Source organism: Meles meles, chromosome 1 (assembly GCF_922984935.1).
Source record: "Meles meles chromosome 1, mMelMel3.1 paternal haplotype, whole genome shotgun sequence".
In the NCBI taxonomy this organism is placed as follows: domain Eukaryota; kingdom Metazoa; phylum Chordata; class Mammalia; order Carnivora; family Mustelidae; genus Meles; species Meles meles.
In genome coordinates, this window is record NC_060066.1 from 14,765,842 (window position 1) to 14,837,930 (window position 72,089).

Below are 72,089 nucleotides of genomic sequence, written 5' to 3' on the forward strand. Positions count from 1 at the left end.
TTAGGCTGTGAAATTATTCTTTATGATGCTGTAATTGTGGATACAAGTTGTTATACACTTGTCAAAACCCATGGAAAATACAGCACCAAGAATGAACCCCAGTGCAAACTAAGACTTGGAATGATTATATGTCAGTGTAGGTTCATCAGTGGTAGCAAAAACACCTCTCTAGGGGGACACTGGTAGTGGGAGAGGCTATGCAAGCATGAGGTATAGGATATATGGGAACTTTCTATACTTCATGCTCCATTTTCCTGTGTACCTAAAAGTGCGCTACAAAAGAATCTATGAAAAGATATAAACCAAACAAACAAGCAAAAAATGAAAACAACAACAATGAACAAACCTCTAGCTGAGATATAGAAAATAGGTTTAAAGGGTAAGTTTAAGGAGATTAAGGAGGAGGCTTTACAATAATCCAAGTAAGAAATCAGTAAGTCCTGAACAAGTGATAGTTGTGGGGTGGTACAAAGCTATCCAATTCTTGATGTTTGAAGGCACATTACACAGGATTTCTGAGAGATTGGATATGAGTTATTAGAGAAAGTGAAATTATAGGTGAATCCAGGGTTTTCTGAGCACTGAAGAGGGGAATTGGTGTTTAATGAAATAAAGTAGAAGAGAGTTCTCTAGGGATTGGGTAGTTAGAAGAAGGAAAATCAAGGTTTTACCTTAGGATGTACTGTTTATTAAACTTTAAAATATATACATGGATTAGACAATTGCATATGTGTGTCTGGAGTTCAGGGGACAAGTCTGAGGTAGAGATATAAATTTGGTAAATCATCAGGGATTAGATGGTATTTCATGTTATGAGAATGGTTGAGGTTAGCTGGGAAGTAAGTTCAGATAGAGGAGAGGTCTGAGGACATAGCTTTGGTGAGCTTCAATGCTAAAGATTTGGAAAATGGGGAGAAAGCAGAAAAGAAAACTAAGAAGGGATAACTGTTTAGGTAGGAGGAGAATCAAAAGAAAATGTCCTTTAAGCCAAAAGAAAAAAGGAAAGAAAGAAAGAAAGATAGATGGATGGAGGGATCGGTAGTATTGTATGCTGCTGCTAAGTTGTATTATGAAACAATCTTTTTCAATATTATTTTTAAAATAATTGTTGAATCTCATCACCTGGTATATAATGAAGGTGTTATGGTTATTTGTAAGTGCAATGGAATCATTTACTCTCTTCACTCAGTCATTGAAGATTAATGTTAAGAGAGGCTCTTAAAGTCAGCTGGGCAAATTTGTCTAGGTGAGAAGGAGATGTAGAGGGTAAAAGTTAAAAAAGTTTTCCGTGAGTTGAGAATTGGTAAAGCAGGGTAATGGATATAAGGGAATTTCACACATTATTCTTTATTTTTGTCCATGTTTACTCTATAATGAAAAGTTAAAAATAATACAGCTCTGCCCCACTCTGTCCCCTGACGGTGGGACTGGCATTTGTCTACCCCACACTGCCAGCTTCCCCCCACATTAAATCATGAATCCCTCTTTTGTCCACCAATGTATTTTTCACAATTTGTTTGTCTGTTTTGGTTTTAGTTGTAAGATCCTCAGATCCACACTTCCCTCTCATTTCATAGATCACCCAGGATGATGTCTGGAGGAAGGACTCAGTCACCAGTGCTAGTGAAATTTAAAGACAAATATTTTGGGAGATAGTTGAAATCCTTATGATGTTAAGATAAGCCCTTCACAGATGTAGTAATCTCTCCATTTTTTTTTCAGTTATATATTATGACTTTTAATGAGGGGTTAAAATTTTCTCTTGTCAGAGGTTCAAAATAACCAAATTTAGAATCAATGAATCACTGAAGTAGTAATTAATAAAAATTTATTGTGCACACACCAAAAAGACAGTTTACAAACCAGAGCATTCAAAGGGGACATGGAATGAAGCTCTAGGGTATATTGTTATAAAGCAGCTTACATAGTGAGAAAGCAATGACTGTTTATTCTTCCCAGTGATTGGTTACACTGTTACAATTTTCAGTTGTTACCATATGTCAACCTTGGGAAACAGTTCAAGTTTTGCTTATAATTTCCAGACGCACAAGCTAGAAATGGTCCAGGTCAGGTTATCCTTGCAAAATAAGTTAACTGATGCTTTGCTTGTATGACTGAACTGCTTTTGTCTGCTCGGGGAAGTTTTCAGTTTGGTCTCCATTTGTTTTTGATTTTAACATTTCCTCCCTTTCGGTCATTCTCTCAGCAGACTGAGCATAAACCAGTCATGATAGCGTTATTCTCTGTTACCTCCGATGATGTAGTCAGGCCGAAAAATCACCCATTTGCTGTTTTGGTTAATTAAGTCAACAAGTTCAGAGGTCACCCAGTCACCAACGTCATCATTCATATGGTTAGTGTTGATTTCATCTGGTTGTTGGATCCTGATGGATACCATGTGGCATGTGAGCGGCTTCCAACAGGCATCTAAAACCTTCAAGGGTATAAAGGCACCAGCGAGGTCGGTATGAGGACCACAAGAACAATAGATAAGGATTGAAAGCTTGCCCAGGAGCCAACCTTTAACTGATCAGATCAATTAAATGGGTTATAATCAGATTCAGGTTTTACATTTCTCAGTCAATTGACGATTGTCAGTTATTGACACAGACACAACGTGATGTATCAGCAAATGCATATCTTCCTGATCACGTCGAACTGGATGAATCCGAGGCTGTTGTATTTCTGGAGGCAGCTTTGCAGGGGACTTTCAACTCCATTATGCCTCGAGGTGATGTGAGCAATCAGGTAATTTACTAGGAGGCATTTCTATGGAAACAAAAGGAAAGCAAAGATTAATAGTTTGAGCAAATGATAAATTGCATTTTCTGAGTTTGGAGAGCAGCCAGGAGGGAAGATTTCGAGATGTTGGGTTCTGAGCATCTTCAGATGGAGGAGGGCAAGGCAGAGGCAATCAGATGGTTTTCCTGGTTGGCAGTGTGAACGTCTCTGGTGATCTTTCTGAGTGGCCACATAGCAGCAGGCACGAAGACTGTCCACACATGAGATGTCACGGTGATTTCTCTGAGGTTTATATCAAACTGTCTCGCTAGGGGTGCCTTGGGTGGCTCAGTCAGTTGAGCCTTGGACTCTTGATTTCTGCTCAGGTCACGATCTTAGGGTTGTGAGTTCCAGCCTTGCGCACTCAGCTCAGAGCCTGAGTGCGGAGTCTGTTTAAGATTCTCTCCTTCTCCCTCTGCCCCTCCCTGCTCAGCACTCTCTCACTCCCTCTCAAAAAAAAAAAAAAAAAAAAAAAAATTGTCTAGCTTTAGCTTATAAGGCTTCAGGAAAAAGGCAGTTTTAGTTTTATAGTGATTCCACCTCAAAAGAGTGGGGGTAAAATGGAAATATTAGTTTGGAGAGTTATAACCAAATATTGGAGGAAACTAGAAAATTTAGGACTGTTCAGTTTATGGGTAGGAAAGAAAACAAAACCTCAAAGACAATCAATAGCACTAGAATTTGAGATCCACAAGTGCATTATCGAAACATAATTTTCTTTCCACAATCATTTCTATTTCCATGAACCATAGCAAGGCCAATTTGTGTGCAAATTAAGCCTAGTTTAAATAAACTTGTCCTGATCATGTATAGAAGCACAGTAAGAATAGTGACTGATCATATAGATTCTTTTGAATCTGCTTTGCTGGAACTTTTCATAAGGAAACGTAGACTGGACTTTGAAAGTCTCTTTAAAGGCTTGTCCAGCTCAAGCTAAGGACTTGTCTAATTGTGTCCTGTTACCAGTAGAACAGATTCTTAGTGAATTTATGTAAACATATATATTGTTAACCTTTGTTGTGAAGACACACTTTCCTAATTCACTGTAAGTTATGGATAGCTTAAAAACGAGAAGAAGCATCCTTTAAATCTAGCAAGCAAAATATTAAAGAACCAGCAATGTTTTAAAAATTAAGCCATAAAAATTATCAACTTTGTTAGTTCATTTAGTGTCCCACAATTAATTCTTTTTGATCTTGATCTTTTGTTACCAATTTTATGAATTTGCTAATTTTCCATCAAAGTTTTAGAAATTCTTACCCAGTTCCCTGTGATGATTTTAAAGTTATTAGAAGCTGAAGAACTTTTGCAAGAATGTTTTTGCACAAACATCAGAGTAAAATAGTAACTATAAATGACAAAAGATTAAAAATCTTTTTAAAATTAACCATTGTTAAAAATTAACAATGGTTAAATACTAGATGAGAGTTCATTATAATGCAGTGGACAAGGAAAATTGGTTATTTCTATGACACACAATATTTTAAGACAATTGCAGCAGTTATGACTGACATAATATCAGACATGTCACATTCCCAGGAACTTCAAATATTTCTGGAGCACTTATATTAATAACTTAAATATAAATATATCCTAAAGATAAACTTAAATATAAATATATCCTAAAGAAATATGATGTTAAAGAAAGTTTAGCATCATTTCTTATTTGACAATGTTTTCCATGAAATTTAACATACACAGAATGCTACACAGTTGTACAAAAAAGACCCTTAGCTTTAGTAACAGAGAAGACTCAGTTTCCTTAAGTAATCAAAGACCTGATAAAGACAAAACATAGAATCTTTGTTTTCTTGGCAGATTACATTAAAGATAAAGAAAATCCTTTCTATTCCTACTAAAAGCAGACCAACAGTCTAAGAAAACCTGTCTTCTTAACAGAGAGAAAAATTCTAGTTTTGTACCAGTGTACTTTTGATATTAAAATTCTTCCTTTTTTTCTCTTTAACTTAAATAAATCCATTCTAATCTTAGCTTGATCACACATAAAATTCCTTCTCAAGATTTCTTTTCCATAAACCTTCTATAACTTTCCATATCCATTTTGGTTTTGTACTATCTTTCCCCTTTCTTATTTAGGAAAAATCATTTTACTTTAGGACAAAATTACTTTCTTTTTTCTCCCTTACCAAAAATGCATCTTCATTTCTCATCCCTTCTTTTACCAAAAACATACATCCTACATTTTATATATAGTAATTCCCTTTCATCTTTATCATTTCTCATAGTTTTGTTTTAAAAAAAGCCCTCTTTTTTTGGTTAACGACTTCAATTTTATTAGTTCAAATGCTATTTTCTCGATTTCAAAGCTTTACAAAGCTTCTCTAGAAAAAACATGTTGTAAGGCACTTGTTACAGAATAATTACAGTTTTACTCTGAGAGGATAGCATAATTGCCTATGCCCTGCATTAAATGAATATAAACTCCTTCTACATAACTTAGTTAAAATAAACCGTGCACCTTTTGGAAATTACATTATGAGATTCTTTGATGTGTATAGCTTTGTCCTGACATTGCTCTGTGAGACAGGGCATGACCCAAGAGTCAGGGGCCACAGGATCTCCACAGTACTGCTGATGTAGGTTGCTCTAAGTTGAGGAAAGAAGAAAGATTTGAAAGACGGGACACCTTCTAAATTGACGGTAAAGCTATTAATGTTCTGGAAACCACCACCAGTCATTTCCAGCCTAGCAAGTAGAAAGAAATAATAAATAAGGCAGGAAGAGATGGAAGGAGTTCTTTTAAACAAAGATTGCTGACTAGTTGCAAACCTGAAAAACCAAGGCAACAGGGTATGAGCCTATCAAACAGTGACCACAGCCTGGATTTGAGGAGTTGTCACTGTGCCTGAACAGGACAGCAAGGGAGCTTGATCCCGAATTAGTCTTTTCAGGGGGCTGCGCAGATCCTCTAGTTGCCTAGTTAAGTGTGGTATAAGCACAGTGGCTTTCAAATATGTTGGATCATTCCGCAGAAGAAATACAGTGTATATTATGACCAGCACAGACTTATGCACTGTAAACAATATAAGTAACTGAAATCAAAGTTGAATTAGCTGACACGGATTTCTTATTTTCGATATATGCCGTGTCGCACTCTATTTTGTACTTTAGGAAATGATTCTCTTTATTGATATATAGATAATAAATAAATCCACTTGTAAATTACAGATAAAACTGAAGATGTTTATATTTATTATCCATGTATCTTCATATACAGACATGCATAGTAACTACGCGTATTTTTTATTTAAATAAATGTTCATCATAACCCCCATAACCCCCATAACCCATAACTGTGGTGTGTGACCACAGTTGGAAAAACAAGAAGTTACAGTAAATTCTTCTGGAAGAGGAGAAAGCTCTCAAGGGAGTTTCCCTGCTTTTCACCTTTTGAAGGGACACTTGCTGCTTCGGTACCTGCATTATCTGCCCCGTTCTCTGGGTCCTGGTGCACAGCTTCTGTACTACTGTGTTATTACTCAGAGGGTTCTGATATTTTCTCTTCGCTTCATTTTGCTTTCTCAGCTCTTCTTCCCACTTTTTAACCTATTTGTAATCTGTGTTTTCCGGTGAACACTAGGAAACAGGCAATTGTGAGCTATCGTATATCAGCACCTGCAATAGACTAGCAAACTTATGAATAAATTTTAAAAGTTTCAGAAGTATATTCTTCCTCATTATAATTTTGTTTCAGTATGGTAGAAAATACGTTCATTAAGAGGCCCAGATATTTTATGTCTCTCTGTAAAAATTAAAAAGCCAAAAGTAGATAAATTTACGTTTAGCCTTTAGTGTTTATCTTATTTGAAAATGATTTAGATATTCAATAAATCTCCATTATTTAGTTTAGCTTAGTATACACTTGATCTTATTTATATTAAATTACTTGTTTTTAACAATTATGCTTGGGTTAGTAAGTTAATCATTTTGAGTTGCCTTACTTTTGTTGATGAATTTTGAAGATATGCATCCTTTCATTAATTAAATTTTATTAATTAACTTCTATTTATCAGATTATTTCAGATCCTGAACTTGGGAAAACATTTGGATTAATTTCTGAAAATATACATGATTTATATAAATGCTTAATTTTTAAGCCAATAAATAGAGCTCTTTACAAATTGATTTAAGAAATACCATCCAGAGCTAGAAAAATAATCCATTTCTATAACATACGTATATACACATACATAGCACATAGACAAACGCAAAGAGAGATCTTACAACTTTTGTTTTTAAAACGTTAGCCACATCTCTGGTACAAAATGCAAAAGAACAATTAGGTCCAAATTGTATTTTTGGCACATGGACTAACTTAATGTTACCCACTCAGATGAACTAAGTTTTTGCTAAAGACTTTTTATTTGCATGCTGTAAAGATCCTGGTAGATCTGTTTTTGGAAGTCATTTTGCGTTTTAGAAGCTTCTGCATATCAATCAAAGAATGGATCCCATTGTCTCAGAGAATTGGGATCCTCTCTTTAAAGAGTGTCCCTTAAGGCTGGCTTAAGTGAAACAGTTTCTGGAAAATGAGACCTACTTGTGGAGTGGGGCATGGTGGGGCTTGGTTTCAGCAAGTGAGATAGGGAGTGTCCGTGCTGTGCTGGTTCCTGCATGTGATCCCATGTGTATGCTGGGGGAAGGAGATGGAAATGCTGCATGCCAAGTGTCTTTGTCTCCAGGGAGAGTTTCTACTGTTCTTTTTAGCAGATGCTGTCAGATTAACAAATTAATCTTTCACATATAGACTAGGTGCTTTTCATTTTTTATTTTTTAAGACTTTATTTATTTGACAGAGAGAGAGAGAACACAAGTAGATAGAAAGGCAGGCAGAGGGAAGGGGGAGCAGGCTCCCTGCTGAGCAGAGAGCCCAATGAGGGGCTTGATTTCAGAACCCTGAGACCATGACTTGAGCTAAAGGCAGAGGCTTAACCCACTGAGCCACCCAGGCACCCCCTTGACTAGGTGCTTTTCAAACTGCTCTTTTCTCACTGGGCCTCAGGGTGAGTAAGAACAGTCATTTGGATTCCTTGAATGTTGTTAGCCCTGTTGGTTTACTAAGTTAGACATTTTGGGGCCTTGTCTCTCCTTGGCAAATCCCAAGGGTTGGGGTGCCTGATATGGACACCGACCCCTCACTTCTGCAAAAGAAGTGTGGATTGGTGAGATCCCTCTTTATCCTTTGTCATTCTGCCCCAGGGATGGGGTTTCTGGTGAGACCAGTGATCCCTGTCTCTCCTACATGTCTTTGTGTGATATTTTTATCCTTTGTGAGAATAGGTCATCTAGTTTTTAGAGATTTTTCAAAGGGATATGACCCATATGATCCTGGAGCTATAGATTTCATGTGCCTTTAGTAGGAAGTGAATTCAGGATCTTCCTATCCCACCATCTAGTCTAAGTCCTCATCATATTATTTTTGGTGTAAAGTTTACATCATCATTGTATAGCTATTTAAATAATACTGGGTTTGTTTATCTAATATTTGTGTTAAAATTTGGGCAATTATATTTATAAGTGAGATAGGTGTGGGGCTGTGTTGTTGTTCTTTTTTTAACCTACTGTTTTTTGGAGAAATCTTAAGTTTCAGGAAAAATGAAGCAGAAGATGTAGAGTTCCTATATGACCCTCACCCCCGTATACCAAATTGCGTTAGTGTGATACATTTATTTCAGTGGAAATATTCCTTTAAAAAATAGTAATATATATTTTTAAAGCCTGTTTGCAGTTTTTTTAATCTTTTTTTTTCTTACATACTGCATTTACTTATATTTTATTTTATTTTTTTCACCTATTTCCCTGGTCTTTGTATAGGTGGGGCAGGGAGAGACTGAAGAAAGAACCAACCACTCCAGATTGTTAGGTGGCAGGTTTTTTTTTTTTTTTAAGATTTTATTTATTTATTTGACAGAGAGAAATCACAAGAGAGGCAGGCAGAGAGAGAGGAAGGGAAGCAAGCTCTCCGCTGAGCAGAGAGCCCGATGTGGGACTCGATCCCAGGACCCTGAGATCATGACCTGAGCTGAAGGCAGCAGCTTAACCCACTGAGCCACCCAGGCGCCCTAGGTGTCATGTTTAATAAGCAAGGGAACTCACATACAAGGCTTGTCTTGGACAACCACAAGACAGGTAGAGCTCCATACCAGCCTGCCAGAATTTAAGAATTTAAGAATTTAGGGACGCCTGGGTGGCTCAGTGGGTTGGGCCTCTGCCTTCGGCTCGGGTCATGATCTCGGGGTCCTGGGATCGAGCCCCACATCGGGTTCTCCGCTCAGCGGGGAGCCTGCTTCCCTGCCTCTCTCTCTGCTTGCCTCTCTGCCTGCTTGTGATTTCTCTTTGTCAAATAGATAAATAAAATCTTTAAAAGAAAAAAAAAGAAAAAAAAAAGAATTTAAGAATTTAGGTAGTAGCCTTGCTTGGGTTGAGCAACACCTTACTCTCAAGGCTACACCCTTGGAACAGCTCCTACTGTGGGAATGGTGGGGAGAACTTGCATTCCAGGGACAAAGGAAGGGCGTGGGGACCCTCTGATCACCTGGGTCCTGCTTGCTTGGGTCAACCAGCAGTGACTTCTTCTTGGTGACGTCCTCTAACAATCACAGAGGTTGCTGGTTATCACCAAAGCAATGCAGGTGTTTTCCTCCATTCCCAGCATCATTATCATTTTGGGTGAGGACATGTGACTGTTGGCTGGTCCAAACCCAAGAAAGATAAGCAGAGTGTGACTTTCAGCTCAAGAAAGCTAAGAGCCAGTGTTTCTCATCCTTCTTCTTCTTCTGCCACAGCTTCCATGGGCCCCTGATCACTGCCTGAAGAGAGTTGCCTTTTGGATTTCACTGACCAACAATTGTGATGGTAGCAAGAAATAAACACTTATTATGTTACGCCACTGAGATTCAGGGTTTGTTTTGTCAGCTATCCCTAATTATCCTGGAAAAGCAATGCTTCTCTCTCTCTCCCCCTTTTTCTCTCTTTTACTCTCTCTCAATCTCTCTTTCTCTCCTGGATCAGTCTTCCTGGAGGTTTATCTAACTTTAAGAGCCTTCTCAAAAGAAAAATCAGCTTTTGGGTGAGTATAGCACAGTTGATAAGAGCACAGATTATAAATCAGTCTCTGTTTCTTATTAGCTCTGTGAGCTTGGGAAAGTTATGTAATCTCTCTGTGCACTGCTTTACTTGTCAGTAAAATGAGAATGAATCATTTTACCTACTCTAAGTGCAGCTGTGAGGATTGAGTGAGTCAATATATGTAAAGCACTTAGAATAGCCTTTGCACACAGTATGTGCTGTTCTTGTTATCTGTAATTTCTTCTCTACTTTATTAGTTTCTGTCCTTATGTTCATGATGTTTTCCTTCTTTGCATTTATTCCCTTTTCCCCTCTAGTGTTTTGGGGGAATATTTAACTCATTTATTTATAACCTTTATTGCCTTCTGATAATTATTTGTTAGTACATATATGCCTTCTATAGTACTGCTTTTGCTGGTTCCTAGGAATTTTGACAGGGTATGCTTTTATGCTCACTTATCTGCAAATTTATTATTTTCACATATGAGTTTCTCTTTAATCCGAATGCTGTGTAATTCTATGGTGTTTTGGTTTACAGATATTTGGGGTTTTCATAAACTTTACATTTGGTTTTGATTTTTTATCTTATTAAACAGTAGTTAGGAATCATTGTAAGATAATACTTCTTTGCAATTTATTGAAGCTTTTATGGGGACTCACTAGTTGATTGAATTGTATGAATGTTTTATGTGTGCTTGGAAAAGGAAAAGTGTGCTCACTGGTATAAAGCTGCTTCTGGTTCATAGTTATTAATTATAATGTATATGAATTTTTAATTTGTTTCCTTAAGCTATCTGTTTCTGATATGCAGGCTTTACAGTCTCTAACGACAACTACTGATTTGGCTTTTTCTCCTTATGATTCACAGGTTGCAATTCACAGGGATTATGTATATATTTTTATGCTAATATCTTTATGATTATCATATCTTTTGGATCTTTTCTTCCTTTTATCAGCACACATACAAGGTAAACTTTTTCTGTAATTCATTTTTTTTTTTTTTGCTTTAAATCCTATTTAGTCTGAAATTAATGTTGCTGCGCCATGTTTCTTTCTGCCACATGTGCCTGGTATGTTATTTTTCACTTTCTTCTTTTTCATTTTAAGCATGTTCAGTGTAGCACACAAGGCTGTGAGTTGATGAGAAGAGAACACCCTACTTACCTGCTATAAATGTGTGATTCATAAATTTATAAATCATTTATTTATTTAATAAGAGCATCAGAGCTTAATGGAATGAAGGTGACAAAGCAAACAAGGACAGAAACCTGTCTTCGCGTGACTGCCTCATTGCTTTGTTTCTATGTGATTTCTGCTGCAAGGGACACTTTCCAGAAAGCCTGTGCCTCTCCAGGGCGAAGCAAAATTCTAAATTTTTTTTTTTTAAAGATTTTATTTATTTATTTGACAGAGAGAGAGATCACAAGTAGGCAGAGAGGCAGGCAGAGAGAGAGGAGGAAGCAGGCTTCCTGCAGAGCAGAGAGCCCGATGTGGGGCTCGATCCCAGGACCCTGAGATCATGACCTGAGCCGAAGGCAGCGGCTCAATCCACTGAGCCACCCAGGCGCCCCAAAATTCTAAATTTTTATCACACTTCTTTTTATTTCAGGTTCACTGTGCAATTCTTAAAGAGCTTACACTGTTTTACACAAATCATTTTGCCTTAATTAATGAAGAGGCCTATAGACACAGTATTCTTGATTCTTGAACTAAATTCAGCACCAGAGAGTTCGGATCTTTACCAATGCAGGGCTGGGGATGGTGTCCCTGAATAATATCTTTACTTTAAAATTTCCAGGGTTTTGAAAGATCCTGCCTTATTCAGATTGTGTCTTAGAAATAATTATGGCTGGGGTTTTTCCTCAATATTAGTCAGGATGAAGCTATGTTCATATGTGGTTAGAAATCAAAACCCAAAAGAATGCAACAGTGATTCACCATTTTCACTTACACATGGGAAACATGGCTGCTCCCCATGGTTCTACTCCAAAAGCAATTCAGGGGTCCAGATGAAATGAGAACTGTAATACATAGGCTCTTGGATTGATCACTGGGGAAAGGAGAATTAGAGCATCATATTTTTAAGAACCAAGCTTAAGAACGACTTACAGCACTTCTGGCCCATCAACAGTCCAGAACTCAGTCATATGTCCCCAAATTAGCTGTTAGGCGGACTAGGATATGCCTTCTTTCTCTTAGCCCAAGAAGGGGAAATGAGGGTGAACAGTTAGCATTGTCCCTGTCAAATTATCTGGCTGAAATCTCTGTCTTTTGATGGGTATATTTAACTCAGTTAAATTTGTTACACACTTTAGTTATATTGAATCTCATTTCATGTTTTCTAATAATAACATGTTCTTATTGGTTTTGTTCTCCTTTTTTACTAACTGGCATTGATAAATTTTATTTGGTCGTCTGAAGGTCTTATGTTCCACTTGAATTTTGTCAGTTATCCTGAACTTATTGAGGCTTGTAGTTATAATTTTTCCCCAGCCAAATTCTTACATTTGTCAATTTTGGTTTTCCTTTAAAGTAAAATTTCCTCATACAATCTCTGGTCTTTCTTCTGGGTCCTTCTACATCCTCACATATAGTAATCACTTAGAAATGCACTTGGGGCATCTGGGTGGCTCAGTGGGTTAAGCCTCTGCCTTTGGCTCAGGTCATGATCTCAGGGTCCTGGGATCGAGAACTGCATGGGGCTTTGTGCTCAGCAGGGAGCCTGCTTCCTCTCTCTCTCTGCCTGCCTCTCTGCCTACTTGTGATCTTTATCTGTCAAATAAATAAATAAATAAATCTTTTAAAAAATTAACAAAAAATGTGCTCTGGATACACTTTAGTAATTTGGGGGGAGGGTATATAACGGATTATTATTTATTTATGCAGCAATATTTTTATTAGGTTATTTCTTACATGTTACTGCTCTCATTGTCTTACTGCTGGAGTACTTTAAGACTTCCTTCAGAGAGGCTCTAGCTGTGGTAAAATTTCTGAGGCATTCATTTTTAAGAATGTTTCTATTTCAGGGGCACCTGGGTGGCTCAGTCAGGTAAGCATCTGTCTTTGGCTCAGCTTATGATCTCAGAGTCCTGGGATTGAACCCCACGTCAGACTCTCTGCTCAGTGGGGAGTCTGCTTCTCCCTCTCCCTCTGCTGCTCCCCCTGCTTGTGCTCTCCTTCTCTCTCTCTCTCTGTGTGTCAAACAAATAAATGAAATCTTAAAAAAAAAAAAAAAAAGAATATTGCTATTTAGGTCTCCTATTTAAGTGATCATTTAGCTGGTTACAGTATTCTAAATTTGCAATTCTTTTCCTTCATCACTTTGTTGTTTTGCATCATTATTTTTCATCTCAAGTGTACATGATTCTTGTCATTTCCTTCCAGGTGATTTACCTTTTTCATGGAGATCTTTCCTTTTCATTTGGATGTGCTTTAATCTGGCAACTGGTTACAGCTTTTACTTTTCTCTCTATGAACCTATTTAATCTGATTCTTACATATTTCTTTAATTTTGGGATATTCCAAATAATTTATTTATATATTTCCTCTCCTTTAGTTATTTTTTTTCTCTGATTTTATAATACTTGTTATGGTACTATGAATACGTCTTCTCCTACCCTTGATCTTCCTTAACTTTTTAAAATATTCTTTTTTACTTAATGCTATTATTTCTGCCTTCTGTGAAAGTCTCAGGCATGATATTTCAGCTCAGTTTTTCACTTTTTAATGGGATATCGTTTATTATTTAGCCTATCTATTCAGTTTTTATTTCAACAATTCTATCTTTATACCACTTATTTCCAATTAATTCTTTTCTATAATTGCTTATTTCTCCTTGGCATTTCCAATACCCTGACTTCTCTCTTTGAACGTTTAAGTGTGAATACATAAAACTCTTGTTTCTCTCATGTGCGTTTATTCTACTTCAACAAGAAAAATTGATCAGTATGTGGCTTTCAGAGTTTTTTGGGTTTTTTGTTTGTTTGTTTGTTTGTTTTAATGGTTGTGATTCACATCTCTATTTCCCCCTGTTGTTTCATATTGCATGTGTAATATCTGTTATTAGGGTTGATGTGAACTCGGGGGATGTGGTTAAATCACAAGCCCTACTTCCAGGTGTGCTGAGGAAGTGGGAATAGTGGGGAGAGTGTTTAGGAGCAGAGACTTTGGAGTTCGTATCTTGGCTCAGTTAATCTCCATTTTGCCACATGAGTCCCAGCTCTTGCTCTGAGGAAAATTTCTTCTTTCTTTTTCATGCTGTTTTATCCACTCCAAGAGTTGACTCTCCAGGTTGTCAAAGCAGGGGATGTTTTGTGGTGATAAAGAACAGGGGGGGGAAAAAGGAAATAAGCAGATATTGAGTCAAATTCAAAACATATTGACTAAAAACGAGATTTTTGTTGTTGTTATTGTTGTTTAGTTCATGCTGTAGGTCAGCAATCTAGTTTGGACAGCTCTTCTGGTCTAAACTGAAATTGCTTTTTTGTCTGGGAAGTCTGTCAGAAGCTAGATGTTGCAACTGTTGGTTGCCTGGTGGGTTGCCTGGCAGCTAGCTGAAGAGGCTTGATTTTGGTCCCCATGACTCCTGTCCCTCCAGCAGGCTAGCCTAGGCATGTTCTCATGGGAAGGGCAGAGGTTCAAGAGCTAAGGCCATCCCTATGTCCAAACCCTCTTGGAACCTCTCTGTGTGTCACATTTGTTGATATCCCTTTGCTGATGGCAAGTCACAGGACTCATGTACCAACAGAGTATGAGGGTGCTGCAGAGCTAAGTAGCAAAGGATGTGGATATAGAGAAAGTTGAATGTATGGACTATGTTTGTTTGTAGTAAAATTATTATAAACTGAGGTAGAAGCCTTTGGTGGGAAAAGATAGATATTGATGGGCCTTGGGGTATATATGCTAGGCGTTTTCTAGTATAAACATTCTATTATCCTTTACCTTTATCATACTTCCCAAACATTCTCACCTCTAGGAACTCCTGTATTTGGAAACATTCAGGCATTATTCAACCTTACTTGAATCACAAACATTTTTATGCATTTTAGAATTCTCTAGTTCTGGATCGAGAGCACTCAGGATTTCTGAATTTTGTATAAAGATTTGGGAATTTAAAATCCTTAACTGTATTTGAATTAAATTTTACTAACAAGTGCTACAATCTAATACTTGCTATGTTCCAAATTAAGAAATTTTTCAATGTTGCAGTTTTTATGAAATTAATTCATCTATTTTCTATCGAATAGCCCAAATTAGAGTTTTGCATAGGAATTTTACTTAGTTTGGATATTGCCTTTTATAGCAGATAAGCTATGATGCTATGGGTAGATCTGACTTGTGATCACACTCAAGATTGAAAAAACAGATGGTGCATGGAAGGATTCCTTTGTCTAGAGGAAAGAGGAGTGTTACTAAGTTCTGAAAATCACTGTGCTCTTTTTATCTAATTAAATCAGATTAATTTACTATCAGGCTAGCACATCCCTGATAGGCAATAATATTGATATTAAAAATGTTAAAGATAGTGAGTCTTCCATCACTGGAGATATTCAAGCAAAACCTTTAATTCTTGCCTAGGTTCTTGGCGAAGGGATATAAGAATTAGGCTGGACTGGAAGATTTTAATTTTTTCCCCCAACTCAGAGTCTACAATTAATTAAAGTGAGATTCTTCTCTTTAGGTATGACATGATTATGTCCTATTAATGTACCAGATGTCATACGATTAAGCTCTGTAGTGGCTCACCTGTGTTTTCATACAACACTGTAATCCTAGCAGAATTAAGGCGCATGTACTTGTTAGGAGCCAAAAACCAAATTCAAAGATTATGTGTTCTCAGTTCAGTGACCTGCATATGACTTTGAAAAATAAGCACTTTTTTCTCGGTAAATAAAACTTCTCAATAGAGTAGAAAATTTGCCTTCCATTCCACTAAGTTTAATGTGGCAGATTGGCACTATTTCTAGAGTGCAATGAGTATCATTTACATGGAAGAGGAGAATTGGGCAAACTTTTAAAAAAATTAGCCTCATTCAGTTGTTTAGTTCAATCATTACTTGCTGAGAGCCACTATGGCAGATATATTGGTGGGAACAAGAAAAACAAAAATAAATAGCATCTGCCCCTCATCCTTGAGGATCTTAAAACACTTACAGGAAAGGTAATAAATGAACAGATACTACAATATTGAACAAAACTGTGTTTAATTATACATGGAGTACATGAGAGCACATAAGCGGACACTTAGCCCAGTGGTCAGGAAGGTTTCTGGAGGAAATGAACATCTGAATCAACTGAGGCTTGTAAGCAGGATTACAGGTTTTAAGTTGTAGAGAAAACTGAACCCAATCATCGGTCACCTGTTCTGTAAAAATATATTTGATGTTATGTAGAACTGGTCACATACTGGCCCATAGAGCAAGTCTCAACCAATTTTAAAGAACAAACATCCTAAAGATCACATAATGCGATCAGGTTAGGAGCAATACCAAAAGAGAACTAGAAGACTTTCATGTGTTTGGAAATGAAGAAACCCACTTCCAAATTACTCATGGTTCAAAGGAGAAATCATAAAGGGAATTTAAATTCATTAGAATTAGACAATAGTGAAAATTCTATGTATCAAATTTTGTGGTGCACCTAAAACAGTATTTTGAGGAAAACACTTAGCTTTCAATTCTAATACTTGAAATGGGAAAATGCTGAATATAATGAGTTAGTACCCTACTAAAGAAGTGAAAAAGTGAATAAGGAATCAATAGCATATGAAAGGAGGCAATGGTAAAATTAAAATAGAAAGTATCAAGAGACTTGAAAAATACTTCTTTAATACATTAGGCTGAATAAAGCCTGTCCCCCACATATATTCTAATTCCTGGAATCTGTAACTATTATTTTAAGTGGGAAAACAACAACAACAGCAGAAAAACCATAAAATATTTGCAGATGTGATTAAGAATCTTGAGATCTTAAGACTGGGAGATCATTCTCAATTACCCAGTTGTGCCCTAAATGTAATCACAGGGTCCTATAGCAAGATAAGAAAGTCAAAGGGAGAAGACAATGTTACAACAGCAGACTGGTGTGATGTAACCACAAACCAAGGGTGATGGTTGATGTTATATGTCATCTTGGCTTGACCACAGAATGTGCAGACATTGAGCCAAACATTATTCTGAATGTGTCTATGATGTTGTTTCTGGATGAGATTAATGTTTGACTCTGTAGACTGAGTAAAGCCAAGCCTATTTCTCTCCCTAATGTGGGTGGGCCTCATCAAATCAGTTGAAGACCTGGATAGAGAAAAAGGCTGAATAAGAGGGAATTTTTCTTGCCAACAACTTGAACTGAGGCATTGTCCTTTCTGGCCTTTGGACTTGAACTGAATGAAACTGAAAGACTGCCAGGTTTCAGACTGGAACACTGATTCATAAAGAAATTAAACACTTAAATAATGATTTAACTATGAAACTAATTGAACAAATAACTAAGATTTTCCAACAAAGATCTACTGGATGTTCAAGAAAAATAATTAATCTTATACAAACTATTCCCGAGCATATAAAAGAAAAGTAAAAGAAAAGAAAGGAAAGAAAAGAAAAAAGAAAAGAAAAGAAATAATACTCAACACATTTAGGGATATTAGCATAACTTTGATACCAAAACCTTACAAAGGCAATATGAAAAAGGAAGGTTATTAGGCCAGTTTAACTTGAACATAAGTGCAAACTATAAATAAAATATTAGTAACTAAATCTAAAAATCCAATAAAAAGAAAATACATCATGATCAAAATGGGTTAGTTCCAAGGAATAAAAGTTGGATTAACATTAGGAAATCAACATAAAGCTTATAAGAGAAAAATAATAAATCATAAAAGCAGTTCATTAGCTGTAGAAAAAGCATTAGATATAATTCAATACTTATTCATTGAAGGCCTTTCAAGAAACTGATGTAGGGTATTCAAAAGAAATAAAGAAAATATATATAATGGTGAATAAAGAATTTCTTTTAAATTAGGAATAAGAAAAGTATAGCTATAATCACTACTTCTAGTCAACATTTTCTTGGAAACCCTGACCAATGTAGAAAAACCAGAATAATTTATAATTTATGAAGATTAGAAATGAAGAAATAAACCTTTCATTATTCTCTGATAAGATTGCTTCTATAGAAAATGCAAAATAATATATAGACGAATTACTACAATTATAACAGAACTTAGAAAGCTTGCTAGATAGAAAATGTAAAATCAGTTACAACTCCATACAAAAATACTAGATAGAAAGCAAATTTTTAAAAAATAATGTTTACAATAGTGTCAAGGAAAACACAAATAGGAATAGATTTAACAAAAGATATAAAACACTTTAAGGAGAAAATTATGACACTGTTAACAATATTAAAGAAAACCTGAATAAATAAAGTAACATATTCTATCTCTGGATTAGAATATTCAATGTCATAAAGCTGAGAACTCTTTCCAAATCTTTCAGTCAGTTGAAAACAGTTTGTCCCCCTTCTTTTAATTTTTTAATTTTTATTTTTTAAAGATTTTATTTATTTAAGAGAGAGTATGAGCTAGTGAGAGATAGAGCATGAGCAGGGGGAGGGGTAGAAGGAGAAGCAGACTTCCCACTAAGCAGGGAGCTCAATGTGGGGCTTGATCCCAGAACCCTGGGATCATGACCTAAGCTAAAGGCAGACACCTAACCCACTGAGCTACCCAGCTGCCCCTCCCCCTTCTTTTTAAGTAGGCTCCATGCACAGTGCAGAGCCCAACATGGGACCTGAACTCACAACCCTGAGTTCAAGACCTGAGCTGAGACCAAGAATCTGAAGCTCAATCGACTGAACAACCAAGGTGCCCTAAGAACAATTCTAATCACTAATGTGTGGGTTTTTTTTTTTTAAGTATTTGTAGGGACACCTGGCATTTTATTTCTTAAATTTATAAATTTATTAAATAAATAAAATCTTTTAAAAATATAAATAAATAAATAGAGCATGTCTGAAACCCTGCCTTTTCCCCAAGAGTCAACTGCCTGATTAGCATGACGAAGGGAACAAATGTAAGTTTTGCACCCTGTGAGTGTGTGTGTACATGTGTGCACTTGTGTGTATCTAATAATTTCTCTTGGCATCACCTATCCTTTGACATTCTAAAACTTGAGTTAATATCAAAACAAAACACAATCAAAGCCCTAAATATAATTAGTTGATTCTGAAATTTGGGAAGCTCAAAGGGCAAAGAATAGTTAGGATACTTTTTTTTTAAATAATAAGAATTTGCCTTATCAGACAAAAATAATTATAAAAGTATAAAATTGTAATAAATGATGCAGTTCAGTGATAGACAATTTGGCAAATGAAACAGAATCAAGAAGCCAGAAAGGGAAACATGTAATTGTCAACCTTATTTATAAAACAACTGGCCTTGAGGATCCACATAGAAATGATGGACAATGTAATTAATAAATTGATAATGCTCTAATAACCAATTAACCATAGGGAAATGATGGAATTTTAAATTTTTACTTCACATGGAAATAAGATTATATCTTATAAGGTTAAAATTTTGAATAGGAAAGTCAAAATTTTGTATTTTTTAGATGACAATAGAAGAGGGGTGCCTGGGTGACTCAGTTGGTTGAGCAACCTTCAGCTCAGGTCATGGTCCTGGAGTCCCAAGATCAAGTCCCACATCAGGCTCTCTGCTCAGCAGGGGGTCTGCTTCTTCCCCTGACCCTCCCCCTGCTCATGCTCTCTCTCTCTCTCTCATTCTCTCTCTCTCTCCCAAATGAATTTTTTAAAAAAAGACAATAGAAGAGAATAGCTTTCTGACCTTACATAGAGAGGCATTTCTTAAAGAAGACATAAAAATTGGGTCATAACTTGAAAGACAAATCAAATGAATGATATTTTAAAGAGCATTTGTTTATCAAAGTGTACCATAAATAGGATGAAATACAAACCACAAAATGTAATCATGAGGACACAAAGTACATAGAGAACTCCTCCAAATTAAAAAGCTCACCTTAGGAAAACAGGTGAAAGACTTGCCTAGCACTTTCCAGAAGAAGCAATCTGAGTGGTGAACAAACGTAAAAGATGTTCCACTCGTCAGTGTTTATGTCACTAATCAGATCCACTAGAGTGGCAAAAATTAATGTCTGGCAATATTAAGTGATGAATAAGCATATAGAGTAGTAGGAACATTCATCCATTGCCAGAGTAAAAGTATATTGGCATAAACATGTTGGAAAACCCTCATGGTATCTAATAAACCCAAACATCCCATACCAAGGGGACCGTCAAGTTCATTCTTAGATATACCCCCCAGAGAAACATTTTCACATGGACACCATTGGCCATAGACAGTAATTTGCAACAGGAGTGTCATCGATGGCAGAAATTCTGGAAGTATTCCAGATCTATCAGTAATGGAGTAAATAAATAAACTGAGATGTATTTTTAAAAACTGGCTGCTGAACCGTGGTAGAAAGGGATGCGTTTTAGCTATCAGGAACAAAATGGATGACACTCCAGAGAACAAACACTAGGTCATGACTCCATGCAGTGTGCACAACTGAGTCACTTTGTTATTTGGGATTTACAACTTTGGAGAAGAGCATGGGAATTCTAAATACAGCATCGAGAGCCTTGATTACTTTTCTGAGGCAGTGAAAGGAATGGGACACAGAATGAGCACAAGGAAACTTCAAAGTTCAAGGCACTATTCTCTGACTAAGCTAACTGGTGGGTCATGGATTTTTAGTGTTGCTCTTTGGACTTTACAGTCTAATAAGCTTCTTTTTAAACCTTGCATAAGCATTCCCTTGAATATGGCCAATAATTACTACATTTCTTAAAAATGTAGTATGTCCTGGGAGTCGCTTGGGCCTGTGGGCAGAGAGAACAGCGTCTGCCAAGGCATAGAGTTGGCAAACAACCCTATGCTTGGGGAGAGACGTAAGCTGTGAGGCATTAAAGGAGTTTGTGAGTGAGTAAGGTGGGGTGGGTGCAGACAAATTTGAGGAGGTGGATGTGAGTCAGAGAGGGACTTACAAACGAGTGTAGAGCTTCTACCCTCTGCTGCACATGATCAAAAATGTGCAACAGGAATTTTGATAGAGAATGACAGGCACAGTGCATTGTACATAAATTACCATGGTAGTGGTGGGGTGCAGAGTTGTGGCTCTCAAGGCTGGTTGCATAGTAAAATCACAAAGGGAGGCCTTTTAAAGGACAGGGCCTGGGCGCCACCTCGAGATGTTCTGATATAATTAGTTGGAAATGAGTCTGGGCTCAAATATGACCAGGTGAAGAAGATGGATTTGGTGGAAACAATGATGGTGACTGTGGCAGGCGGGCTTCCAAAATGACTTCCAATGATTTCGCCACCAGTACTCATGCTCATGTGGAAAACCCTCCCTTTGGATATGGACTGGACCCAATGACTTTCTTCTAATGAATAAAATATAGCAAAGATGATGGAATGTCCCTTCTGAGAAGTTATTCCAAAAGACTGACTTCTGTCCTTTTAGCCAGCTTTCTTTTCTCTCTCCCATCTTGATTGCTAGCTCTGATGAAGCCAGCTGCTGTTCTGAACACTGTCCATGGAGAGGTCCATGTGGCTAGGTACTAAAGGAAGCTTCTGGCCAATGGCCCATGAGAAACTGATTCTGCCAACCACCAGGTGAGTGAGCTTGGATTCGACCCTCCCCCAGGCAAGTCCTGTAATGACTAAAGCCTCCGTGGACACCTTAGTTGCAAGGTATGGGAGATCCTGAGTCAGAGGACGCAGTTAAGCCACACCCAAATTTCTGACCCGGAGAGACTGTGAGGCAAATGTTGTTACTTTGAGCCATTGCCTTTTGGAGTAATGTGTTATGCAGCTGTACATAATTGATAGAGTGAAGACGATTGCGGTAGACAGAATAATCACCCCTAAGAATGCCCAAGTCTTCCTTTCTGGAACGTCTGAATATGCTATGTCACATGGCAAGGTGGCATCTAGTTTGCTAATGATTTGACTTTGGGATGGGGAGATTATCCACTGGGCTCATGGTAATCACAAGGGTCCTTAGGAGAAAGAGGAAGGCAGGTGAGACAATGTCAGAGTGAGGCAGTGATGAATTGCTAGCTTTGAAGATAGAAGGCGTCCAGAAGCCACGGATTGTGGGTGGCTTCTAAAGCTAGAGAAGGCAAGGAAATATACTCTCCCTGGAGGCTTTCAGGAAAAAAACAAAAACAAAAACAAAAAACAGTCCTGCTGACAACTTTATTTTAACCCAGTGAAACCCATTTGGTCTTCCAACTTCTAGAAATGTAAGATGGTACATTCGTGTTGTTTCAAGCTCCCAGGTTGATGGTAACTTGTTACAATAAGAAATTAAAGTAGCAATGCTAATTCTAATGCTAATCATAAGAATGGTAATATCAACATTTAGTCACTACTTACCGTGTGCTGGCATTGGGTTACAGAGCTTGACACGTGTTGGTATATGATGGAATGCCCAAATGACTCTATGAGGTCTGCACTTTTCCATCCGTGTTTCAGAGATGAGATCAGAGTTCAGAAAGATCAATTAGCGTGCCCAAGGTCCATACTTAGTAAGTGAAATACATGCATAAGAAAAGCCAATACTGTCAGCACAACCCCCCCCCCCGCCGCCATTTTGCAATAGACTTTAGAATGGATTGGACCTGGGAGGGAAGAGGGATGGAATGGAAAAAACAGAAAGCAAATTTCTATCCGGTTTTTACCCATGCAGAGGGATATGGTAGTAATTACACAAGAACTGTTTTTTGAAAATGAGTCTAGCTGCTTTCATAACAGGTATGTGGGAAGTCATGCACTTATTTTGATAATGCTGCCATTGACAAAAGTATTTTTTAAAATGCTTCACTCAGTAATCATCATCAGCCCCTGCAACACATCATTGGGAACCTCTTCACGTGAGAAATTCTTCATCCTGAAAGAGTCATTTTAATTCTCAGAAATACCTGAGATTCTTTCAGAGCTAAATTGACGAAGGTGGATATTTGTCATGAATGCCTGGAAAAGTAATAATAGCTAAACGTGTTGATTTGTTGATTGCTGACAGTGGTCAGAGCTTTACAATTTTTTTTTCTTCTTTTTGAGAAAGAACAAGAACACAAGGTCTGGGGGTGGGGCAGATGGAGAGGGTGAGAGGGAATTCCAAGCAGGGTCTACACTCAACGTGGAGCCTGATACAAGACTTGATCTCAGGACCCTGAGATGGTGACCTGAGCTGAAATCAAGAGTCAGAGACTCAACGGAATGAGCCACCCAGTTACCCCTGCAACTTTTAAGTAATCTATGCCTCAGAATAGGTCTACTTGGGAGGCACATTATTAATATCCCCACTGCAAAGATGAGGTGACTGACCCTGAGGGAGGGTAAGCAACGTTACCTGGGATCTGAGATAAGAAATGGTCAAACATGCATGTGGCCCTGAGGGCAGTTGCTCCAGGTCCTGCGCTCACAGCTGTCGTGTGTACTGCCATACAGGAACTTCCTTCTGAGCTCCCTATGTCCAATGCTGCTATGATGTACATAGAGTGGTTCTGTACTTATTTTATAGAAGATAGGCTATCATTAGCTTCAATCCAACCTTGATCAAACAGGCTAGATCAACTTTCTCAAAGGCTTCCCCAAAACCCTAGCTCCATGGGATCCACAAACAGGGAGCCTTGTGGGAATGTGATATTTTTCACTGATTCCATAACACTTTTTTTTCCTTTCTAATTTTAACATCTCCAAGATTAAAATGCACCTTATTATCACTGTTGTCTAGGTGGCAGTTTTGATGTGCTTGTTTTTCTTACACAAAAATTTCAACACTTGTACAATAGGTGTCTGTGGCTTGGATAAAATCATGGAGAAAATAATGAAGCATACTTAAAACAGCAGCATATTCTCAGAAGCATAGATGCTGATATAGTGTGGAAAACATGGGTATCAATTATTCTGATAAAAAAAGTGACTCAGCAGGTGCCTGGGTGGCTCAGTGGGTTAAGCTTCTGCCTCGGGTCAGGTTATGATCTCAGAGTCTGGGATCAAGTCTCTCTGCTCAGCGGAGAGCCTGCTTCCCTCCTCTCTCTGCCTGCCTATTTGTGATGTCTCTCTCTCTGTCAAGTAAATAAATAATCTTTAAAAAAATATATATATTTTAAAAGTGACTGAGAAGAGTTGGGGTGTGTTTTAGAAATTTTAGAAATTTCTTGAATAACTTTTCACATATAGATATATACCCAAGAATAATATATAATAATTGTCAAAATAATACTCAAAGAATTATTTCAGTAAGCATAAAATAAAAATTCCTCCAAGTGTTAAGAAAGTATCCAGTCCCAGCTTAATTAGCAAATTGTTTTCTGTGTAACTTCTACATAAATTAATGGTACATCTTATAATAGAAGGTGTCTTAGATTTGATGAAATTAACTTGTAGAAGCACTGGTCTACAGAGTTAAATATGTTTATTGAAGGGCTTTTCAGAGATTTGGATCTGCTAATGCTCATCAAATAAGGGGTGAATGTAGATGGATTTTTCTTAAATTTCATTTGAGATTAAGATAAGATGTCTCACGGGGCATCTATACAGACAACTAAGCAAGGAAATACATTTTGGAAAGAACTGAGCTAGTTAGTATAATTGATAAAAATGAAAGACAATCAAATTTTTGGTATAGCATGCAAATATTCTCTGAGGATAACTCCAAGAGGAGTGTCTAAAATATTCTAAGTGACTAGGACATGACTGAGACACGTACTCATTTTTTCATAGTGATTGTTTATGGAACAATGTTCATTTGAATGGGTAAGTTCTATGATTCCAGTCCAAGTTAGCGACACTCCTACCATCCCCTTTTTGTCCCCTCCCCCACCCTGAGTTGAGCTCCCATCATTTTACAGGAGCAATTGTTTGTTGTGGGCATTTTCCCACGAGATGGCAGTTCCTCTAAGAGGAGGAATTCTCATCGTTCATCCAAACCACCACGTGCATGATGAGATGCACCAAGCTGAGTGAGCATGAGTCTGTATCAAGGCTTGCTTGAGGGAGGAAGGAAGAGGGAAACCTGTGATATCATGATATACACCATGTGCTTTCATTACTTTTCCTGTAACAATCACTATTACATTAACTTGTTTGTGATATAATGACCTCTTCCTGTTTCTGAAAGATGGATTTGGGAATTAGGCATTAAATATTTCTCATCATTCCTAACAGGTACTTAATGGCTTCACACTGAATTTCTCTTAATTGTCCCCAAACCCAAGGTTTATGTGTCGGGCTTATTAAGTGGCCTCAGACAGATTGTGACAAATTGAATTTCATACTAATTGACCCATGCAGTTAGCACAGAGTATCTAAGAATCCCAGTGATTGGGGTTGGGGGAGGGAGATGAGAAAGCATCTGAGCCAGGGGAGGGCTAGAGTAGCTCGGTTCCTGTGTTCTGGGGCATTTTGAGTTACACATGTTATCCCCCCTGAATTCTTTTAAAGGTCATAATACCTGTTGCCCTTGCTGGAAGAAAAAAGAACAAATAAGTCTTATTAAATAGATATAGTTTCCAATTAAGGCTCTGAAATATTGATTCAGCGACTCATCCATTCATTTATGGATCAATCGTTTACTGATCCGCTGAGGTCCTCCGTGTGCCTATTCACAGTCTTTGTGGAGAAAGAACTACCTCTTCTCCAAGATCAACACTCACTGATAAATGCTCTCTGCACCTCTGTTTTGCTTACAACCTTAATATCATCTTGACGCCTTTATCATCATTCTCCTAGTTGCCTAGGTTAGAAACATGGGCACTTTTTTTTTTTTAAAACCTTCCCTCTTTTTCACACCATAATCCAGCACATTAAATTGCATGAATATGGATCCATGCACCCACGTCCTCAATCTGTCAGGAAATCCTGTTAAATCTTAAACTTCTCAAATATATCTTTATCTTTAGTCCCCATCCCTTGCTGTGTTTGGGGTTTGCTCATCCTTTGCCCAGATTACTCCAACAACCTCCCAACTTGTCTCGGGACTCTCATTTTCTCCAACCCATCCTGTAGCACACAGCTGGAGTAACCCCTCCCCCCCACCCGCAAAACGGATCTGAACTTTTCACTCCCAACTTAAAAATCTTCAATGGTATTTTTTTTTCTATTTTTCAAAATAAAATAGAAGATTTCCAGGTTCCATTTAGAATGTGGAAAGTGAGAAAGAGCATAGATCTCACTGTTACAAAGAAAAAAATCTGAATAATTTTGCAAATTCACAACTTTTTACAATCTACCAAAAAGATGAGGTTTCAGGACAACCAACTAGTAATTTGAAATCTCAGGAAAGATACATCTCTCCAAGGAGAAATGTAATATAAGTACTCGCCACAGATGCCATCTGCCATGAAAGCCAGAAATAATTCAGTTACAAATTTTAACAAATCGCTGAAGGCTGAGTGTGGACTGCCATAAAGTATAGTGGCCCCAGGAGCCACTGAAACAAAGAGAATCTGCATCCACTTGCAGGCTCTTTTTCCCAAATCTCTGTCGGGCCCTCCCAAAGAAGTCTAAGGTCAGGATGAGAGCGTAGATAAAGCAATCTTTGTGATACACTCTGGGAAGAGGGGAACAGCAGCTGGTGAGGGAAAGGCACAGAGCCCTGCCTGGATTATTCTCCTCTCTTTCCTCTGCGGAATGAAAACCTTTAAGTATGAAGGCAAGGGGATCAACGTCTGTTGCGCTGAGGACACTGGTTGAGACCCACGACAATTAAGGGAGGGGGAGAGAATGCAAAACCAAACCAAACCAAAATAAAACTCCTACGGAAGAGACAGGAGCCTATTCTGAGGCTAAACAATTAAAGACCCCCTTGGGGAGGGGTAGATTCACTACCTATGCCTCCCCCAAGTGATAAATAAGGGTACAGAGAAGACCCCTGAGACCCAGGAGCAGAGCAGCTGCCTAAGAATGAGGCTGAACCACAGTGAACCACACTTACGACCCATACTCTTCCCCCCTCAACCCATACGCCACACACATCCTGAGCTAGTATTAGAGAAGGTCAAGAGCCCCAGAAGGTGTGTCCTGAGGTGTAGGAGGAAAGGAAAGGCACAAAGCTAAAGGTGAAGCAATCACTAAGAAAAGCCCTCTGATAAACCAGGCCTCATTCTAAGCACAAAATATTACCAGAGGAATGCGAAGCTGATAGTGGATGTAATCAGAGCAAGACAAAAATCTAAATCCAGCTCAGATTTTGGCTCGACTGACTCAGAATTCCTACATGAAATCCTAGCAAACAGTTTGCCTATTTCCAGGCATAAAATTATTTGTCTCACTTGCTACTGTACTACATAAATGTTCTGTTTCCAACCACAAATTGCAATGCACAAAGAAACAAAAGAAGAAATAAACATTTTTTTAAAGAAACAAGTACATCAACAGATTTATATAGAATTAGATACATACACAGATGTTGAATATGTTGGAGGAAAATCTCTAACCTTTGGTTTGTTCATGAGTTTTTAGATGAGACGTCAAATGTGCAAGTCATAAATTTAAAAAAAAAAGGATAAATTAGGCTGCAAAAATTTAAAACTTTTGCTCTTTGGAAGATGCTGTTAAGAGAATGAAAAGATAAATCACAGACTGGGAGAAAATATTTTCAAATCACACGGTTGCTAAAGGATCTAGAATTAGAGTACATAAAGAACTCTTAAAACTTAATAAGAAGAAGATAGTCAACTGAGTTAAAAATTAGGCAAATCTTAAAAAAAAATCTCCAAAGAAGATATTGGATAGCAAAGAAGCAAAATGAGGAGACACTCAGTATCGTCAGTCATTAGAGAATGGAAATCAAACCCACCTGCAGCACATACCTGTTGGAATGGTTGGAGGGAAAGCACTGACAATACCAGATGTTGGTGAGAAGGAAGAGTAAGAGGGAAAATGGTACAGCAACTGGAGAAAGCAAGTTGTCATACATTTATCATGTACTTATCCTGTGATCCAATAATCTCACTGTTAGATATTTACCCAAGTGAACTGAAAACTTAATGTCCACGCAGTATTCTGTACACAAATGTTCAGAGCAGCTTTATTTATTATCAGCAAGAACTAGATATAACCAAAATGTTTTTCAGCAGGTGAATGGATAAAATATGGGTAAAAGTTCTGATACCTCCATACAATGGAAGATATTTGGCAATAAAAAGGAAAGAATTGTTGATTCACAGGTATCCTGCCAGGGGCCTTGTAACAACCATTCAAACACTCCTATTTGTCCATTTTATTTTTATGTGTTAACTATACTAAATGTATTTGGAATATAAGCTTCAAAACCTTCCCTTCAATGTGACCCATCTATAGATAGTGTTTAACTGCAATTCCAATATATATATTTTTCATTTTCAAGGTGTCAGTGGTGTCCTTATATAGCCAGAATTACGACGTCCAGGTCCTCCTTGGATCTCAAGTCTGCCACAGCTATCAGATTCCTGGGGCCACATATGCATAGTGGTAAGAGCCCCATGAACAATAACATAGTTATTAAAAGCACAGGTTTTGAAGTCAAATCACTGGGGTCAAATTTGTGGCTTTGCCATTTTACTGGCTATGTAACTTTAGACAAATTATTTAATGTTTTGTCGTCTCTGTATCTTTTGTAACATGTCTGTCACAAAATCAACCTCATATTAGTTGATTCTCAAACAGGCCTCATTAGGTGGGGGAAGGGCAAGGGGAGAGAGAAGAAAGAGGCAGGCCACTCCAGACTGATAGGTGGCAGGTTTAATAAGCGAGGAACACTTACATATAAGGCTGGTCTCAGAGGGCTTTGAAACTAGGAGAAGTCTGCCTGGACAGAATCTGAGCAGTTACATAACGGGTCTGAACTGGTTCAGCCACGCATCCTGGCAGGATGGCCTCAACAACACATTGCTCTCTCAGGCTTGCATCCTTGAAAATGGTTCCCACGGTGGGAACAGTGGACAGAACATACATTCCAAGGACAAGGGAAGGGAGGTGAGGACTCTCCGGTTGCCGAGGTCCAGCTTGGAGGGTCAATCAATGGTCACATCCTCTTGATGACTTCCTCCAACAATAATATATTATAAGCTTTAAATGAAATAATATATGAAAAGTGAGCACCTCTGAGAGCCATATGTGGTGAGTTCATAGTAAATGGAAGTTCTAATAGCTACTTAGACTCGTAAGTGCTTGGGCTCCAAATCCCTAAGGGGACCCCCCTCATTCTGTTGACTCTGGGAAGATCCCCCATGACTGCAATGATACACTTTGTCTAGATGAAAAACAAGATGAATTTGCTTCCTCTACACCTCATTCTCCCTGAGACACACCTTCACTATCATTGGCTTTTATAATAAGCTGGGTGGGGAGGTCTTGATTAGAGGGCACAGAACAGATCAAAACAAAAACAGGATGAGCACCCGCTTCAAACCAAAGCAGACACAATATTCAAAATGAATAATCAAATCACACGGTCAAATATTACCACTGCCACAACGTATGGTAAAATAATAACTTCCTTATTCAATATAATTTTCAAGTAAAGTATATAGTGTGCCAAAGCCCAGTAAATTACAATCTAGGGCCACATTAGAATTACTTGTCATGGGGCGCCTGGGTGGCTCAGTGGATTAAAGCCAATGCCTTCGGCTCAGGTCGTGATCTCAGGGTCCTGGGATCGAGCCCCACATCCGGCTCTCTGCACAGCAGGGAGCCTGCTTCCCTCTCTCTCTCTCTCTGCCTGCTTCTCTGCCTACTTGTGATTTCTCTCTTTCTCTGTTGAATAAATAAATAAAATTAAAAAAAAAAAAAGAATTACTTGTCATAAACTATGGCAAAAAAATAATGTTTTCTGAGGATTGTGGTAGTGCAAGTGTCAACAAACATTTCTGTGAAGGGCCAGATAGTAAAGAGCGTTGGTTTTACTCAACTCAGATTGTAACATGAAAATAGCCATAGATAATGGGTAAACAAATGAGTGTGCCTGAGTCCAATAAATCTTTATTTACAAAAACAGCTGGTGGGTTGGGATTTTGGCTTATGGGCTATACTTTACTGGTTCCTGGTGTAGAGATCAGGAAACGAAGAAAATCCCCTTGGATTTCACTTCACTACAGCAACCGTCCACCCTAGCCAACTGCCTAGCAAATTTGAAGCTCAATCAGGAGAATTTTCCCCTTGATATATTAATTATGACACCCTGCATTCCATAGGTTAGGTACAGAGTACTCTCTCTCTTGGAAAGTGCCATCTGAAACACTAATTCACTATCTAAATTGGAAACATTCATGGGTTTGCAGAGTGACACATAAATTCTCTGGGTCTTTTCCAAAAATTCTTTTCTTCTCCGTAGTTTCCCTTCTAATTCAAAATGCAGTATGCTAATTTCTCTTTTCAGTTTCTTTTGACCTCTGCATTTCGGGCACCCCAGTGCCCCATTGAGGACAGCTTGTGTCTTGGGACACGGCCTGCACTCCCCTGTTCTGTCCGTTAGATAGTCAACCGATCTAGATCATGGGACCCATGTCATGCTTTACGCAGCGGGGTAGTTGTGGTACCGGGCTGCTATCTACTTTGATATCAGCCAACTTAGTTCACATTATCAGCTCGATGGGTACAGCAAGAAAGACTCTGAAGTGCCCTGGAGAAGTCAGATCCTGTCACTTAGGAACAGCATTCTTCTATTTGAATGTGTCATCCCCACGGAGTGATAAAGAGCTGGGTTGAAACGAAAGTATGCAGATTGCACAAGTCAAAGCAACAGAGAAGAAGAAAAACAGAGTGGTGAAGAGCAGGGTGGGGAATAGTCTCCGAAAATGACCCCAAGCAATTCCTCCTCTTCCGGGTTCCAGTGTATCAAAAGGTGGAGTCTGATTCCCCTTCCGCTGAATCTTTGTTGCCCAATAGAACTCGGCAGAAGTGATGTGTTCCTCCTTTTGAGACTAGGTTGTAAGAACCTTGGCAGCTTCTGCCCAGATCTCTCAGAGCATTAGCTCTTGGGACACTCTCTCTTGGGTACCTGAAACCTTACATAGCTTGACCACCTCGTTGGGAGAGAGACCTCATGGAAGACACAGAGGGACCAGACTTGTGAGTGAGCCCTCTTACATATCCCGCCCATTTGAGTGTACACAGGTAATGGAAGTGGCTGATAATTAGCTTTTTTTTAAATTATAATGTAAGCACCTGACATTAAGCTTTTGTTTGCTGAGGCATCCATTTCAGAGATGTGCTTCTCCAATAAGCACATTACCAGCCACACAACTTAATAAAGAGACAGGTTGCCCCACCTATGAAGTTCCCCACTTTAGAAAGCCCTGGATGACCTGGACAACTGAAGGCCTGAGTGACCGTATTTCCCCCCGATGCTTTATTCTTGCTCTTCTGTTTTAAATTCACCAATAAAGAGTGAAGCTGTAAAACCCTTGTTGTCTTACCGGGAACCCCAGTAAAAACAGTATTCAGGTCTGTGCTCTCTCTGTCTCTACCTTCAACCTCACTGTGTGGCCTGGGCGTGCTGTGTACCCTTCAGGAATTGTGAGTAATAAACCTTTTTATTTATTTTTTTTTCTTTTCAAAATTCCCTCATGGTTGTGGCTGATGTGTGTCCTGCAATCATAATAAGAACCACATGGGCTGGTCCAGCCATAATGTTGGCTCTGGTCAGGGAAATATCTGTGAGGCTCACCACAAGTAGCAGGTCCCAGGTGAGTCCCCAGGCATTCCTAGCCAATAGCATCACTGTCCACAGGCTCAGAGACACAAGCACATGGCTTCACTCTCAGCCATCGTCTGCTGCAGTGACATAAGACATCCAAGTAGGAACCACCCAGCCGAGCCCTAGTCAACCCACAGGAACACAAAAGATAATAATAAATGTTGGAAGCCACTAAATTTTGAGACGACTTATTCTGTAGCATGTGGCTTGTTATGATAACCGAGGTAGCGAGAAAAGTAAATAAATCCCCCTTTCCGGGAAACATAGGCAACTGATTGATATGTATACCTGAAGAGGCCTGGAGAGGCATGGAAAGGAGGCTAGACTCCAAACTTACCAGGGGGCTTGTGGCTTTTTAAAAGATGAACAGTGAATATTTGACATGACAAATAACCAGAAATGTGAAACGAAGCTAGTCAAATACTGCCAGTGGGGAGCAGAGATGACAGTTTGAGATGAAAGTTTTAGCTGGTTTTTTCTTGAATCAGCTCCTGCAGGGATGTGCTGGGAATCTGGGAGGTTACGGTTGGAAGCAAGTGTACTCCAAGGTCACCATGTCTAGGGCAGTTCCCTTCTCTTCTATGTGTCCTAAACTAAATGTCTCATGTTCAACAGTAGACTCTTAGGTAGAAGAGAAGTTCTCTTGGAAGAAAAACTACTATATAACAACAAATAATGACTTCTGTGGGTGCTGTAGCTCTAGGCTGCAGATCACACAGGACTATTATGCAGCGAGGGTATGGCAAGTGGAAACAGACTATGAAAAGTCATTTAGTAGGACTCAGTGCTTGTGGAAAAAGTGAAGCCTCTAGGAAGTTGGATGTGGGAAGTCAAGTACCTTCTTTATTCATTCCCTTTCTACTTCCCGTGTTCAGATTCTTGGTCCTTTTCCCTACCATTCTCTTAAGTGGTTTTGTTGCATTTGTATGCTTTTTGAAATTTGTGTAAGCTATTTATGTACTGAAGATAGGTATTCCTCACTGTCATATTTAACTAAAGATCTTATTTATTATTTCTTTAGTTGGTTTTATTTTGGGGGTATGTTGAAGTATATCATTGAAAAAATTAATCTCTCTGTTCTTCCTTTGCTTTTAAAATTTTTTTTAAAGATTTTATTTATTTATTTGATGAGAGAGATCACAATTAGGCAGGGGGGGGGGGAAGCAGGCTCCCTGCTGAGCAGAAAGCCCAATGTGGGGCTCGATCCCAGGACCCTAGGATCATGACCTGAGCTGAAGGCAGAGGCTTTAACCCACTGAGCCACCCCAGTGCCCCATTTTGCTTTTAAAATTTAAAGGTACCCCCCACATTCTATAGGTTAGACTAGCCATTGAACTATTTTTGATATTATAAAAATATTATATTTTTCATATTATAAAATATTTAATCAAGTGAAAATCATTTTATCATATTAATGTTGCTGCTTTTGGTAAATCTAAAGCAAATTTTTTCATTAATAAAGAAATGATCACTTGGGCATATCCAATTGTCTTAAGCCTGATTGAATATGTTACTTAAAACAACTAAAAGAATGTATTTGATGAGAGACGTGTTGATTTTATCTGCATGTAAATCCATATAAAATCAGAAAATGTTCTAATGATTTATTTATTTCTCATTCTTACTGGTTTGGAAGTTCTTCCCAAGTTACTACATGGTGCAGTATTGTTTTTTGCAAAGCTTGTAGCACCAGAAAGCTAATTCTGCAGAATGTTAATTAATATTGCATGATAAAAGGGTTTTGTGGTAAAACACATTTGGGAAATACTGTTTTGAACAAAATTGGATTGGTTTTTTAACTCAAGGACTTCTCAGAGTATGTAATGTATATTGTGCGTTTCTAAGAGTGTGCTGTAACACAAAGCAGCATTAACTAAGCTTACAAACCCTTGCTGCTCAGGCAAGGACTCCTGTGGCCTGGAACATACTTTGGGTAATGCTGAAAAAACTCCTGAACTGAATGTTAGGAAATCCTGAACAAGGTTCTCAGCCAATGCAAAGCAGTTCCCTCATCTGTGTAATAATCCCTGGACTCTCATGATAACTAGAAATCTGTCAAGTGTCTCCAGCAGTTCTGTCCACCTGGGGGTTCTTTGTATCAGTGTTGCCCAAGGAAATCGCAGGCACTCTATCAGCACCTGCTTTCCGTGAGGTCCCCTCTACAACTGAAAATGCTGAAGGAACTTAGGTGACTTCCAGCATCTTGTCTACCTTTGACATTCTTGCTCCAAAGCTCAACACTTAGGATTTTATTGCAGAAATAACTTATAATGTCTGGCCTACATAATGCTATTTGATTATGGAATTTTGTCTATGACACATCTAGGAAGTTTGAACTGAACAAGGAAAAACTTAGAGAAGGGTCTCTTACATGTCGGGTCTCCATACCTTGTGGTTTGTCCCAAATATTTCTCCTTTATTCCCAGTGCCCTGGCATAATCATTAATAGCACCCCCTCTCATGTCAAAGGCTAAATGATTTAAATGATAACTTATATGCTCACTATGTCTCTCATCCAAGTCCAACCATTCCCTGGTTCTTGCCAAATTTTTAAGAAGGTAACAGTTGTTGTTTTAATGTCAAGTAAGTAGAGGTACTATTCTAATTAGAGGTTTTATGTACTATCTTACGTAATTCTCACAAAACTCTACGAAGTTGGAACTAATCCTGGCTCCATTTACAGATAGAGAAACTCTCATATAACTCCTTTAGTCAGTGATGGAGATTTGAACACCAAAAATCTGATTTCAGAGCTCCCTATCTTAAATATGTACTACAGTACTCTTTCCAGCCTCTAATACCAATGATCATAGCTCTAAAACATATGGTCTACTGTTTTGCTCAAACTATTTCTTTGGTCAAACTATTTCTTCATTGAACTATCCCACCCCTTTCCTTTCCTCCTCTATCTTTAGGTCCTATTCATTCTGTAAGTCTTTGCTTATAATGGTCTTCACCACATAAGCTTCTGCTTCTACTCTAGCTCATAATGACACATAATTAGTTAGAATTTCACTGGCAGTTAATGTCTCAACACATTTCAACATATATTCAGATATCCCCTTTGAGGGTTATAAATGATTCCACAATTGTACACCTATTCCCAAACCAGATGGAAGGTTTGCAGGGCTGGGATCTATACTTTCACAAGTATCTGCTAACGTGCAATGCTATCACAACCAAAACCATCTTAAGCCTCCATCTCCACCGGGAAGAAAAATGCAAAAAAAAAAAATGAAAAAAATCTACATCTTCAAAATGTCTATGTATTTTTGGCTGCTGATTCAATATCAGTGGTATTTAGGGGGTCAGAATTCTCCAGCTTTGACTTTGCTCTTTGGTGGCATTAGACAACCATTTTCTTCAAGCCCAGGTTTCCTCCTTGTGGATGATTATCTGTGTGATACCATATGCCCCACCCAGTTTAAAGGATTTTACGTGGATCTAAAGCAATAGCTTGTGCAGAAGTGCTTTGTAAATTGTAATGTGTTAACAAATACATGAAGTTGATTATTAACAATGATAAAGTATCTTGGATCTGTAGGCAATTCTTTCTGATTTGGGAGAAGAGAAACTTGTAAGCAACAATTTTTTGAAGTCTCCATTCAGTTTGAAATCTGCGATAGCCCAGTTTGTTCTAATGAATTTACTGGAAAGGCAGGATCTAGGGAAGCCATAATCCACAAGCAGCTTTCAGGACAGCCTCAAGGAGGCTGGAAGAGGTACTTGGTGCCAGGGGCAGATGCCCAGCTTCTCCCATTAAAATGCAAATAAGCTTTCCAGAGAAGCTGATTTGTTTGAGGCAGCTTGTCAGCGGGCAACAAAATTTTCTGCATTGTAGAAACAGGCAAGCAAGGCTTCCCAGGGTTACTAAGATGTTCAGACATCTTTCTATGATTCATCATTTGCTATTTCCAACCACTGGGCTCTCCTATTTCCCATGATGAGCTCCTAACCAGTCCCAGGCGGATTGCTGAGCTACCGTCCAATAACACTTGGAGCCAGGAAATTAATTTTCTGATGTTCCTACTTCAACCTTCTTTTATTGCACCTTAGGTTTGTCTGATATTTTTCCTCACCAACCCCAATTCCAAATATATATTACCTTCAATAGCATCCCATCCTGGGGAAGGCTGTAGGGCAAAAGAGATTGTCCAACAGTGTTTGAAACATTGATTGTCAGGCCAGTTGGCAAAAGAAAGAACCTAGAAGAAATGGCTATGAAGTGGGTGGTCTTTCTTCACCCCCAGTACCTCCTTAGTGGCTTGTGATAAGAACAACAAATAAACTTGATGTGGTAAACACATAATAGGTCAAATTGGCCATCACCCTCTCAGGGCACTACTGTTGTCTCTCTTTCATATTCCCCTGATTAGTGGAAGCTTTCTCCACAGAGACCATTTCTGAGTCTCTTTGAACTCTGTTGGGAAGAATATTTTTCATGTTGATAACTCATCTTAATTTTTTTTCCCTGCAAGGCAATTTGTACTGCAGACATAACCTGCCATTGCTCTTCTTCTTGTATCTGGTTTTACGTACAAAATAAAGTAAGAGTCCCCATTACTCAGAATGGGAAAGAGATGGGAACTCACATTTGTTGAACCCTCGTAGTTTACTAGGCAATGTAATCTGTGCTTGCATTTTTTTTTTAAAAGAAAGTCATTTATTCTGACAATCACCACTCTCGAAATATCCATTTCTATACCTATATGACAGTGGTATGATATTATTACTCTCACACAGAGATACAGATACACAGTTACATAAAAATGCACATAGCTTTATGAGCTGCAGTAGGATTCTCTGTGTGTGTGTATTTGTGTATAAGCACTTTGGAATTAGCAAGTTTATTACAATAGCATACAGGTGTGTGCTTGTGTATTTCATCTCATGCAGTTCTTATAACAACTCAGTGAAATAGATATTATTATGCCTACTTTAAGAATAAGATATCCATTTCTCAGAGGTCCAAAATCAATGTAGGGCTTGAACCTAGGCATGCCTTGATACAAGTGCCCTTTTTTATGTCAGCTGAGAGTAATGGAGGATTCTGGCTTCTTAAACTTTCTGATTTAAAGAACCAGAAAAATATCTTGACTATAAACCATTCTGGTGCTTTGTTTTCTTTTGTTTTGTTTTGTTTTAGAAAGAGAGAGAGAGCAGGGGCATGTGAAGGGGAGGGGCAGAGGGACAGGGAGAGAGAGAATCTTAAGCAGGCTACCCCTTCTCCCCAGCATGGAGTCTGTCACGGGGCTTGATCTCACAACGCTGAGATCATAACCTGAGCCAAAATCAAGAGCTGGATACTTAACTGACTGAGCCAAACAGGCGCCCCTATTATAAACCATTCTGATGATAGTATTTCTAAAAAGACACAGTTTTTGGTAGGTAATGAAAGCTTTTTGATTTAAAAATAATTGAACTCTACTTTGAGATAATTACAGATGCAAACCCAATTGTAAGAAATAATGAAGAAATACAGTTTACACTTTACCCATTTTCCCTTAATGGTAACCACCTTCCAAACTACAGTTTACCCTTGAATAACACAGGGGTCAGGTTGCCGACCCCCAGCACAGTCAAAAATCCACCTTCAACTTTTGACTGCCCCAAAACTAAACTACTAATACCCTACTCTTGACCAGAAGCCTTATGAGAACATAAATGGTGGATTAACACACATTTGCATGTTACATTTGTCATATGGTTTGTTCTTATAATAAAGAAAGCTAAATAAAAGAAAGTGGGATGTAAAAAATTCATAAGAGAGAGAAAATACATTGACAATACTGGATTGTATCAATCGAAAAAAAAATTCCCATACGAGTGGACCTGAGCAGCTCGAACGCAGGTGTTGTTGTTCAAGGAGTCAACTGGATAATGAAATATCAAACCAGGATATAGACACTGATGCAGCCACGATGCAGAATATTTTCATCATCATACACTTTCCTAATGTTTCCTTTGTACAGTCCCAGTCACTCCTCTCCAGCCACCACCTCCAGCTTAACCACTAGCAACCACTCATCTGTTCTCCATTTCTATAATTTTGTCATTTCAAGAGTGTTGTATAAATGGAATCACACGGTCTGTAAACGGAGTGGATTGGCTTTTTTAAACTCAGCATAATTCTCTGGAGATTCACCCAGGTTTTTGCATATATCAATAGTTGGTGGCTTTTTATTGCTGAATGGTATTCCATGGTATGGATATACTACAGATGGTCCAACCATTCATACATCGATGGACATCTGGGTTGTTTCTAGTTTTTGGCTGTTTTGATTAAAGTTAATGTGAACATTTATGTACAGGTCTTTTGGTTTTGTTTGGTTTTTTGTTTTTTTTTTTTGTATGTGTGTAATTTTCTTTGGTATAAATGCAATTGCTGGATCACATGGTAGTTGTATATTTAGTTTTGAAGAAACTGGCAAACTGTTTTCCAGAATGGCTCTACCATTCTACCTTTCCACTAGCAGTGTATGAGTGGCTTGGTTTTTCTGCATCCTCACCAACATTCAGGACTGTCACTATTTTTTTTTTTTTTAATTAGTCATTTTGGTAGATATGTAGTAATAGCTCATTGTGGCTTTGATTTGAATTTTCCTAATGACTAATGATATTGAACATGTTTGCATGTGCTTATTTTCCATCTGTACAGTGTATCTGATTCATTAAAATATCTCTTTATGCCTTTTGCCCATATTTTAATTGGATGGTTGCTTTTTTCCTGTTGAATTTTGATATGTTATTGATAGTAGTCCTTTGTCAGATATGTGGTTTGCAAATATTTTCTTCCACTCCAGAGCTTACATTTTTATCCTCTTAACAATATCTTTTGCAGAGCAAAAGTTTTAATTTTCATGAAATCCAATTTATTAATTTTTTTCATTTTAAGCATTATGTTTTTGTTGTTGAGTCTAAGAACTCTTTGCCTAGCCTTAGATTTTGTAGCTTTTCCCACATTGAATTTCTTTTGCACGTCTCTCAAAAATCAGTTAGATTGCCTTTGGCTCAGGTCATGATCCTGGAGTCCCAAGATCAAGTCCTGCATGGGGCTCCCTGCTCTGCAGGGAGCCTACTTCTCCCTCTGACCCTCCCCCCTCTCATGCTCTCTCTCTCTCAAATAAATAAATAAAACCTTTAAAAAAATCAGATTTGTTTGTGTGGGTCTATTTCCAGTTCCGTTTGGGTCTATTCTGTTCTGTTGATCTATATGTCTCTCTCTCCACCAATACCACAGTCTTGATGGTAGACAGGTAGGCAGATTCCTCCCATTTTTTTCCAAAATTGTTTCAGCTATTCTAATTTCTTTGCCTTTTCAAATATATTTTCCTCATGACATTTCTGTGATCATATTTTTCTGATTTTCTTTTTTTCTTTTCAAAAAATGTTATTTTTTTTCTTTTCAAAGAGTAGTATAAAAACACCACATTCCCCTTACTTAGATTTCTCACTAACAAACTATTAACCAAGACATATTTGTTTTTTCTTTTTGTTCTCAGCCAATTTTATTTTTTCAACTCTGTTTTATAGATGCTTCCATCAATCTTTATTTTTGGCAATAAAATATCCTAAATGGACTCATTTGTTCTCCATTTAGGACATTATATATTCAGAATCTAGGGAGGATATTGTGTTTTACTAACTTGAACCATGTCAATAAATATAGAAGGAGGAGTTAAGATGGTAGAAAGGTTGGGGGACCCTGGGCTTTCCTCATCCCTCCACACAACTGCATTGAGGTCAGATCACTTGGAACACCCAGGAAATTGATCTGTGCATTAGAAGAAGGATTTCCACAGTTGGAGAGACAGAGTGGCAGGTGCGAGGTGCATGGAAGTGAGTTGGGGGAGAGAAAAACTGCTTCACTGTGGAGGGGAAGGAGCTCTTGCCATGGGGAGAGAATAGGGATAGAGGGAGAGAGGAGTTGAGACCATCTCTTAGACCACAGACTGGAGAGCTAGGGGAACTGAGTTGTGTAGGCTTTTGCAAACAGTGAGTGGAGCTCAAGCACAGACATTTTGGAAGGGTTCAACTTCCGTGTGAGAGGAATATATCATACACTCCTGGAGAGAAGGAGGCTATGGTGGTGGGGCACATGCACAAAGTAGTGTAGGGATCTTCGAGGTTGCACTGGGAGAGATCATTCCCCTTCCTGGAGTACATTTGGAAGAGGGTATATTGCCTCCCCAAGGACAAAAGACACTGCAAGCACCATAAAATAGCCTTTAGTTGGCAGCGAACAAAGGTGCATGAAGAGACTGGATCACCTGGTCACTGCTTTTCGTGGTGCCACAGCATAGAATCCGCACCCTGTGCAAGCAGGGATCTGTTCTTCTGGGAGGGAAGGGCACTAATCAGGGCACAGTGCAGGGAGCGGATCTGAATGTTGGCTCCTTTAAGTTTTGGAGTTTTGAATTCCAGCCCCTGGCCAAAGATAAAACATAGGAGACCTGGGCACTGGGCACGCTGATGGCCCTTGCTTTTCTGTGAGGGCTTCTTGAACAGCAGGTGGTATGAGATTCCCTGGTCCTGGGACAAAAGAGCCTCTAGTTACCATTTCATTCCTGGCTACCAATGTGGTGGGACATCAGAGAGTAACACAGCGGCCCCTTGTGGAAGTGGGAGCCCCTGACATCAAAACCCGCCTCCTGTGCTTGGCAAGTGCTTTTATTTATTTATTTATTTATTTATTTATTTATTTATTTACAGGGGCAAGAGTGACTCTGAGCCAGTGTGGAGGGCCTCTCCCCGAGAAGAGCAACACAGACAGCTGGCCACATGCCCCAAGTCTACTGATAATACAGTGCTTCACAGCATCCCCTTCAGTTCTGGTGGAAATAGGACCAAGCTGTGTTTTTCTTTTAATTCTTCTTTTTTTATTTCTTTTTTCTTTGCAATCAGACTTACAGTTTGTGTGTGTGTGTGTGTGTGTGTGTGTGTGTGTGTTTCTTCAGTTTGTTTTTTCATTTCTTTTTCTTTTTCTTTTTTTGGTGATCAGTCTTCTCTTTTACTTTTCTTTTTCTTTATTAGTTTTCCTTTCTTTTTCTTTGGAGTCAGTCTTATTTTTTTTCCTTTTTTTTTTTAATGTTTATATATTTACTTTAGAGAAAAAGAAAGTGAGCATGAGTGGGAGGGCCAAAGGGAGTGGAAAAGATAATCTCAAGAAGACTTCATGCTGAGTGTGGGTCTTGATCCTGAGATCATAACTTGAGCTGAAACCAAGAGTCAGACACTTAACTGACTGCATCACCCAGGCTCCCCTTACTCTTTTCTTAAAAATAGTATTTATTTATTTGAGAGAGAGATAGAATGAGGGATTTTTGTTGTTGTTACCTATTTTTCTCCTTTTCTTTTTGGAACAGTTTCTTTCTTTCTTTCTTTCTTTCCTTCCTTCCTTCCTTCCTTCCTTCCTTTCTTCCTATCTTTCTTTCTTTCGTTTTTTTTTTCCCCCAGGCTTTTTTCAACAAATAAATCAAAGCACACCTGGATAAAGGGCCAAGTACTCCCCACTGCAAGCAAGGAGGAACTCGGCAGAGGACTGAGCAGTGAGAAAAATCAGCCAAAATGGAACAGCAGAGTGCACACAGCATACACCAGAAACACTTTCTGAAGTGCCAGGCACTGGACAGTATATGACCTCTTTTTAATATAGCATTATTCTGAATTACAGGAAATATAACAAGCTTTCATAACACACAAAAGGTAAAACTTAGCCAAAATGACAAGATGGAGGAATTCTCCTTCCAAAAAGGGTCAGGAAGGTATCACAGCCAGGGACTTGCTGAAAATAGATATAAGCAATAGATCTGAGCACGAATTTAGATTAACAGTCATAATACTACTTGCTGGACTTGAAAAAAATCATAAAAGACAGCAGAAAAACCCTTGCTATAGAGGTAAAAGACATAAAAACTAGTCAAGCTGAAATAAAAATGCAATAACTGAGATGCAAAACAGACTGGATATAGTCACTATGAGAACTGAAGAAGCAGAAGGGAGGATAAGCGATATAGAAGATAGAATTATGGAAAATAATGAACGTGAAAGGAAGAGGGAAAGAAAACTACTAGATCATGAAGGTAGATTTAGGGAATTCAGTGATTCCATAAATCAAAATAATATCCATACCATAGGAGTCCCAAAAGAAGAAGAGCAGGATAAAAGGGAATTGAATTCAAACAAATTATAGCTGAGAAATTCCCTAATCTGGGCAAGGAAACAGCCATTCAATTCCAAGAGTCAGAGGGAACTCCCCCCAAAATCAACACCACAGTATATCATAGTGAAACTTGCAAAACACAAAGATAAAGAGAAAATTCTGAAAGCAACTAAGGAAAGAAAGTCCTTAACCTACAAGGGTAGACACATAAGGCTAGCAGCACACCTGTTCACAGAGATCTGGCAGGCCAGAAAGGCGTGGCATAGTATGTTCATCTTGTTAAGTGGGAAAAATATGCAGCCAAGAACACTTTATCCTGCAAAGTTGTCAATCAGAATAGAAGAGATAGTTTCCAAGACAAATAAAAACTAAAGGATTTCATGAACACTAAACCAGCTCTGCAAGCAATACTAAAGGGCACACTTTGAGTGAGAAAGAGAGACCAAAAGTAACAAACACCAGAAAGAACAGAGATAATCTTCAGGAACAGCAAGTTTATAGGTAATACAATGACCCTAAATTAATATCTCTCAATACATACTCTGGATGTAAATTGACTACGTGTTCCAATCAAAAAACGGGGGGGGGGGAGGGGACACCTGGATGGCTCAGTGGGTTAAAGCCTCTGCCTTCAGCTCAGGTCATGATCCCAGGGTCCTGGCATCAAACCCCACATCAGGCTTTCTGCTCAGCAGGGAGCCTGCTTCCCCCACCCTCTCTCTGCCTGTTTCTCTGCCTACTTGTGATCTCTGTTTATCAAATAAATAAAATCTTTAAAAAAAATAGGGTATTGGGATGGATAAAAACAAAGAAACAAACAAACAAAAACAAGACGCATCAATATGCTGTTTACAAGAGACTCATTTTAAACCCAAAGACACTTCCAGATTGAGAGTGAAGGCATGGAAAACCATTTATCTAATGGACATCAAAAGAAAGTGTCTCATATTTATATAAGAAAAACTAGATTTTAAACCAAAGATTATAATAAATAAAAAATGACACTATATCATAATAAAGGGGTCTATCCAACAAGAAGATCTAACAATTGTAAATATTTATGCCCCTAACTTGGGATCAGTGAAATATGTAAATCAATTAATAACAAACTTAAAGAAACTCATTTATAATATTGCAATAATAATACAATAATATATTAATAGCATAATAACACCCCACTCACAGCAATGGACAGATCATCTAAGTAGAAGACCAACAAGGAAACAAGGCCTTTAAATGACTCACTGGACAGGATGGACTTAACAGATATATACAGAACATTTCTTCCTAAAGCAGCAGAATACACATTCTTCTCAAGTTCACATGGAACATTCTCCAGAATAAATCACATACTGGGTCACAAATTAGGCCTCAACTGGTCCAAAAAGTTTGAGGTCATACCACATATATTTTCAGACCACAATGCTATGAAACTTGAAATCGACCACAAGAAAAAATTTAGAAAGACCACACGTGGAGATTAAAGAATCCGACTAAAAAAATGAGTGGGCCAACCAGAAAATTAAGAATTAAAAACATACATGGAAGCAATTGAAAATGAAACCCAATAGTTCAAAACCTTTGGGATACAGTAAAAGCTGCCCTAAAATGGAAGTGTATAGCAGTACAGGCCTTCCTCAAGATGCAAGAAAAGCCTCAAATATACCACCTTACTTTAAACCTCTGGAAAAAGAACAACAAATAAAAACCTAAGTCTAGCAGAAGAAGGCAAGTGATAAAGATTAGAGCAGAAATCAATGATACAGATTTTTTTAAAAGTAGCACAGATCTGGGGCGCCTGGGTGACTCAGGGGATTAAGCCGCTGCCTTCGGCTCAGGTCATGATCTCAGGGTCCTGGGATCGAGCCCTGCATCGGGCTCTCTGCTCCACAGGGAGCCTGCTTCCTCCTCTCTCTCTGCCTGCCTCTCTGACTACTTGTGATCTCTCTCTCTGTCAAATAGATAAATAAAATCTTAAAAAAAAAAAAAGTAGCACAGATCAGGGGCGCCTGGATGGTTCGGTCAGTTAAGAGGCTCCCTTCAGCTCAGGTCATGATCCCAGGGTCATGAGATCGAGCTCCACATTAGGCTCCCTGCTCAGTGGAAAGCCTGCTCTCCCTCTCTCTTTGCCTGCTGCTCTGCCTACTTGTGCTCGCTCTCTCTCTATCTCTCTGTCAAATAAATAAATAAAATCTTTAAATATATATATATATATATATACACACACACACATATATATTTATATGTATATATAAAGGAGCATAGATCAACAAAACTAGGAGCTGGTTCTTTGAAAGAATTAGTAAGATTGATAAATCCCTAGCCAGACTTATATGAAAGAAAAGAGAAAGGATGCTTGGGTAATGGAGTGGCACAGTCGTTTAAGTATCTGACTCTTGGTTTCCACTCAGGTTGTGATCTCAGTTCCTGAAATTGAGCCCTGTGTCATGCTTCACACTCAACATGGAGTCTGCTTGAGATTTTCTTTCTCCTCTCCTTCTGCCTCTCTCAATCTCTCTCTCTGTCTCTCTAAAGTAAATATGTAAGTAAGTAAATAAATAAATAATAAATCTTTTTTAAAATTAAAAAAAAGGAGAATGACTCAAATAAATGAAATCATGAATGAAAGAGGAAAGATCACAGCTAACACCACAGAAATACAAACAATTATAAGAGAATATTATGAGCAATTGCAAGCCAACAAATTAGGCAATCTGGAATAAATGGATAAATTCCTAGAAACATATAAACTACTAAAACTGAAGCAGCAAGAAATAGAAAATCTGAACAGACCTATAACCAGCAAAGAAATTAATCAGTAATAAGAAATCTCCCAAACAGCAAGAGTCCAGGGCCAGATGGCTTCCCAGGGGAATTCTACCAACCATTTAAAGAAGAATTAATATTCTTTTTTTTTCTTCTGAAACTGTTTAAAAAAATAGAAATGAAAGGAAAAGTTCCAGATTCATTCTATGAGGCCAGCACTATCTTGATCCCTAAAGCAGACAGAGACCCCACTAAAAAAGAATTACAAACCAATATTTTTGATGAACATGGATGCAAAAATTCTCACCAAGATACTAGTTAATAGGATCCAAGAGTATATTAAAAGGATTATTCATCACAACCAAGTGGGATTTATTCCTGGGCTGCAGAGGTGGTTCAACATCTGCAATCAATCAAGATGATACACCACATCCATAAAAGAAAGGATAAAAACCATATGGTCTTCTCAATAGATGCAGAAAAAGCATTTGACAAAATACCGTATCTCCTCCTGATAGAAGCCCTCAACAAAGTAGGGATAGAGAGAACATACCTCAACATCATAAAGACCACATACAAAAGATCCACAGTTAATAATTGTCCTCAATGTGGAAAAACTGAGAGCTTTCAGGATCAGGAACACAACAGGGATATCCACTCTCATCACTATTGCTCAACATAGTGCTGGAAGTTTTAGCCTCAGCAATCAGACAACAAAAAAGAAATAAAAGGCATCCAAATCAGCAAAGAAGTCAAACTTTCGCTATTTGCAAACAAAATGATACTCTATGTAGAAAACCAGAAAGACTCCACCAAAAAATTGCTAGAACATATACAGGAATTCAGCAAAGTCACAGGATATAAAATCAATGCACAGAAGTCTGTTGCATTTCTCTACACCAACAATGAAGCAACAGAAAGAGAGATCAGGGAATCAACACTGTTTACAACTGCACCAAAAATCATAAGATTCCCAGGAGTAACCCTAACCAAAGAGGTAAAAGATCTGTACTCTAAAAACTATAGAAATTGAGGAAGACACAAAGAAATGAAAAATGTTCCATGCTCGCTCATGGATTAGAAGAAAAAATATTATTAAAATGTCTATACTACCCAAAGGAATCTACACATTCAAGGCAATCTCTACCAAAATAACACCAGCATTTTTCACAGAGCTGAAACAAACAATCCTAAAATTTGTATGGAACCAGAAAAGACCGCAAATAGCCAAAGGAAAGTTGAAAAGAAAACCAAAGATGGAGGCATCACAATTCTGGACTTCAATCTGTATTGCAAAATTGTAATCATCAAGATACTATGATACTGGCACAAAAACAGGCACATAGATCAATGTAATAGAAGAGAGAACCCAGAAAGAGAACTTCAGCAATATGGTCAACTAATCTTTGACAAAGCAGGAAAGAATATCCAATGGAAAAAAACAGCCACATTCAGAAGAATAAAACTGGACCACTCTCTTACACCATACACAAAAATATATTTAAAAATGAGTGAAAGACCTAAATGTGAGATAGAAATCCATCAAAATCCCAGAGAATAACACAGGCAACAACCTCTTTGACCTCCGCTGCAGCAACTTATTGCTAAACATATCCCCAGAGGCAAGGGAAACAAAAATAAAAATGAACTATTGGGACTTGATCAGGGTAAAAAGCTTTTGCACAACAAAGGAAACAATCAGAAAAACTAAAAGGTAAACTACAGAATGAGAGAAGATATTTGCAAATGCCATATCAGATAAAGGGCTGGTATCCAAGATCTATAAAAAACTTATCAAACTCAACACCCCCCAAAAAAACAAATAACCCAGTCAAGAAGTTGGCAGAAGACATGAATAGACATTTCTCCAACGAAGATGTACAAATAGCTAACAGACACATGGAAAAACTCTCAACATCACTTGGCATCAGGGAAATACAAATCAAAACCACAATGAGATACCACCTCATGTTGGTCAGAATGGCTAAAATTAAGAAGTCAGGAAACAACAGATATTGGTGAGAATGCGAAAAAAAGGCAACCCTCTTATACTGTTGGTGGGAATGCAAACTGGTACAGCCACTCTTGAAAACAGTACAAAGTTTTTTCAAAAAAGTTAAAATAGAACTACTCTATGACCCAGCAATTGCACTACTAGCTATTTATCCAAAGGATACAAAAATAGTGATCTGAAGGAGCTCATGCCCTGATGTGTATAGCATCAATGCCCTTAATAACCTAACTACAGAAAGAGCCTAAATGGTCATCCATGGATGAATGGATAAAGAAGAAGGAATGGAATATTACTCAGCCATCCAAAAGAGTGAAAGCTTGCCATTCCCAATGATGTGGATGGAACAAGAGTGTATTATGCTAAGTGAAATGTCAGTCAGAGAAAGACAATTACCATATGATTTCACTAATGTATGGAATTTAAGAAATAAAAAAAGATGAACATAGGAGAAGGGAAGGAAAAATCAAATAAGATAAAGACAGAGAGGGAGACAAACCATAAGAGACTCTTAAATATAGGGAAGAAATCAAGGGATGTTAGAGGAGAGGTGGTTGGGGAGAAGGGGTAATTGGGTAATGGGCATTAAGAAGCATTGGGAGTTTATATGCAACTGATGAATCACTAAATTCTACCCCTGAAATTAATAATACACTATATGCTAACTAAATTTGAATTTAAATTTAAAAAAGGGAAAAAATAGATTTTAGACACCATGCCATGAATTGTGGGCTATAAAAGATGTGTAGTATAGTATATAATATATATTATATACAGTATATATTCAAGGTATTATTTTTAGTTCAAATGTGATCAGTATGATATCAACTTGTTTTTGTCTTTGAGTTAGTTGTGGAGTCATTTATTTGGACAGAGACTACACAGAAGAACTTAAGACTTGAGGAAATGGATGGACATCAAAAAACTGTAACATGAGCAAATTTAACTAAACATTCTGAGAAGGTACTAAAAGGCACATGGGAACCACAACTTATAGACTTTATTAAGAAAATAATTTTCTTCAACTCTTGAAAATCTTCTATCTTTGGTAGTTCTAAGCATATAAACTGGAGCCAGTGAATAGGTATATATGGCCAAAATTATATTGAAAAAAGGGTACACAGAGTGTGATATTCTTTCCTACTGATTGTTTATGTCATCAATTTGTTCCAATGAACTTGGCTTTAGCTGTTGGGCTTCCATGGACCAATTGTTTCTGGTGGTTCTCCAGAGACACTTATTTTAAAGACTTTAATTGTCACAAATTTTGCAATTCTGAGAAGATCCCGTTCATGTTTTCAGAGCCTTGAGCTGATAATGACAGTGATATTTCAGAGTAAGGGGCGAAGCCATATGTAATTCACAAGTATCCGTCACTAAAGTGTACTCTATTCCTGTCTATGCAAGTTGTCATGCCACATGTAAGAATACAAAGTTTAAGTTTGTTCTTGTTGTTTCAATGTTTTTTTAGCCACAGTGAGTGACATGACTTTTAACAATGGAGTGCTTTCTCCCATTCAGAAAATAAACATTAGAATGAAACATATATCCATGATGGTATGAATATAGCAGGAAGCAATCGTATAAAATCTTTTAGATCAGTTCCATTTCACATCTAATTTTTATAGTTCTTAGTTATAGGTACAGCATGGATCGGCCACATCTTCTAGAAAATTTTCCCCATCAGTGTTTTATAGTGTGGACACTTTTCCTCTGTTGTGACATATCTCCTGGTAGATTTTGGCCAAGTGTCTGAGGTTTCATTTAGTGCTAGAAAGCAGCCATCTTGGCTTTGTTAGTTATAATTCTTATGGATCTTAAAACCCATTGGCATCCAGTGTTTCTTTTAGAATTTGTTCAAAATTTTTGTCTCCAGGAGAATCCTTTAACTTTAACATGGAATTGTCTTTGTATTATAAGAGGTTCACATGTAAGGACTATGTTTAGGGAGGCATACTAGCATGCTGGTATGCTCAAGCATTTTATAGAACTTTAATGTTCTCTCTTTTACTATGAGCCTCCACCTTGAGAAAAACAGTTTTGGGGGGGGGGGAGGAAACTTCTTACTTTGACATCATCCTAAGCTAGTCAAACTCTTTCAAAGTTCTATCAAAGAATATATTTACTCTTTTACTTTTAACAATTTGATGTGTTCTGGACAGAACCATTGTTCAGTTATTTGAATCAATTTGGTTTCCAGCAAGAGATTAGATTCTACAAAAGACTAGTTACTGCATATCTAACTTGCTATTATCCCTTTTTATTTTTAAGGTAAGTCCACGTAACAAAACTGTATTTAGTCAAGACTTAAGGGAGCGTCCAAAAGGTACTCTTGGTCATAGGTACTTCTTGAACCATGGAAACACAATCAAGACATTTTCTTTCATTAGGTAAATGTAGGAGAGTTTTTAGATTGAGAGACAGTAACAGTATTTCATAATTAGGTAGTTGTCTAGCAAAAAAAAAAAAAGTTGGTAATTATGAGTTAGGAATAGAAATTATGTTGCATGTGATACCAGCAGATGTAAAGGTGATATGGATGTGAAATCTAAAGATACTTTGAATACTTTAGCTGAGTCTACAATTGTTGAGTCAAAAAGGAGCGCTGGGTCCTGGATCAAGGCATAACAGTGGGTCTTTGAAGTGTAACATGTGATTGAGTTAAGAGCTCTATGGCCTACCACATTACTAAATACAAAAAATAATTTTATGATAATCTGAGAAAAATTGATTGGGGTTCTTATGAACTCTGTGCTAATTATTCTATCTCAGTACATGAGGTTTTCTCCCTTAAGAATTCTGTAATTAAAGCTAATTATTCATTTCTTCAGTCACACATAATATGGAAATATTAACCATACCCAGGATATTTTCCTAAGACTTCTAATGATAATTATTCTGTAATACATTTTATACAGAATTTTATACAGAATTACATTTTATACAGAATAGGTAAATTCTATCTATTAAACTGAAGTCTGTTTAGATTTCTGGCTTGTTTACTCTCTAAGAATCTTTGGAAATATTCGGTTACATGTTGAAGATACTCTGAATTGAGAATCGCCCATTTTATTTTATTTTATTTTTCTGATAAAGTCCCCTAATTCAGGTCTGAGCTTAGTTATGAAAAAAGAAACCAAGCTTCTCTTTTCTGAAACTGTTGTGTCTACCCAAAATTTTGTTTGGGAGTTTTAAAGACTATTTTTTTGAACACTGCTATTCATTTGCCTTTTTTTGGCTTACAGTTTTTATTCTTTTTTTTTTTAAGATTTTATTTATTTATTTGACAGAGAGAGAGACCACAAGTAGGCAGAGAAGCAGGCAGAAAGAGGGGAGGGTAAGCAGCCTCCCCGCTGAGCAAAGAGCCTGATGTGGGGCTCGATCTCAGGACCCTGAGATCATGACCTGAGCAGAAGGCAGAGGCTTTAACCCACTGAGTCACCCAGGCGCCCCTAGTTTTTATTATTTACACAATCTAATTCTAAGAGAAAGCCTCCTGAAATTGCTTTTGGGTAGTTCTTTCTTCTTTCTTTTTGTTTGCTCGCTCTTTCTTTCTTTCTTTCTTTCTGCCTGTCTGTCTTGTAAGGACCATTTTAAAATCAAGCATAACAGAGCTATTTAAATTCCCCACTGGTCTTTCCCTCCTTGGTACTTTTAGCAGTCTTCCCTATCTCAAGAACTAACAATTTGTGAAGAAACCAGGACAGCTATGACTATCCAGGACAATAACTACCTAGTAAAATCCTGAATTCTATTGCAAATTCTGGTCAAACCTCTGGGCTTAGGAGAAATTTTAATTGTGGCCCTTAACTTTTCTCTAGACCTGGGTTTAAGTGCAACTTTAATATATTGCCTTCTGATGTAGGAATTAAAAGAGATAGTGTGCAGTGTGATTGTTCCTTTCCTGAGAACAACCCCCCCACCCCCGCAACAGGCAGCAGAGATAGAAGGTCAGAAGAAGGAACAGAAGGCAGTAGAGGATGAGATATGATAGATAAGAAGAAATATGGATTTCAAAAAGTTGAACAGGAGTGAGCAAGGGAACCTTTTTAAGAGGCTTTTGTAAAGTCAGCGTTTTGTTTATTTGAAGTCAACATATAAGCTGAAAAAAGCTGACTATTGAATGATTGAGTTTCTTGCTTCTTATTTTTTTCTGAAACATCTCTACATTTTGACATGTAAGAAGTTCCACATAATAGCTATTGTTATTCATAGTAAAAATAATTTTGCCATTCACCAAGGTAAGCCCAAAAATTAATGTTATGAGAATTTACAGGGAAGCAGCTGTTCTGCCCAGAGCAGGTCATGGCTTTGCTACAGATCAACTCATGACAGAGAAGAAAAAGTCCACTGTGGTTGGTTAAGAGTGTGTATTTATGAATAATTCTGGGTTCCCTAACCATACAGAGGTAGGAATGGACTGTGTGATCAAAACACAAGTGTGTACTTTGGAAGATGAAATGAACTAAAATTTTAAAAAGACCTATTTTCATGAATTGGCAAGATGGATTGGCGACTGATCAAGCCTATGCCTTTGTCTGTTATTTATGGAGCACGTGCTTGTACATTCAACAGAAAGAAGACAATCCAGGACAAAAGAACCCCAGCCATATGTCCATATGTTCATAAAACACATATATGCACACACACACACACACACACATACACTGCATCTGTGTATGTGTATATCTATATAGAGAGATAGATATAGATATGTAGTATATACCTTGAAATAAAAAATTTGCATATATATACATATATGTGTGTATATATATATATATATACACATATATAGATATATGGTGTGCTTTGAAATCAAATGGTCTCCAAATTACACTCAAAATGTATTATATAAAACATTCCTCGTTTGCTGCAAATCCTAGGATAACAAAATGAAGTCATTTGTGAAAACCCAATGTAACAACATACAGTTCAAAATACTGTTAAGGTGCTAATGGGATTTGCACAAGAAAACTAAAGGATATTCCTATTGATCCAGTGGTTCAGTGGAAAACTTACAGTAATCTTGATGGTACCTCCAGAATTGCCTAAAGATAATATCACTACTCAATATCTGAAACGAAAACCCAAAGCTCAATTTATTGTTTATTTAAGTAAGGGAGAGCTATGCTCATCAAGTACAGTCTCTCCAAGCAAAACAGACTCTGGCTTTAGGTGGTGTTTTGGAAAGAATGCTATTCAGGCATTGGTGGACTTCTAGCAGGACTGAGCAGATTAAAATCAGTACTACAGAGTCCATAGTCTCTTATGGTTCGCCTCCCCTTCCAAATTTTTTTTTTTTTAATAAACATATAATGTATTTTTATCCCCAGGGGTACAGGTCTGTGAATCGCCAGGTTTACACACTTCACAGCCTGAGGGTTTTGAAGGGTCAGGGGTGGGAGGTTGGGGGAACAGGTGGTGGGTAATGGGGAGGGCACGTTTTGCATGGAGCACTGGGTGTTGTGCAAAAACAATGAATACTGTTACGCTGAAAAAATAAATAAAATGGAAAAAAAATAGAAAAAAAAAAGAAATTGGACTTTGGAAAAGAACAGGGAGAAACCACTGAAGGTTTCTGAGGAAGGGATACTTGTAAAAAAAAAAAAAATCAGTTCTAGAAACATGATTACTTAGATGAGATTGCTGTTGAAAGATATACAAAAGAAGTTTGTGTGTCCCCTTGATTGACTTTCAAAAGTAAAAAGCTATTCCTGACTACTTGGTTTTAGGAAGTTGTTCACTGCAGTGAATCATTGATTGATTAAATGAGCATAAAACCAGTTGTAGTGATTGCTTTTACCATGGTTGTAGAACTGTATTTGATTAATTAAGCAAGTATAAAATCTGTTTGATGACTACTGTTTATCATAGCTATCAAACATTCAGGATTTTCCCAAAATTGTTCAAATTTTTGTTAATTTTTTTAAATTTTCATAACAGTTAATGTTAGAGAACAATTATAAATAACAGTTAGTATAAGAAGCAGTCAGTCAAGGGGCACTCATGATGATCAAAACCTAGAGTCAAAGACTCATCAGAAGCCCTTCCCACTACCAAGGCCTCATCCATATGATTTATGATTCAATCAAACCAGTGTAGAATCTGGATATCTCTATTATTTTAGGGTTTCCCATGTTATTCTGTTGGAAATCCTTATTCTCTGGATTTATAAGAGATATTTTTAAGACGATTTAGTCCCAAACTGCTGCTTTATAGGTAAGATCAGTAGGATCAAGAAAATTGTCTAATCTAGCTATTATTGACTCAAATAAGAGTAAAACTATAACTCCTTACTTCACATCTTTTGACCTTAATTTGGTTTTTGAATGCAAGTGTGGATATTCAAACCTAGAATTTGGCCAGAATAGATCTAAGCCTTTTAGTGTTTTCTTCCTGATTATGCTTCTGGATTGTTTTTGTTTAAGTGCTCCTCAAAGATAAGATCTTTTGTTTATTTATTTTTTTATTGTTCATTTATTAATACCTAGAATAGGGATTGGTACACAGTGAATATATATTCTGAATGACTAGAAGAATACACAAATTAGTGAATGACTAGTCTTGCGATGCATGACCATGGCTCTAACATAGCTCCTAGGCCCTGGTCCTCTCCTTTGGCCCTTACTTTCCCTATATATAAAATGAAGGTGTAATCTGGTTGGTTGATCCTAAGGGTCTTTCCAAATACGGCATTCTAATGAAGATGGAACCTGTGAAGTTTTTAGTGTGGTGTGTCTGGAAACATTAATCAGAATGAGAAGCTTCTGTATCAGAGGAAAGAATTGTATCAGATACAGGAAGTACTAATAAAATCCATTTAAATATATAAAGTTATAAAATTATAATCTACAGTTGGATAAGGTAAGAGATCTGAGGTATGATATGAGGGCTTGTAAAACTTTTAACTTTATATTGAGATATTGAAAATAAAAAGATGCACTACCAGAACTTATGGTGAATGTGGTCTGATTGGTGATAGAGCACTTGTCCATCTGATAGAGAGGAAGGGCACTTCACTTTTGCCATGCCTTGTAGCCTAGGAATAGGGTGAATCAAGAGCACTTCAAGAGTCCCCTCCAAGCGTACGCAAGTCCCAGAAAAGCTGAACCAGGACAGACATCATGCCTGGTTGCCTAGATAACAGATTCCCTTGCTGCTATAACAAGAAAAGTCATGGACAGATGAAGAAAACAATAATCAAGGGGACAAGAGATGTGGTTTGAATAAAATCCACCTGTGAAGAAAGTTCAAGGAGTTATTTGGGAGGGTTCGTGCTGCAGAAGATGAGATCACAAGTGGAGCAAAACTGAGTTTGGTTTACAGGATAATAATGCATCACAGGTTCAAGAATATCTAATATGAGATATCCCAAGCTTTTTTCCTGCTGGAGTGGTCATTGACAGTGCCAATAGATCGAGTTCATTAAACCAGTTTGTCCCACCTGTTTTGTCTGCTAACAGAACTCTGTATAAGTCTTGGAATCATTCTCAATTCTGTTCTCAAAGTGACTGCAGTGAACATATGGAATAAAACTGATTTGTCGTTCTTGTCCTCCCTGCCCAAAGGTTGGGGACTGCTTGTTATGGGCTCTCTCTTAATTTATAGGAGAATAGATTGAAGGTAACATGAGGCAGCATCTCAGCCATTCTCAGTGTGATGGCCTTATGAATATTGGTTCAGACTCTAGAGAGAATTTACCTTTCAGCTCTGTGTTTGGCCTTTCTTGGACCAGGAATGACAGATGGTCAGCTTAAGGAGACAGACTGGATACATGACCTCTGGAGAAATGAGAGTCAAAATAGATGTTGTCCAAATGGTGGTTATCTGGCTTGCCAAGAAACAAAACAGGTCTTCTAGCACCAACATCCTTTTGATGATGATTTTTGATGGAGTGGCTTTGAGCCCATAATAAAGGCAGAGCTGGGTTTGAATTTTGCCTTTGCTGCTTGCTAATTAGTTTACACTAAGCAGGTTTCTTAAACATTTCAAACCATAATTTCTTCATTGGTAAAGCAAGAGTACTAGTACCCACGTTAAATATTCTTACAAACAATTACATTTGTTATAAACAAATAAGTGAATTGATAGATGAAAAAAGGTTGGCACAGAGTATAACACATTTTAAGTAGTTATTAAATGGCAGTTGTCACTGATATTCTTGTTACATTTCCGTAACAACCTTGATTTAGGGGACAATTTTCCTTTTCTGTCATCTTGCATTACTTATTGAGATGAGCTGAATACCATACTGAAAAATTCCATTTACTAATTATTTTAATTGTTTTTTTTCACTTTAATTTATTTATTTTTTCAGTATAACAGTATTCATTGTTTTTGCACAACACCCAGTGCTCCATGCAAAACATGCCCTCCCTATTACCCACCACCTGTTCCCCCAACCTCCCACCCCTGACCCTTCAACACCCTCAGGTTGTTTTTCAGAGTCCATAGTCTCTTATGGTTCGCCTCCCCTTCCAATTGTTTTTATCCTCCACTACTCCTGAATGTATGGTCATCCTCGAACACAGTTGAGGTTTAAAAACTACCAAAAACACATTCCCACCACAGAGCCTGTGTCCCTGTGGTTTCATTCCCTAATATGTATTACTCTCCAGGCATTTGGGTGGTTGTGTTTTACTCATGTGCTCTCTTTCCAAATTTAGCCAAATACCTGCTTAAATGTTGTTCTAACAAAGAAGACTGCCAGACTGACCAATACATCTAAAAATATGTTCCTCTTCAACCAAGGTGCCTTCTAAGTCCTGACTCTTTTTGATTTGCTTCATAGCACTTTCTCTTACCAAAATTATAGATTTCTTTCTTAGCCTATTGCTTATTTCGACCAAAATATAAATGAGGACAAGGTCATTTTCTTAATTTTGTTCACTGTTGTGTATCCAAAACCTAAAATCTTATCTAGCACATTGTACACACACACACACACACACACACACACACACACACAATAGATGGATGAATGGACAGATGGATAAAACAATAAGTGAATGTCCATAAGTTTGTTCCAAATTTAAAATCCAATTTCAACCACTATAAACAGTGCTGTAATGAACAGTCCTGTAAATGCTGCTTTATGTACACATGCAGACATTTTTCTAGAGAAAGCACTTAGGAAAGAAATTATCAGGGGTATGTACATCTTCAATTCTGTTGGATATTGTCAAATTGTTCTTCAACATAATTGTATCTAGTGTCTATTTATACCCCCACTTGTGTAACAGTTTCTATATATTCTTATTCTTGTCAGCATGTTGTATTATGGAATTTTTAAATTTGCCAATCTAATGGTATGTGTGTGTGTGCAAATGAAATGATATATCACTATTTTTTTAAATATGTGCTTCCATGATAACTACTGAAGCTAAGAAATCACCCTAAATTCTCCAGTACACTGTGCAATGATTTATAGCGTTACCACAGTGGTATCTAAGGGACTGAAAATTTTTTTCCTTCTCTACCAGAGCCAGGATTTTTAATGAAATGCTTACTCCCCACTTTCAGTTGAATTTTTTTTTTAAAGATTTTATTTATTTATTTGACAGAAAGATCACAAGTAGGGAGAGAGGCAGGCAGAGAGAGGAGGAAGCAGGCTCACTGCTGAGCAGAGACCCCTATGCGGGGCTCAATCCCAGGACCCTGGGATCATGACCTGAGCCGAAGGCAGAGGCTTAACCCACTGAACCACCCAGGCGCCCCTTTCAGTTGAATTTTTATTTGCAGTCTCTGTCCTTTGCCTAAGTTCTAATGGAAAAATTGAACAAACACTAGATACTTTTAAATTCTCGGTCTAGCAGTTCTTGGCTTGGGCAAGGCACTTAACATCTCTGGAAGTGAGATTAACCAACATTTTTTCCTCCCTCCCTTCCAAGATTAGTATGAGACTCAACTGAGAATCAATTCAGATAATTGTCAAAAGAATCTGCTATTATTATATCTCTTCTACTGACCATTGAAACTCCTCCAGGAAAACCTTCCTCCCTGCAGCTAAAATGCACCGGGAGAGAGAGCACATGCAACACTTTTTAAGAGTTCAGGGCAACCATTCTCTTACACCATACACAAAGATAAATTCGAAATGGATAAAAGACTTAAATGTGAGGGAGGAATCTATCAAAATCCTAGAGAACATAGGCAATAACCTCTTCGACATTGGCCATAGCAACTTCTTTCAAGACATGTCTCCAAAGGCAAAGGAAACAAAAGCAAAAATGAACTTTTGGGACTTCATCAAGATCAAAACCTTCTGCACAGCAAAGGAAACAGTCAACAACAAAAAAGGGGGGGGTAGCCCACTGAATGGGAGAAGATATTTGCAAATGACACTACAGACAAAGGGCTGATATCCAAGATTTAAAAAGAACTCCTTAAACTCAACACTCAGAAAACAGATAACCACATCAAAAAATGGGTAGAAGACGTGAACAGACACTTCTCCAAAAAAGGCATACAAATGGCTAATAGATACATGAAAAAATGTTCATCATCATTAGCCATCAGGGAAATTCAAATCAAAACTGCATTGAGATACCACTTTATACCAGTTAGAATGGCCAAAATTAACAAGATAAGAAGCAACAAGTGTTGGAGAGGATGTGGAGAAAGGGGAATCCTCTTACATGGTTGGTGGGAATGCAAGTTGGTACAGCAACTTTGGAAAACAGTGTGGATACTCCTTGAGAAATTAAAAATAGAGCTACCCTAAGACCCTGCAATTGCAGTACAATTGGGGTATTTACCCCAAAGATATAGATGTAGTGAAAAGAAGGGCCATCTGTACCCCGATGTTGATAGCAGCAATGGCCACAAGAGCCAAACTGTGGAAAGAGCCAAGATGCCCTTCAACAGACAAATGGATAAATAGGATATGGTTCCGTATACAATGGAATATTACACCTCCGTCAGAAAGGATGAATACCTAACTTTTGTATCAACATGGATGGGACTGCAAGAGATTATGCTGAGTGAAATAAGTCAAGCAGAGAATGTCAATTATCACATGGTTTCACTTACTTGTAGAGCATAAGAAATAACATGGAGGACATTAGGAGAAGGAAAGGAAAAGTGAATTGGGGGAGATCAGAGGGAAAGATGAACCATGAGAGACAGTGGACTCTGAGAAACAAACTGAGGGTGTGGGAAGGAAAGGGGGTGGGAGGATGGATGAGCCTGGTGGTGGGTATTAAAGAGGGTATGTATTGCATGGAGCACTGGGGTGGTGCATAAACAATGGATCTTGGAACACTGAAAAAAATAAAATTAAAAAAAAAGTTCAGGGTGGAATTCAAGCTAATCTTGCTGGATGACTCTTTTTTCTTAGCCTGCGAATGGTTCAACTACACATAGCTTATAAAGCCAGCAGGAGGCCCATTCAGTAAGGAATTTACTCCACCAATAATGAACACTCCTCCAACACCTTTGGGTCTGCCCCTCCCATATTAAAAGAATGTGAACAATCTTTGGTTTCCATGTGACAGTGTTTGCCTCTCAGGATTTCCCAAGGCACTGGAACAAAGAGCCCTCAGTTAGGTCTCCAGGCTCAGGGAAGGGCCAATTTTAAGTGAGATTTTCAAGTGATAAAAGTTTGTCTTAATGTTTTGCATCCTCTTGTCCCTTTTTCATATGCAAGGGGATCATTTATTCCTACTGCATTCACACACACATACACACATGCACACAAACACATGCATACCCCTAATAGTGTTAAATTAAAGTTCTCTGGGCTCTTTCATCCTGCCAGAGCTCCTGGGGATTTTCATTTTTGCAAGGATCAAAGCTTTAATCCTTATAGATTAAGTCCCAGGAATTCTTTAGTCTCAGTTTGTAAATGGAGGATGGAAGTCACTGGGGCACAGGAGGGCCAAGACCAGCAAGGGACCTTGATCAGAGGAGATAGGTGAGGGTCTGAATGAAAGGCAGAGTCCATGTACAGTCTCAGAAGAGAGGCAGTTAGAATGAAATGCTAATTTCATTAGCATGAAACAGGGTGTTTGGGGAGGTTGGAACCAGATTTTTAGTCACGCACACTTTGAAGTGGAAAGCAATTTGAATGAATGAGGTGCTTTTTTTCCCCTTCCTCTTCTTTGAAGAAAGATGTTTGAGGGGAAAGAAAGGAAAAAAAAAAACCAAAAAACCCTGTTCTATTGAGCCCACTTTATGAAAAAGGGCTATCATGACACCGCATTATAATGCAATCTGTGTATTTAGGGGGATTTCCTGATGTGTTCACACTGCCTTTCTACAACAGAGGAGCCCTGAGAAACAAAGCAAGAGAGTCCCTCACAGTGGTATTTTCTTTCTAGAACAATGTCTTAAAAGCTTCACTCACAAGCCTGTGTTCATATATCCCACAATATCCATCACCACATAAATTAGCCAGTGTGCCTGTGTGGAACTGAGACCTCATTTTGTCATCTGTATGACTTTGTGAAGAAAGTATGAAAATGCTTGTCATATTACAGAAGAACTGAGATTCAGAAAAATTAAGTGACTGGTGTCAGGCTTTACAGCTGGAGAATGACTAATGGGATTGTTGATTTTATGTATCAACCTGGCTGGGCCATGGCACCTAAATATTTTGTCAAACATTATACCCTGGCTGCTTTGGCGAGGGTGTTTTTGGGTGAGATTAACATTTTAATTGGCAGATTTTAAGTAAAGTAAATTAGCCTCTGTCCTCTGGGTGGGCCTCAATTAATCAGTAGAAGATTTGAATAGAAAAAAAGACTGACATCTCCTGAGCAAGAGGGAATTCTGGCAGCAGAAGGCCTTTGGACCTGAACTTCAACATTAGCTCTTCCTTGGGTCTTCAGCCCAAGGGTCCACTCACATTTTGGACACACAGCCTTCATAATTACATGAGCCAATTCCTTAAAATAAACTCCTCTCATATATATATTCAATTAGATCTATGTCTCTGGAGAATCCTGACAAATGCAACTAGTCTAGAATTATAGTACAGCCCTCTCAGTTTCTCTCTCTTTCATGTATCCTCCTAAGTCCACAGTTAAGCAGCAACAGTGTACAATCTTCAACTGGTCACAATTGGGAAAGATAACTTTGAAAGGAAGTTCATTGTGCAATCCAGCTTTTAGGTATTCTCTGAAATCTCCGAAATCTCTCTAGTGAATGGAGTAACACAGAGAGCACAGGGCTGGAGTATGGAAACTGGGATTGTAACCTAAATCCAACACTCCCTTGCTCTGTGACCTTGAGCAAGCTACTCGCCATCTCTGGAGATGATGCTTCTAGCTTGAAGGTTGATTTGTGTTTTCATGATCTATACACTGGACAACAAACCACTCCAAAACCTAGTGCCTTCAAATGACAAAAAAAAAATTTTTTTGTTTGTTCACAATTCTGCAATTTAGGGAGGGACTGGTGCAGATGGTTTTTTTCTGCTTCACATGGAACATCTTAGGCTAAAGCCCCCAAGATAGCTTCTTCATTCCCATGCCTGCTGGCTGCTGGGATAGCCCGTGAAGCATCTCTGTTTTTCTTCATTTAGTCTTTCCACAGGTCTAGCTGAGTTCCCTTCACAGCATGGCAGTGTCTTAGATTTTTGTCTGGCTCAAAGTGAAAGAAGCTTCCAGGCCCTTACTACCTACACCAAGACTTGGCACAGCATCCCTTCTGTCTCATTCTATTGATCAAGGTCTGTCACACAGATTAGTGTAGAACCAATGGCAGGGGATGACACATGGTCTTAAATAGCTTGAGACATGTCCCACTGGGAGCTGCAAAAGTCACAGTCTGTCACAATAAGAACTAAATAGAAGGATGGACTTTACAGGGTGAAGCTCAGGACTAGGTATAAAGAAGGCAGAATGGATTCAGATTAAAATAATGCCTATTTTCATGGTTCTTTGCCCTCTACAAAGCATTAACACAGATATTTGTTGCAACCTCAGGTTGCCTCTGTGGACCAGGAAGAGAAAAGAAGGTATTATTTTTCTTCTATAAAATTGAGGTTCAAAGAAAATAAGTAACTTAGACAGTGTTACACAGTTGTGGTAATGCAGGTAGGTGGCCAATGTCAGACAGTTAGGTGCTTGCAAACCAACTCACCAAAAAAAAAGGAGGAGGAGGAGGAGAAGGAGGAGGAGGAGGAGGGGCAGGGAAAGGGGAGGAGAAGGTGAAGAAGAAGAGGAGGAAGAGGGAGAAGAGAAGGAGGAAAAGGAAGGGGAGTAGGAAAAAGAAGTCAATTTGTAGCATTTAATAATTTCTGTGATGTAAATACTCCCAACATCGCTGACTCTAAGCCAAATTGGAAGAGATGCACATAATCAGTTCTCTTGAGCCAGTAATTCCAGCGCTAGCACACCACTAAGCTGGGGGGAGAAAACAATGGTTGCTCAGAAAGTCAAGGTTCTGAAGTCAAAACTTATGAGAAAAGACATACTTATGAAATTTCAGTGACTCTAAAGCAACTAGCCCTGAGACTCCAAATGGTAAACATTTTGCTTCCCCATGTAGCAGAAAATAAGAATCATTTCATATTCTATTTGAAGCAGGATCTTTCCTCGTATAAAATAAAACAAGAAACAAACAAACAAATAGATAAAATGAAATATACTATTTGTCTTTGATTACCTCTCACCTTCTTTTTGAGTCTCCACCAGTAAGTATACTCCTGAAATATCTCCTTCTCCAACTGCGACAATATGCCTGAACCTATATAGTTCAGGTCTTTCCCCTCCTCCCCCAAATGAAATACTTATAAAGGAATTTAATCATTGGTAATGGCTTAATCTATTAAGATTCCAGAATATTAGGCAGACCCAAGTTTATTGATGACTCTCTCCAAAACGCATTTGTAAGTCATTTGTAAGTCAGTTGTTTGGAACGTAGTGCAAATTATCCCACATAAATTACGATATAAACAGTCCTTACACAAAAGTCTGTTTTACTAAGATCAATCATCCCTTACAGATTTCCACTAAAAGGCAGAAAATGATAACTATTGTAAAAATCAATACATTGAATAGACACCAAAATTGAACGAGATATTTTGAAATGATATCTTTTTTGTTGTTGTTTCTATAGGTAAGTTAGGTTTAATGAGAGGAGATTAGGAGTGTCACTGGGTGTTTTGAAGATGAGAGAGTTCTTGACACCAGTAGTTTTATGGGTGGATGGTCATAGTATTGCTTTTTCACCATTTTCAATTAAGTGTATTTTTAATGCTATGCTTCATGCATCCTAATCATTACTAGTGTTGTGTTTGGCAAAATCACAAGTGAAACAGAATTTTGAGATAGGGAAATGGAAGGAGACTGAGAGGAGATATTATCTTGATACACTAGTACCTGACTATGTTCTGTACATCGCTAGCCCCACAGATTGCTCCATGATCAATGAAGTTTGGAAACTGAATACTAGACCCTTATTCAGATAATCACAGTGCATGTTAACAAAGAAGCAATTTAAGAATAAAGGGGGAAACTCACAATAAACCAACTTAACCTATAATTTCTTAAACTTATTAGACTGCAGATTACTTTGCTTAAATAATATTTATTAATAGCCAGCAAAACTAGTAAATTCTAGTGCAGTGTTTTTTCAACTGCAGGTCATGAGCCAATAGTGGTTCATGAAATCTATTTGAGTGGGCTGTGTAAGCATTAAAGAAGAGAATAGAATAAAAATTTCAGAATGCATTGCCAAGTATGTATTGTTCCATACAAAAATGTGAAGTGTGCTTCGTTTTAGGAATGTGTGCATATGTGTGTGTATTAGATAACAATGAAAAATATATTTCTTATTGTGAGTTGAAAACTCTTTTTATTTAATGCACACTTTCTTAACAAAATTGAAAAATGGTAACAAAGGATGTCAGTTTATTTATTGTTACCTTATTGGGATATTAGATCAATAGAACAGAATATATTTAACATACATGTATATTAAAAAAAATGAATGCCCATCATTCTAGTACACAATTGAGAGCATTACTGATACCATTTTATCTATCTAAGAGCACATCTTACTCTTATTCCATTTCTGGCCTCCCTATAAAAGATAACCACCACCCTGAAGTTTACATTGAATCCCTTTGTCTTTTATCCCCAATAATTTTTTTATCAAATATGGAAAATTCCTATTTAGTTTTGTTTATTTTGCACATTAAAAAAGTATCATACTAAATATAGCCTTCTGGGGCGCCTGGGTGGCTCAGTGGGTTAAAGCCTCTGCCTTCGGCTCAGGTCATGATCCCAGGGTCCTGGGATCGAGCCCCACGTCCGGCTCTCTGCTCCGCAGGGAGACTGCTTCCTCCTCTCTCTCTGCCTGCCTCTCTGCCTAGTTGTGATTTCTCTCTGTCAAATAAATAAAATATTAAAATTAAATAAATAAAATAAATAAATAAATATAGCCTTCTGAGATTGTTTGTTTGCTGTAGGTTTTTTTGTTTGTTTTTTTACTTAATATTCTGTTTCTCAAATCCATTTATGTTGGTTCATGTAGCTGTGGTGCATTTACCCACTATAGTATTTTCTTTATTGCCAATATTTCTGAAAATGTCTCCTAGTGAACATAGAAAAGTTTCTCTGAGCTATAAAGCAGGAATTTCTCTATGCTCTATCTCTAGAATTGGAATTTTTGGATCATAAAATTTAATTTTCAACTTTACAATGTAATGTGACCTTATTTTTATAAAAGATTTTTTTTGTAAATATACATTCTCACTAACATCTCAATTGTTCCACATCATCAACATTTCATCTTGTCAGACTTGTTAATTTTTGCCAATCTACTGGACATAAAATGATATTACTGTTAATTATCATTAATTGTTATTGTGAATTTCCATTCTATTACTATAAAATAATAGAATAAGTATATTTTCACATATTTATTTCCTGTCGACTTGTATTTTCTGAGTTGCATTTTTATGCCTGCGTTTTTCTATTGGGTTGTTTTTTAGTGCTTTGAGAATTTTTTTATACATAATGATTACTAACCTGGGGGTATAGCTCAGGGGTAGAGCATTTGACTGCATAATGATTACTAATCGTTTATTGAACATATGAGATTTAATGTTTTATCCTTATTTTTTCACATTCTTTGTAGTGTCCTTTGTTGAACAGAAATTCTTAATTTTAATATAGTCACATTTATCAATATTCTTTGGAACACCCCTTTCATGTCTTTTGTAAAGGAACCTAAACCTATTCTGAAGACTTAAGATATCCTTTTGTATTTTTTCCTAAAATTTAAAAGTTTTGTTTCCAAATTTAATCAACCTGGGGTTACATTTTGTTTATAGTGTGAGGTAGTGCTCCAATTTTATTTTATTTGCCTAAGAAAAATCTTTTTCCTTGACACAATAATTAAATTGTCCCTCTTGTGTCCAGGGATTTATAGTTATAGGTGTATCATACGTAAACGTTCATATATGTATGGGCCTGTGTGTCAGTCAAGATTAGGATTACTGTACAAGTCATACTACTTTTTGGACACATTTATACTAAGAAATAATTATTGTTTACTTTAAAATTCAGCTGGGTGTTCTGTATTTTTATTTAATATGCCATTTTTGTGTAATATGGCAATCCAGTCAGAATTCACTCCGGCAACCGAAACCATATCAGTGTTTTCCAACAGCTTTAAAGTGGTAGCTTTTATCTAGGGGTGTACACATTTACTGTGAGAGGAGAATTTTTTGAGATACAGACTCCAAAGGAGCTCTACCTCAGATCTATTGAAACAAAATCTCTGAGGAGAGGCCTTAGGCACCTTAGGTCTTTTAAGGCAGTTCTTTAAGCAGAACCTCTTATGTCCTTCTTAAGAATCACCATCTCAGGGGCATTTCAAGAAATCCTTCAAAATTAGTTCTACTTTAGTTAACTTAAACCAACAAGTTTTGTGTGTGAAATAAATTGATCTCTGGGTCAAATGTTTGAGGTAGGATTTAAGTTCATGAAATAATTCGGGAAGAACGATAACTTGATATACATTTTAGTGTTAGATTCTATAGAACCAGCTTTAAAAAGAAAAGGCCATATATGCTTAAATTAACCAGGAAGGGCTTTCTGGAAAATATATGGTTTGAGTTGACCCTTGAGGAACATGTAAGATTGAAGCTTTCATTTTCTAATTGAATGAGACAGGAAAAGGGTAAGATTTAGGCCAAAGAGGGCCCCAATCACAGTAATTTCCAACTTTTAGCCTAATAAAGGGTCACAGAAGTACAGAGGAATCTAGAAAGAAAGTTTAAGATTGGCGTCCTAATCCTAGAGTTTTCAGAACTTAGAACTAGAAATTCAAAATTTAGGAATATGGATGGGAGCAAAGTCAGGCATAGAAGGTGGGGATTAAATAGTTTGAAGAATAAATAGATTAATAAAATCAATAATTTATGTGATCATCATTTTATCATCTACCAATAACAATTCTTCCCGTTCTATCAGTAGAAATCAAGCAGCATTCAAGGCAGATATCACATTTCCAAAGTGCAATGAGAAAAGAGATCTTAGTCTTGGGTTCATGTGACTTCTCCTATTTTGTAGTTCCAGCCTGAATGTGGACAGAAGAAATATTCTGTTCAGAAAGATCCTTCCCTCCTGAAACCATAGGTTTGGGCTTCAACTTTGTTCTACCCATTTTGACCACTCTGTTCCCAATGCTATCCTTAATAAAAATCAGTTGGACCTAATTGAACAAATATTCCTAAAGCTCTCAAGCATAGTTACATGATGTCATGAGCAGAGTCCCTCATCATAAATCAACAAAAGTGTAGACTCTCTTTGTCTTCCCTAGACTTTAACCATTGTTATTTCTACCCACCTTTTCTCTAGCTCATGTGTAATATTTAGTTTTAATGGTAAAAGAAAGTTTTAGGCAATGACTGGTGTGTTCTTGTCCATTTGCATTTTTTGAAAAAAAAAAAAAAAAGAAAATGTAATTATATTTAAAAGACCACAAATAGAATTTTTTTTTTTTTTTTTTTTTTTTTTTTTTAGATTTTATTTACTTATTTGACAGACAGAGATCACAAGTAGGAAGAGAAGCAGGCAGAGAGAGAGAGGAGGAAGCAGGCTCCCTGTGAGCAGAGAGCCCGATGCGGGGCTCGACCCCAGGACCCTGGGATCTTGACCTGAGCCGAAGGCAGAGGCTTAACCCACTGAGCCACCCAGGTGCCCCCACAAATAGAATTTTTGAAAGAAGGCCTTGATGAGGGCAGAAGAGAAGAGGGAGCTTAAAAATGAAGGTCCACAAAGAACAAACAATCCAATCAAGAAATGGGCAGAGGACATGAACAGACATTTCTGCAAAGAAGACATCCAGATGGCCAACAGACACATGAAAAAGTGCTCCACATCACTCGGCATCAGGGAAATACAAATCAAAACCACAATGAGATATCACCTCACACCAGTCAGAATGGCTAAAATTAATAAGTCAGGAAATGACAGATGCTGGCAAGGATGTGGAGAAAGGGGAACCCTCCTACACTGTTGGTGGGAATGCAAGATGGTGCAACCACTCTGGAAAACAGCATGGAGGTTCCTCAAAATGTTGAAAATAGAACTACCGTACGACCCAGCAAATGCACTACTGGGTATTTACCCTAAAGATACAAACGCAGTGATCCGAAGGGGCACGTGTACCCGAATGTTTATAGCAGCAATGTCTACAATAGCCAAACTATGGAAAGAACCTAGATGTCCATCAACAGATGAATGGATAAAGAAGAGGTGGTATATATACACAATGGGATACTATGCAGCCATCAAAAGAAATGAAATCTTGCCATTTGCGACGACGTGGATGGACCTAGAGGGTATCATGCTTAGTGAAATAAGTCAATCAGAGAAAGACAACTATCATATGATCTCCCTGATATGAGGACATGGAGATGCAACATGGGGGGTTAGGGGGATAGGAGAAGAATAAATGAAACAAGATGGGATTGGGAGGGAGACAAACCATAAATGACTCTTAATCTCACAAAACAAACTGGGGGTTGCTGGGGGGAGGTGGGGTTGGGAGGGGAGAGGGGGTTATGGACATTGGGGAGGTATGTGCTATCGTGAGTGCTGTGAAGTGTGTAAACCTGGCAATTCACAGACCTGTACCCCTGGGGATAAAAATACATTATATGTTTATATAAAAAAAAAAATCGGAAGGGGATGCGAACCATAAGAGACTATGGACTCTGAAAAACAGCCTGAGGGTTTTGAAGGGGCAGGAGTGGGAGGTTGGGGGAACCAGGTGGTGGGTAATAGGGAGGGCACGTATTGCATGGAGCACTGGGTGTTGTGCAAAAACAATGAATACTGTTACGCTGAAAAAAATAAATAAATTAAAAAAAACATGAAGGTCCATCTGATTCCATCTTTGCTGTAATTACAACCAATAAAAAGCTTCATGAATGGAAACGATGAGAGAAAAATAATGCATAGATGTTTTAAGTTTATTATCCTTATATCCTTAAAAAAGAATTAAATTACAGTGCAGTTAGCAAAAAGACTAGAGCCTATCTTTGGATATGGGGGCATGAAACTCAAAACAAAAATAAATTGCATGAAAAATACCTATTTGCACATAAAATTGAAATGAATATTCCTCAGGGTTTGTTCCAAATTGCACTCATTTAAACTGTAATTAGAGAGAAGACTAGCCAATGTGTGGATAATACTAATGATACTGGTGAGATGATTAGCCATTGGGATACCCAGCCAAAGATTGCTCTTCTGATAATTAGCTTCAGGATAGAAAGTCTAATATTTGCCAAGACAAATATATGTTGACAAAGATCCCCATATGGGCTGGCAGATATGTGCTTGGGATATAAAAGAAATTAGGAACTAAAGAACTAGGCTGTGAATTGGGAGATCTGGATGACATTTTCAAGCATATTATTCATTCTGATGGGCAGTTCTTAACACTTGCAACATACCCAGGGTGGCCACAAAGGTGCATGCTTGGATGTTCATCCAAGAAGACCTGGCCATTTCATTACAGGAAGTACAGTTATTTGATAGCCTCTAGCAGTTTACTGCTTTTAACATCTGCCTAAGCTTTCAAGTCAATGACTGGGTTTTCTTGGGCAGTTTCCAACCAACGAATGAGTATGACAGGGACATTTGGTCTGGGCCATTTCTACCCAACATAGGGTGCCTCCAATAGGCGGATTCTGCTCCAAAGCTCCCCAGTGAGGTGGAAAAGTCTACTTCAGGCTGAAGTTCTCACTTACTAATTATGGACTTTAATGTATTAAAAACTCATCATTAAACACAAGGCAGTCCAGATTTTTCCCTATATTCTATCTTGTAGAAGTTTTATATATTTTTTGAAGTTTTGTATTTTTAATTTTACATGTAAGCCCATGATTCATTTTGAGTTAATTTTAGTGAAAAATGTAAAATCAGGGTCTAGATTCTTTTTCTTTTTTAAATATGGATTTATAATTGTTCCAGCACTGTTTGATGAAAGAACTATTGTTTCTCCATTGAAATGCCTTTGCTCCTTTGTCAAAGATCAATTGACTCTATTTGTGTGGTTATATTTCTGGATTCTTTATTCTCTTCCATTCATCTATTATCTATCTTCTATCTATATCTTCCATTCATCTATTTATCTATTGTTTTATCAATATCGTAGCTTTACGGTAAGAATTTAATTGGGTAGTGTCAGTCCTCTAACCTTGTTCTTCTCCAATATTGTGTTGGTTTTCAAGGTATTTACTTTCCATTTAAACTTTAGAATGATTTTGTCAATACCCAGAAGGTAAGTTGATACAATTTTGGTTGAGATTTCATTGACTCAAGCTGTGAAGAATTAAATCTTCATGATAATGAATATTCGTATTCACAAACATGGAATATTTCTCTATTTATTTAGACATTTTTTATATTTTTCACTAGAATTTTATAGTGTTCTTTATATAAATTATATACATATTTTGTCAGTTTTATACCAAAATATTTCATTTTGGAAGGTGCTCATGTAAATGATATTATGACTTTAATTCCAAATTCCAATTGTTCATTGTTAGTATGTAGAAAAGATATTGGCTTTTGTGAATTAATCTTGTATCCTGCAACCTTGCTATCATCATCATTTAGTTCCATTAGATTTTTTGGTCAATTATTTCAGATTTTTCTCTATATAGATTATAGCAAGTGTTATATACAAACAAAGACAATTTTATTTCTTCCTTTCCAGGAAGAAAATAAGTTTTCCTTTCTTTCCTTACCTTTTATTTCCTTTTCTTGCCTAATTACATCAGTAGGACTTTGAATCAGTGTTGAATACAAGTGGTAAGAGGGGATATTCTTGCTTTGTTCCTTATTTAATGGGGAAGGCATCTAGTTTCTCACCATTAAGTATGATGTTAGGTATAAGCTTTTTGTAAATATACTTTATCAAGTTGAAGAAATTCCCCTCGATTCCCAGTTTGTTTTGAAACTTTTTTTTCTTTAACCATTATAGATTTGGTCCAAAGCTTTTTCTCCATCTGTTCATATGATCATATGCCCTTTCTTCTATAGCCCGTTGATGTGACAGATTACAGTAATTGATTTTCAAATATTGAACCAACCTTGCCTACCTGGAACAAATCCCATTTGGTTAGAATGTATGATTTTTTTTTTTACACATTGTTGCCTTTGACTTGAAAATGTTTTGTTGGGGATTTTTGCACCTATATTCATGAAATATATTATCTGTAGGTTGTTTTGCTTTTGATATCTTTATCTGAGTTTGGTATGAGTTTGCTGGCATCATAGATGAGTTAGGAAATGTTCCCTTTGATTCTATTATCTGGAAAAGATCATAGTGAATTGGTTTAATTTCTACCTAAAATATTTGGTAGAATTCACCAGTGAAACTGTGAACATGATTCTTTTTATTTGAGAAAGCTATTATTGATTCAGCTTTTTTTTAATTGTTAAGATATGTTTTGTAGTCCTAAATGTGGTCTGCCTTGATAAATGTTACATTTGAGCATGAGGAGAATGTATTCTCTGCTGCTGAACTACCCCAAAAGTAAAAGCCAGTTTAGATCCACCCTAGCAAAACAGATCTCAATGGAATCAAATTTATCTCTAAGTTACTTAATAACCAGCCAGAAGAAAACCTAACAACCTTTCGAGCAAGACAACAAAATCAAAACTTCAGCAATGTAAATTCACTTCTTTATGGTGCTCCTTATTAATATGCTTATTAATATGCTTATTATGCTCCTTATTAATAATTTATTGTTTGAACTGTTTTTATGGATTGTTTTTGGTTTTCAGTTTTGTTTCATTTTTTTTTAATGAATATGGCTACTATGAACATCCTTGTCCTGTCCCAGGTATACATATATAAAAGGATCTCTAGAACATATGTCTAGAAATAAAATTACTGATTCTAGGGGTATATATATTTTTTTATACATTTCAAGATAAGGTCAAATTATTATCCAAACTGGTTTTGCCAATTTACACTTCCACCAACAGCGTATATAATTATTTGGTTGTTCCCTGCCTTTATAGACATTTGTTAGAATGAGACATTTTTACTTTCTAATTAGTGGGTCTCTTTTTGAAATTTCACTAACTTCTTCTACCCCCTATTGTTACTATCTTATTTTGCAGTAATTTCTCTATCTTTATATTTCTTCTAAACTATACATTTAAAGAATAGGTCCCAGGTTAATCCTAGAAAAAATTAGTTATATTTTGTCTCCCTTTTATTAAAATTTTGCTCTGTACTAAACATTGTTCTAAGCATCATGCATGCATTTGTTATTTTATTTAATTATTAATACAACACAGCCCTTCAAAATAAATATTATATTTGCTGTTATGATTCTTACTTCATAGGTTTAAAAAACACTAACTTAAAGATACAAAATACTTTCCTAAGGCCACACAAGATCATTGGTACATAACATATAGTTTGTAATTATAATGCCAGTGGCAAAACTGGATTAGAAGCCAGTTTTGATTCATTTCAAAACCTTACCACTTTATACTAGGCTTCACTCCTTGTATAAAAATGCTTACCAAAAAAAAAGAAAAAAAACCAAACAAATAAAAAAAAAACAAATAGAACATAGATGCTACTTACTAAATATTTTACTAACACAATTCTTTTAGTATATGAGTTTCACAGTTCTGATAGTTGGTTTTATTAAGAATTCTAACAACTGCACACCCCCATTCACTGAGATCCAAATGCTAACATATTTTTTTAAATGATGTATATACATTCTTTTAATAATTAATAGTTTTCTAGATTTGGACAAAGCTATTGGCCATTTACAAAAGAGCCATACTCCACTTGTGGTCCTATAACTATAGATGCATATATTTTTATTGTCCTGATTTTAAATTCAAACTTCTTTATACCCTCCTAAGCCCTAGTAAAAGTTGCTGTGAAGTTATACGCCTATGCATAAGTTCCTAAAAATGAGGCATTGGAACATAAGCTAATTAAAATTCTAGGTCCAAGTGACCTATCACACAAAATCAGTGTGGATATGATGCACATTCATCATTTTTTATTTATAAAAAGTACAAACTTCCCCAATATGTTTTTGAGAATTGTGCTAGTTAGAATTCCCAATTGGTGAAGTATTCTGTCTAAATGAAAGCCATTACTAGAATACTCTTTGTTGTTTTGGAAAAGCTTATTTATGTGCCAAAATTCAACATTCTATCTTCTCTTATCAGCTGTTGGCATGAGATTTTACATGTAAATTACCTTGTAATATAAATGTTTATATTCGTCAAGCTGAGAAGAATAAGTTGTTAAAACAGTATGCTAAGATGTTTGTTCATAAATGACATCAGCTTTGTATTCACAAGCAGCTATCAGCTTGGATTAATGTAGTTACATTTAGGCTCAGTGAAAGCAGATGGATTTTGCAACACACTTATGGTTTTGATGGAGAACAAAATAATCTTAACAAAAAGACTAGAATAAAAGTTCAGAATTTCATCTGGGGTTTTTAATAGGCATAGTAAACAACACAATGTTGAAACACAACTGTATTCTCTTTCAATTTGTTTTAAAACTAGAGCAGCAAGTGTTTGCTGTAATGATCTTTTTCTCTGGTATACAAGTAAGTAAAAGATGCTACATTTTGTTTTTAAGCATGAAAATTTTCCCTGGTGATGACAATCTGCTCTATTGGATGTCTTCATAAGGTCAGTACATAGTAGAATAACAGATTAATTTGCAAAAACTGTGGGAATAGAATGTGACTTCCAACTTTCATCATTGCAATAATTTGACAAGTTTAACTCTACAGAGGTTGTCTCTCTACGTCTTCTAACAATTCTCCAGAGATTGGATTTGAGATTACCAACAGGGTAAAATATTGTTTTAAATCGCAGTTCCTGCGTTGGTTGTATTATTCCCAAGTTTATACATAGAAATGGAAAGAAAGGAAGATTTTTTTTTTATTCAATGATTGTCAGTTTACTTAGAAATAAATTATTAGGAGGCCACTGCTAGACACCACATACTAAAATACGTCATTGCTCATGAACCTCCT